Source organism: Mangifera indica, chromosome 11, assembly GCF_011075055.1.
Source record: "Mangifera indica cultivar Alphonso chromosome 11, CATAS_Mindica_2.1, whole genome shotgun sequence".
In the NCBI taxonomy this organism is placed as follows: domain Eukaryota; kingdom Viridiplantae; phylum Streptophyta; class Magnoliopsida; order Sapindales; family Anacardiaceae; genus Mangifera; species Mangifera indica.
The window spans coordinates 3,849,439-3,903,698 of record NC_058147.1 but is presented as its reverse complement, the minus strand read 5'-3'; the positions used below and the strand labels follow the sequence as shown (position 1 = coordinate 3,903,698).

Below are 54,260 nucleotides of genomic sequence, written 5' to 3'. Positions count from 1 at the left end.
GGTGATGCTGTGGGCGTGGGTTAGCTGATGTACCAGCCAATGGCAATGGCCCCAGGTTCCATGAAACCACGTGGTTGACTAAACTTGAACACTATTGCACAGATGGGTATTTACTGCAGACAAGAATAAAGTGTGGCGGATAGCCCCCTCAAGGATCACAATCTAGGTGGGGCAGATGATATCAAGATCCCAGTAGAATGTTGGCTTAGACCTTGCTTCTCATCTGCCCAGTAAGGCTAACAACCAGAATGGGTGTGAAGTACGGAGATTAGATCAGAGTTTTTGAGCTTGCAAAATGGCCTGCAAATGATATTACCTCCTCCATGGTTTATTGGGTTAATTTCCACTAATTTGTTAAGCAAACTTCATTAGTTATAAGTTTAAAATGATGATAGAAATATAAACAAAAAGAAGAGAATAAGTGTGTGGTAGCCTTGGCAGGAAAAGTGGTCCTTATTTTGAAGAGTTTTATCCTCCTTTCATCATCAGAAAATGCTATATTTGATTTAAGTACATGTAACACCTCTTAAAGCCTGCCACTTTCCAACACAGATGGCTTATTTGTTTAACTTGGCCATTGTTATACAAACATTCCCCTGTCGGCAAGATAAATTTCTTGAGAAACATCTCGTTTGGTAAACCTATTTTAGAGTAATATTTTATTTTTATTTTAAAATTATTTAATTATATGATGATACATTATATATGTATTTAAATCGTATATTAAAAATGTGACAATTAAGAAAAACTATTTTCTCTGTAATTAGGATAGTTATGTTACTATAAATATTTACTTTTAATTCAATTAAAATATATATAAATAGATAAAACCATATTTAAATCAGAAATTTTCTCATATTTTTATTTGAATATAACTTATATATAGTCTTATATATACATATAAAGGATCATTAAAAGAGAGATGAGATAGACTATCAGAAAGAATTTTATAAAACTCATGAAAACAGTTACAAAAAATACGTCAACTCTCTTTCATATATGTTTTTTTTGGGATATATTTTGTAAGCATCCCAAATATCTACACTATGAGTGTAGATTTTTTATGTGTTCGACACAACTATATTAAAAATCTTGTATCTTATTTATTTAATCTTTTATACTTTTTTAATATCTTTTTATAATAAATATCACGATCTTATTAGATACACATTATTATTATCATTGCCTAACCAGGGTAAAACTCAAAATTTTGTATTTCAATTAATAACAAAAAATTTCATCAAGACCATGAACCTTTGCTTCAACCAATTAAATTGAGTTATATTGGATTATATTATATCACTTCAATTGTATATTAAAAAACTATAAATACAAACCCTAGTCACATTATATCTTGGTTAAAGCAAATTCTACATTCTCTCTCAACTTTTATCAAATAATTCTCTTTATTTACCATAGAGGAAGATTATTGTTTAATATTGTAAGAAATGTGTAAAACTATAATTATGAATTAACCAATTTATTGGAGTTATAAGTATAGAGATTGAAACTCGTATTATATAAAATCAATTGACTTATGTTAAAGTTTAATATCTCATACTTATATATAATTTATTTGCATTATATTGATTAAATGTGAGATTTTAGGATGTATTGTCACTTGTATCTGAGAACACTTTAAGCTTTTACGTTTGCTATTTAGCTCATACTCTAATATCATATTGAAATATATATTAAATTTATAAGTGTAAAAATTGAAATTCGTATTACACAAAACTAATTGGTTTGTGTCAAAATCTAATCTTCCATATTATACATTACAAAAATAACACTTTCACCCTTATATAATAACATAGTTCAACCATCCCCACCTTACGAAAAAATGCAAAAAAATTGAGGACATAATTTTTTTTTTTAACAAGGATAATTTTACTTAATTCATGTCATCTTTTCAAAATTAAATTAATCAAACTAAATAAATAAAATCATTAATATCATAAAAAGGGTTACAAAAAAATTTAAATTTATACTCTCATACTTGACATCTAACTCTTTTGCCACTCTATAATATAATTGACCGTACGAAAGCATATCCTTATTCACCCACACTTTAAAAAAGAGATGAAGATAAAAAGGTGTAGGGAACAAATATACACATCTATATAATGCGCTGAGACGCGGCCTGCCGTAGCATGAAATCAGCCTAATCAAAATCGTGTGGCCATCTTTAGCCCTTATTCCAAATTCGATATGTTTATTTTTCCAATGAAAACAAAAGAGAATTACCCCATAGCGAAATGGCTGTCAATTCATCACAAAAGTAGGACGAAATATTTTCAGCTTTCTTGACTCGCTATTGTGCACTCAGGATTCAGGCACTTGTTAGCTCCAACTAAAAATCGTCGGTGAAAGCAGCTAATTAAAGATGGCCATATCAGAGTTGGACAATTCCTATCTGCCAAATCAACGCCAAGTGCTTTATTACGAGAGAAGTGGGCATCTTTCTTTGATTTGCACTCCATTTTGCACTACTTTCTCTTGTATTTTAAGAGATTCCCTTGTATGATTCATGGGCTCAACTAAGCCATTGGGCTTACTTTAAAAGTGCCATTTAACACTTGCCCAATTTGAGGGTCCATAGTGTTTGGTATAATGCAAGAGGAATAGATTCTATGAGCCCAAAACACTTATTCTCACATAAGGTTTAACGTATTTACAAACTCTCACCCGTAAGATTTTAAAAACCTAAAAATCTACTATTTTATTAAAATTTTCTATTAAGATTAAAGATAAAATTGTTATTTAACCAAAAAATTTAAAATTTATCTCTTTTTTCTTTTTAATTTAAAAAACTAACAATTTCTCTTACCCAAAATTTGAAATATTGTAATTTTCTTTTTAGGGTTTGATTTTTTCTAATCACATTTTCTGGCAACCAATCGGTTTCTACCATCAACCAACTTTCTATGCGTCTCCCTTCCTAATGGTTTTTCGCATGAAAACCACTTAAAATTCAGTCAAAATGCTCAGATAATATCTTACAAATTTATGTGTTGTCTAATCGTCTGTGCATTGATACACGATTAGACGGCACACAAACTTGTTAAGTAGCTTTGAATTATACTTTTTTATGGAAGAGATTTGTATACAAGAATGTATGGTTTTTACAATCACATTATAATTCATAATTTATAGTGAAAAAAAAAACACTTCAATAATCTGTTAAAGTAATTTTGATGTTTCTAAGAATATGAGAATTGTTATGCAGCAAAACAGTTTAAAATCAATGCATAAATAAGAATGAATCTGAAAATATATAGTGGAAGTCACTATTCTAATCGTATATGTGGTGATTCTTACTAGTTTGGTAGATTATCTTCTGTAAAAACTTTAATTGATTCACATCCTTTCTTCTTCTTCTTTAGAATTTAGTTTTCCCAAAAGAAACAGAGGGGACGAGAAAAAACTTTATGCAGAGTAATTTTCGTTTCTAAACTGACTCCTTTTTATCATTCTGGCAAGTTTAGGTGGAGGCTTACAAGAGAGAACTACTTGTTTTAGCAAGGCCACTCCCAGAGAGACAATAATTTTAAAATTTTTCAATCAAATAATAATCGATGTTTATATATGTATTTATATTCATTATTTATACATAAAATTATATTTTTAGGTAGACCAAGCATACCCTTAATTTAAAAAAAAAGAAATTCATAGCCCAGTTGATTAAAAAAAAAAAGGACAAGTTTTAGCGGTGCAGATGTAATGTATTGAGAGAAGAAATGATAAATAGGAAAGAATGTTCCTTTTCTTTGTGTAAATAGCTACCGTGTAGTTCTTTGTCCTGGTTTCAAGAAAAAGTTGCCACTGAGTAAAGCTGTTGAGACTTCTATTTCAGGTGGTGATGGTGTGCTATTGTTCTTCCCTATGGCATTACTTCACTTTTACTCAGCCTTATGCCTCACTATCGTTCATTTTGTTCTTCATTTGAAGCTTCTCTTTCTACATTTGCCCTTTTGGAGCTGGAGATTGCATCTTAAGCCTCACACTAAGTAAGCCTTTTGAACCCATTTCTTCTTTCTGTTGTATGTTTCTTTTTTGTTTTATGTAGTTTTAGTTTTTGGTTGTTTTAGGACTGCCATTGTCAATAGCTTTGCAGCATGCCAATCCTTATTAGTGTCCAAGGAGGACAAAAAAAGTTATGATTTTTGTACAATTTCTCTAAAATTTTCCTTTTAATCTTTAACTTTATGCTAGTACTTAAAATTATACATTAATCTTTGCCAGTGAAAAACGTGGAGCTCATATAAAAGTTTGTTCATGAAGGTCTCAAAAAGTGGAGTTCATATATAATATAAAAGTTCGTGTATGCTTTACAAACTGAATCATTTCTATTTTTTTTTAGCTGGTATTATTTCTATGTAATGCTTTTAGAGAATTAGTATTTTTGTTCATTGATCAGTGCTCATAATGAAAATTTATTTTATTTTATGGCACATTTTTGTTGAGATTATTTTCTTAACGAAAAATTTGGGTTTTGAGTATGCTTCTGTTACATATGGCTATTGCTCATAATCTAAAAATATCTAGTAAGACATATTCTGTGAGGGGGAAAACTGAGGTCCTGAATCCCAATTCTTGCTGCTTCTACCTTTTCTTTGCACCCATTTTATTCTTTTTAACAATTGATCCAAAAACTTTCTTCAAAAACTTTCCAAAGGAATGAAACTACATACAACTAATCAACAATAAATGAACATACAACCAGTCTATGACAAAACTTAATGTTAGAACATCAAACTTGTACTGGCCTTCTAATTTGTTGGTTATCTCACAAGTTTATTGCACTAAAGATTCTCTTAACATTAACTTTAAAGCTCTGGCATTCTGAATACTATGCTTACAACAAATGAAAAATGAAATTCTTATATCGCATTTTTAAATTCGATCTCAACTTCTGTTTATGGTACGCTCTATACATCTTCACTTTCCTTTCTATTTTTTCACCCTCTTAACTAGGATTTGAAAGTTTTTAAAAAAATTTTCACCAATTGATTAGCAAACAATAGAGGAGTTGCGGAGGCTCCCCTCAGGAAAAAATCTGGGCCACCACTATGTATATGTACACACACATTTATACTTTGTAAACGATACAAGTTGGTTATAATTACTGTTTGTGAACATAATTTACATGCATATGTAAAATTAATTATGTGTTCTAAAACTCGTGCAGTAGAATATAAAAAAGCAATAAATGTAAATGAGACGAATCATTCTTTATATTACTCAACTATAACCATAGAATACATCTAGTTATAGTTTATATGTTGTTAGTTGGTATTGTTTTGATATGTGTTATTTTTAACACGTAGAGAGTTGACGGTGCTTAGATGTGTGATATGTTTATGTATGTTAGTAATTAATCTCGTCATGATGTGGGTTAGGGGTTGCGTATCACAGGTCAATATTATCGTCATATGAGTTAAATGTCATAGTAGGGTATGACAAGTCGAATGTATAAGTTTCCTTTTGTAAGTTTGAGAGGGAACAAACCCCTCGACCTAGGGGCACCTTGCCTATGGAAACGGGAGACAATCATGTGAGAGGTTAGTGATTGAGAGGGAATTAAAGTCCCTACTGATTCTACTGAGGTAATGATATCAAACATTTGGATCAATGTTTGGACATCATTAGTAAGGCTACCAATGGTGTCATTTAGTTGTGTCATCATCTCAGGTTTCATATACTATCTTCCAACTAGGAGACAAATTGGTTTCCAACTATGGGATCGTGTGCTCTTAGAGGTGTGTGATTATGGTTGGGGTTGGCTTCGGTAGTCTAACTATTAACTATTATTGATGTTATTTTTTTTTTGTGTGGCATCAAAAAAAACATTTAGTTGCAAAATTTATGAAAAAATGATTGTATTTTAGTTGAAAAATTAAAGAGTTTTTCAATCTCTTCTTTCTAGTTCTAAAATATTGATGTAGAAAATTATATCAACGAGAAGTGCACTAAATAATGATGAAAGTTGGTGTAAGAGACTATGAATAATAAGTTGTTTTTAATGTGATTCACCTTACTACTCAAAAGCCTACGTCAATGGTTATGTCATTTAAGTAAATTTTGGTAAAGTTACAGTATAAATGTAAAAAATGTTATCCTTAAGCCTTTATACAATCTTAAAAATTTAGGATAAAAGACTTGGGTTACATGCGTAGTTGAATACAAAAATAGTTATACAATAAATCTTGATAATTTTCCTAAGTGTAGAATGATCAAGTGCTCTCAAAATGATAGAAAAATAATTGTATTCCAATTATAATTGATAATATCATGGAAAGTGATCTCATAATAATGGGAAACAACAATTGTATCTTAAGAAGATTGTAACTACGGTAGAGACTGAGAAGTCTTATTGTTCACGCTATTTTTGAATATAAATGCTTTTACACATGCCTTGAGTCAACTCGCATATAAGCAATACATCCGATTGTTGAGCACAACTTCTCACCATTTGATGGCTAGTTACCCCTTAGGTACCATTGTGTCAAATCTATAAATTTGACCAAAAAGGAATTTCGACTGGACAACATGCTTCATAATTCGACCCGTCATTTTAAGCAGAAAAAACTAAGATGCTCAGCCAATTTGGTCTCGGTTGCTTTATTAGCCATACTAGGTCCCAGTAGAACCTAGGACTGATGTTAGTATTCCCAGTTATAATCTAATCGTATACATGGCAATAAGGAGAGCGTAAGGTCAACAGAGTACAACTATTAAATGACAATAATCAGCAAATGAATAAATAAAGCAAGTATAGAAAACGCTAAATTTATAAACAAAAATATCTTACTAGTAGTTATGCTAAAACAAAATGGGTATTGCCTGATTTGTATAAAAATTGTAAGTATTATATAGAAGCCTCATGTATATACTAGGTCATCCATGGCTGCAGAGGATGAAAAGCAAGAACCTTGAACTGTGGCCATCCAAGGGAAAGTAGATAGATCACATCAAGAGGTCCTGATGTTGAGAACATAGAGTGATGAAGATTAGATGAAAGTTTATTCAAATATGTGTAGTCATTATATAATAAAAAGTAGTTGCTAGTGATGATATTCTCTGCATATATGAATATGAGTTAGTGCCCCTAGTGGGTATAAACATAAAGCCGCTTTGTGATAATATGTGCACACCCTTTTCTATCTCTCTCTCTCTCTCTACTACTGCAGGAACCTGCCTTTTCATTATGGAGGTCATATTACTGCTGCACCAAATGATCTTCCCAATCATCCCATTTATAAACTTCTCCTCTTCCTCACTGCCTTGGTTGCAATTGCAACAACTACCTTAACTACCTCTGTTTCTCTGGAAATGGCTCTCTACTCTATTTTTTTCCTTTTTGTTTTACTTGCCCTGTTGCCTCTTCCTTTACAGGCCATCACTGGTAACCAGTCTCAGTTCTTCGCTCTCATGAAGACCTCTCTATCAGGAGATGCATTATCTGGATGGGATATTGATGGAGGAAAACATTACTGCAGTTTCTCAGGAATTAGCTGCAACAAACAAGGTTATGTGGACAAGATTGATATCTCCGGTTGGTCACTTTCTGGTCAGTTTCCATCCGGTGTATGCTCTTACTTGCCACAGTTACGTATTCTTCGTCTCGACTACAACCATCTCTATGGAAACTTCTTTGACAGCTTAGTCAATTGCTCTTTCCTGGAGGAGCTCAAAATGAAATATGTGTACCTCAAAGGAACACTTCCTGATTTCTCACTGATGAAATCTCTCCGGATACTAGACCTTTCATATAATTTCTTCACAGGCAACTTCCCCATTTCATTGACTAATCTTTCCAATATTGAGGGGTTTAACTTTAATGAAAATCCTGGATTCAATTCATGGCAACTTCCGGAGAATATTTCTCTGTTGACAAAGCTCAGAGTCATGAACTTGGGGACATGCGTCTTGCATGGTCGAATCCCACCGTCAATAGGGAACATGACTTCTCTTACTGATCTTGAATTAACTGGGAATTTTCTCACGGGTCAAATTCCTCCAGAGATTGGATTGCTGAAGAACTTGCATCAGCTTGAGTTATATTACAATCAGCACCTTTCCGGCGCTATACCTGAGGAACTGGGAAACCTGACAGAGCTCACAGATTTGGACATGTCTGTCAATCAATTGACAGGTAAAATTCCAGAATCTATTTGTAGGCTGCCCAAGCTGCGAGTCTTGCAGCTTTACAACAATACCCTCATTGGAGAAATCCCAACTGCAATTGGAAATTCAACGACCTTAACTATGTTATCACTTTACGAAAATTTTCTGACTGGAGAAGTTCCTCAGAATCTGGGGCAATTTTCAAGCATGATAGTTCTTGACTTGTCAGAGAACCGACTATCAGGTCCACTTCCAACTAAGGTCTGCAATGGTGGTAAACTGAAATACTTTCTAGTCCTTTCAAACATGTTTTCTGGAGAGTTGCCTGCTAGTTTAGAAAAGTGTTCGTCTCTTTTAAGATTTCGAGTCAGTAATAATCGTCTGGAGGGCTCAATACCTCAAGGTATTTTTCGTCTTCCTCATGCTTCAATCATTGACTTGGGTTACAATGGTTTCAGAGGTCCAATTGCAAAGACAATTGGAAATGCTAGAAACTTGTCCGAATTGTTTATGCCAAACAACAAGATTTCAGGTGCCTTGCCTCCTGAAATTTCTGAAGCTATCAATTTGGTGAAAATTGATCTCAGTAATAATTTACTTTCTGGTCCAATACCTTCAGAAATCGGAAACTTAAGGAAGCTAAATTCACTGATTTTGCAAAGCAACAAGCTGAATTCTTCCATTCCCAATTCACTTTCTTCTCTAAAATCTCTCAATCTCCTTGATCTTTCCAACAACCTCCTCACTGGGAATATCCCAGAGAGTCTCAGCAAATTGTTTCCAAACTCTATCAACTTTTCAAACAATCAGCTTTCTGGTCCAATTCCTCTTTCTTTAATAAAAGGGGGTTTGGTAGAAAGCTTCTCAGGCAACCCAGGCCTCTGTGTTTCAGTCAATGTTAAATCATCTGATCAAGATTTTCCTTTATGTTCCAAAACTTACAATCGAAGAAGGTTAAATTCCGTGTGGGCAATAATAATTTCAGCTGTTATTTTTTTCATTGGACTGATCCTGTTTGTGAAACGCCGACTCAGTAAACAAAGAGCTCTGATGGAGCATGATGAGTCTTTATCTTCATCGTTCTTTTCATACGATGTAAAGAGTTTCCATCAAATTAGTTTCGATCAACGTGAGATCTTTGAAGCCATGATCGAAAAGAACAAAGTGGGACAAGGAGGATCTGGGATAGTGTATAAAATTGAATTGAAGAGTGGGGAGACGGTTGCAGTGAAAAAATTATGGAGCCAAAGAACAAAAGATTCTGCTTCAGAAGATCAGTTACTTTTTGACAAAGGTTTGAAAACTGAGGTGGAGACTCTTGGAACTATCAGGCACAAAAACATAGTAAAGTTATACTGCTACTTCTCAAGTTTGGACTGGAACTTGTTGGTTTATGAGTACATGCCCAATGGAAACCTTTGGGATGTTCTCCACAAAGGATGGATTCAACTGGATTGGCCAACTCGCCATAAAATTGCATTTGGTGTTGCTCAGGGTTTGGCTTATCTTCACCATGGTTTATTGTCACCGATTATTCACAGAGACATCAAGTCAACCAACATCTTACTGGATGTCAATTATCAGCCTAAAGTGGCAGACTTTGGGATAGCCAAAGTTCTACAAGCTAGAGGAGGCAAAGATTCCACCACCACAGTCATTGCAGGGACCTACGGTTACTTGGCACCTGGTAGATTTCTCATCCAACTCTAATCATCATTAAATTACTGAATTATTGCACGCATTTTATTATTGGTTTCAATGGTGCTTGCAACAGAATACGCATATTGCTCAAAAGCAACGACCAAGTGCGATGTGTACAGTTTCGGAGTGGTGTTGATGGAGCTAATAACAGGAAGGAAACCAGTAGAGGCAGAGTTTGGAGAGAATAAAAATATCATTTACTGGGTTTCAACAAATGTTGACTGCATGAAAAGTGTAATGGAGGTATTAGACAAGCGATTATCGGTGTCATTCAGGAACGAAATGATTCAGGTTCTGAAGATCGCCATTCTCTGTACAAACAACTCACCTGCAGCTCGCCCAACAATGAATGAGGTTGTTCAGTTGCTGGCTGAGGCTGACCCTTGTAAATTCGACACTAGCAAGTTTTCAGATAAGACCAAAGACTTGTTCAATGTCACTAAAATAAAGAACCCATCAGAATTTTAATAAAAGGAGTATGATTGGGTTTTAGGTGAAGTAGTATAGAAGAACAGCACAGTCTATAGAAGTGTCGAGAGACTTTGTCATAAAGAGCAACTTTGGTTCTCTATTTTTATCTTTTTTAGTAGATTACTAATTAAAATTAGATTGTAGATTCTATCACAAACTCCTTTTTCTTTCTTTTTTGTTTTGTTTTATTTTCCTTGTAAGCATTTGAGAAATGTATATCACCTTATCTGCTTTATGGCAACGCATTTCATCTATATTGGTTAGACACCCACAAGTGAAGTCATTTTAAGCTTTTAAGAGCTTTTCTTTTTTCCCTCTTTTCTTTTGCTCTTTATTTCAAGATCAGATTAATCCTCAGAAAAGAGACTCCTAAAGAAAAAGGCACATATCCTGATGAAAGGAGGAGGTGTATGACTTGCAAGAGGCTTTTTTTTTTTTTTCATTCAAGTGGGTTTCTGATTCTGATTTTCATAATTAAACCGTGATTCCTAATTTCATATTGACAAGGCCCACTTCACCCAAACTATCCACTTGAAAAATATATAATGGCCTAATTGATTGATGAGCATCTTCGTCTCTACATATTAGTTAAGGGACAGGGGAAAGCAGAAGCTTTTTTCTTTTCTCCCTGTTTCTTTTTTCTTATATGAGAGTTTGATTGATCTGTGGAATGAAAATCATCAAGCTAGAGGTAGTCCAAGCTTGTTTTACCGTTGATAGTGAGCAATGAACCTTTACTTAAAAGTCGGAGTTGTCTTCTAGAGAGTATTATGAGTGAAGCACAGGATTCTTCCATAAAATCTCCTAGTACTACTGTAAACAGCATCGATATCAAATAGTGACATTCCAAACATTGTACAAAAGCATTTCTTCGAAAAAAATAGGAACATTTGCACTTGTTGGCATCTGTGTATGCATAATAGCACTCTCTGATTGGTTTGCGGGGTCCCCATTACCATGGAAGAACAAGATTCATGAAGAAATATATGATTTCTTTTGGCCTGGTGGAGAGCCCATAAACAAAAGTAAGAAGGAAGTTCCTTTCCAGGACAGATTTATCCTCCTGTACACAAGAAATTCATCACCATCAACAACACCAAGTACTAACTAAAGTAAAGGTCAGTACAGTGTTGATTTTTTTTTCAAAGAATGTTGGCCCTTTATGGGTAACATTGACACAACACAGAAGCTTCTAACCATGACTTTCACTGACTTACAGAGAATTTGCTATAACTGTTATCAAGACTTGAATCTGTTCACAGCTATGGATTGCCAATTGGAGGATCATTGTAATGAAATTTGAATAATAGGATAAACTCCGCAAATGGCAAACAAAGAAATTCAAGATAATGATTATAATAATTATGGATTAGAACAATAAATACAATCAAAATAACACCGTGAATGTCTTTTTTTTACATTTGCACCACGTTGCGAAATCCTGCCCCTTTAAGACTGCTATGCTACTTGAGAGTGATATGTTGGTGGTGAAAATTGAACGAGACCTGCAAACTTTTTGATTTTTCCAAAACTCAAAAACAAAACTATAATAAAATGTGTTTATCTTAACTGTAGACCTGACTATTAGATTTAATTTTGTTTGAGAACTTTGGGATTAAACGACAAGTGCCCTTTGAATGGTTTTTTTTCTTTTAAATCATTGATGCGCAATTAGTCTATGTTTGACTAAGGAGACACCACTTCTCCAAAAGGAAATACAAAGTTAAGATGAAGAATAGGCATGCACAGGTGAAATAGATACATTGAAATTTGTTGAGATATGATCTTATGCAATATATGGAATTTAGTAAAATTGAAGATGTAACTGTGTAGGAAACTATAAAGAGATTGATATTTTGAATATGGTTTGATTTATTAATCAAAAATCTATATTCATAATTATGTTATTGATGTCTCTAGAAAGAATACTAACAAAATATTAGCGGTTATTATATTAGAATCGTTGATGTCTACTAAAGAATTTCTTTTGAAATTTATATAATATTTTATTTATAAGACGAGGTGGATACTTTCATATGTTATACCTCAAAGTTAATGTTGTGAGGCTTGAGTTGTGATTTGCACATTGTCGATCAATATCATGATACGAGTTTTACTCTATGTATCACATATTGACACCATTGTGATGTTATACTACAGAAACTTAATGTCTTTATGATATGAGTCATTTGCTTGAAGTAAATTGACCTTTACACATTAAAATTTAGCTACACCCCGTAAATTGATGCTATTGTATTATGAGTTTTCTACTTAAGGTGAGTTAAACTTTTTACCTTGAGAGTTGTTTGCATGTTGAGATTTGACGTCTTTACAATGTGAGTTAGTTTTTGCTCCTAGAAAGTTGTCACACATGGTAAGTGTCCATACCTTGAGGGGGAGTAGTAGGTCTATGGTGTGATAAGATTTTGGGTCCTATGCTTTAAAGCAACTTGTTGTTGTCTTTGGTGGGAGAGCCCATGAAGGAAAGCAATAGGTTCATAGCGTGATGCACATTGGAGAGGACAACAATAGGTTCATAGTGTGATGCACATTGGAGAGGACAACAATAGGTTCATAGTGTGATGCATATTGGAGAGGATTATGGGTCCTCCACTCTAAAGCACCATGTTGTTATCCTTGTTGGCAAAGATTAAAGATGGTTATGTGAGAGGTTCATGACCTTGTGACTACCAATAGTTGAAAGGGGATTGAAGTTTTTGATCTCATTATCAGGGTAACATTATCAAATAGTTGGATTAACCTATTTATGGTGTTGGTCAAATCATGAATCGTGTTCTTTGGTTGCACTTTTGTATCAGGTGCTAGTAGTTATACTTAAAGCTATGGAGAGAAATTGTTCTTCAAAAGTAGGTTTGTGCTGTTCTTAAGGGAAAAAGTTCGTATTGATTTTGGTGATTTAACTTTTTAGAGTCATCTTTGATGTTCTTACATGAAAAATCCTAAGAATGATGATCTAACCGATATTAACAAAAATATATATATATAACTTTCTTCAATTTAATATTTTTTCCACAAGAGATCACTGAAAATTTTATTGGAGCCGATGAAATGCTAAATTATGTTTCAGGGTTAAGTAGAGCTTAATCGAGTCTTACCTCTAATGTCCATTTTTTTATATGAAAATTTATAGCAATGAAAAGTATGCAAGATTAGAGACATGACCTTAAGTGAAATACAAAATTTAGCAAGATTAAAAATGTAATTCAATAAGAAGTTGTACAAACAAAAATATATTTAACATGGTTTGATCCATTGCTTCAAAACCTACTACTAGGATTATATTATTTATTTTTTTTAAAAGAATTATAATAAAATATTCATAAAAACAGTTTATGTTCCAAAAAGGATCCCTTTTATCTCTATTTAATCATTTTATTTATAAATCAAAAGATAAAGTTTCATTTTTTATCGATTACATTTTATATTTAAATTTAAATTTAATTCTTATTATGTTTTATAGGAAAATTACATAATTTTGATTCTATAAGAAGTTATTACTTTTAGCATCGAGATTAAAAAGGAATATATTTCACTAGACCTCTCTCTACGGGCAAAATGTTTCTACCCGTATGCTAAGTTAATTCACATGTAAAATACGTGTATGGTCAATGTCTATGTAATACATCCTTGTAGATTAGCTCGTTGTCTTTTTCTAAATGGAGGAGTTTGGCGGACGGCATTTCTCAAAGGAAATATGCTAGCATATAAAATTAGAAGTCCAGGAAATTGAACATGAAATTTGGTAGCAACAGCATAATCAATTGGAAGAAAAGAGGTGTCCAAATAAGTGAGGTTTTAAGGCACAACAAGAGGGCGGCTAGTTTGTTACTCTACTCATCTACCCATTTCTTGGAGATTTCATTCTCTTCTTATTGCTTCTGTCAATAATTGAAGGCCAAATAACTATTTTCCACTCAAAGTTTGGTGTATATCCCACTTTTCATCTGTTAATTATTGAAAATTTAAATATCTATTTATTTAAAAAATTTTACTATTACTATTAGAGATAGAATTATTATTTAATAAAGATATTTAAAAAATTAAAAATTTATCACATTTACACCTCCAAGTTTAAAAACTAACATACCCCATTTAAAGTTTAAAAAACTTAGATTTTTATTCTAAAGTTTTTCTAGTATATTGTTTATGGTTAGAGACAATGACAATGACAACATTCTCCTTTTCTTCTAAATTTTCTCTCAGTCTTGCTCTATTTTTAATCCTCAACGATATAAGAAATCGATCGACAAAGATGACATCTCGTTATCCTCTCTCAGACGATGATGACTCATCATCTTTATTTGACATTTTTATCTCTAATAAAGACGGATCATGTTTTCATATAAAGACGAATAATTTATCTTCATCAACCAATTTTTTTGGTTAATGATTGCAAAAAATAAAACGTGACTGAATAAGAAGTTAAATTTGTATTAAACCTCGGATGGGACGGAGTCATTTGGCCATAATTTAAACATAATTTTTTATTTTTTAAATAATATTAAATATTAATTTTTACCCCTTCCATCTGACTCAATAACAAAGGTGACAAGCATATGACGTCACATTGAACTTTAAAAATCACAGCACAGTTGTGACTCGTCAAGTGCCTGCCTGCCCGCCTGTTACTGTAGCATTAGCATCTCTTATTTATTCTTAACAATATATATATATATATATATATATATATATATATATATGTGTGTGTGTGTGTGTGTGTGTGTGTATATTAATTATTGGGAGACAGTAGAGCACAACAGTGTGAGTAAAAGGGTTACATAAGAGAGAGACGAAACGGTGAGTTTTACCAGAAAGAAAGGAGAAAAGCTGAAAATGGCTTTTCACCGGCCACCTCTAAACCAAATGCAACTGCCTATACCATAAATTGCTACCCTTGCTAAACCAGACTGCCTCTTGTTCCTTCCTTTGCCTACAACTTTTCTCTGAAAATGCAAATGGCTTTCCCTTTTATAGTTGGAGTTGAAGAGCACATGTCTTTATTCTTCTATGACCAAACTGCCCTTGGTCATCAAGGTGTAATCTCTGCCACTCTCTGCCTTTGTAAATCGGAGGCAATTTTGATGCATTCAAAGATGAGTCTTCAAAGAGAGATAACAACAATGTAGCTCTCCTTTTTCTCTCCCTCTGTGTAGAATCCTTTCTTGTGTGGATGAAGGCAGACAGGATGGAGCCAGGCAAAAATATATGTAAATATAGTTTCTTTGAAAAAAAAAACATTTTTTATTTTTAGTTTTTCTTTTTAATTTGAAGAGGATGAGGACCGAGGAGCATACTATTCGTCATCGCACATGGGTGGTGGTTATGGGACACCGAAATGCTGAGGAGACGGTTTGTGAAGCTTTTTTGATGATTACTTGATACGTATGTATGCGAAAGCGAACATGTTCCTTTACTTTTTTAATGTTTGATGCCCAATGCTTATACCTTATGGTGATAGTGATGATGTATGTTTCTCCATTTTTCGATTACTTCTATATATCAGCATATTTATCGCTTCGGGTTTTTTTTTTTAACTATGTATTTATGCTTGAGCTGCCAGTTGAAAAAATGGAGAATATTATTGGTATTCCCATTTATTGATGTCCTTAGCTTTGAAAATTTGTAACACCTCACAACAGAACTGTTCCATTTTGATCATAACATCTTTAAATTTTCGTTTTCATTTCTATTTTTTGTTTGTTGCAGCATTTGACTTGCTTCCATTGATTTTCGTTCGTCAACTAGAATGACAAATGAATGATTATTGCCGTTGTGATTTTCTTCTGGTTTCGTAAAAGTAGAAAAATTGATCATTTAATTCCAGATGTTTCTAAGGAATGGAGTTGGGAGTTTTACTCTTGTTTGATTAGTCTTGTCTTATGTTTGCTATCCATCTGGTTTAATATTGGCGTTCCTGCTGATTTATACTGTAATGATTAAAGGAGAAGTTTTTAACATGGTTTGAGGTGTTGATTCAAATGAGACGAGTTTTGTCGATGTATCACGGAGATGCAAATCTCAAGCGCTGGGCTATCATTCCTTGTGGCCTTCTGACTTTTGTTGTCATGGGCATATTCGTTGTAGCCATATTTCAATCTTCCTCAGGGTTTTGTAGGAGATAATGCTGGCAATTTGCTGAATATCTTTTTAATGTAGTATGTGCTTAAACAACAGTTGACCGTTCTGTTTATCCTTATGAAATTGGTTTGTTTAATTGCCGGGGCTGACCTCTTCTAGTTTCATTGGTATATTCCTTTATTAATGCTATATCCTGAACCATAAGCTATTAGAAATTCTTTCTAATCATGGCTTTGAAGGTGTCTAGAGTATTGGTTTGTGACTTTGGTAGGTCCGTAGAACTTTTTTATGTTCACAAGCAATATGTTGCATAACTTGTTATAATATTGGCTTTTGTTATATGTATGTCTTCACTTTGTACCCTTTCTGATCATGGCTTTGAAGTTGTCTGGAGTATTGGTTTCTACTGGTAACTAGTTGTGACTTTGACAGGTCCGTAGAACTGTTCTATGTTCACAAGCAAGAAATATTTTGTTCTGATTTTTGTGATATCTTTTATAATGTTGGCTTTTCTTGTGTATGTCTTGACTTTTTACCCATTCTCCTTTAGAAAAATTCAGTTTAGTGGATCAGGTTTTGTATAGATCCCTTTTCAATAAAACTATATATACACACTTTTGACCACATAAATAATATGTTATCATATAATCTGGTGAATCAATGATAAGGTAACAGTCAATCACATAAATAACATATCATATATGTATTCAAAAGTATGTACAGATAACATTGCTCTTATCTTTTTAAATCCAATTTCTCTCAAACTGAAGGATGAATTGTACATCTATTATTATGAGGGAAACTGTTTTAAACCTCAATGTTGTTAACTGCCTCTAGATCATACATTTTAATTTGGTTCAGACAGAAATGTTAAGCTGTTGGGATTTCAAGATTATGAATCATGTCATCTCACTTGCTCTGTTCTAATTGTACATGTTTGTTTGCCCTTTCATGAGACCTTTGCTTTGCTTAGCAAGTTTTTTATTTAAAAAAAAAAAAAAACTTATTTCAATTGTTACAATTTATAGCCAAAACTCGGTCATACAAGTGTAATAGTTGCTTAATGTCTGATATGTTTTCTTGTCATTTAGTAATTGCTGCAGATTGTACATTACGTGATTAGGGTTTCCTCTATTGCAATTTTATTTTACAGCCAAGGTTTTCTTGTTTAGTCCTTGCTACCATATGCCTATAGTATCCAAGCACACCTCATTATAAAAATTCCAAGGAGGGTATACTTTTGAGATCTCTTTTCTTGGTTCTTCTATTAAACATGAAAAATCTTTTTGCTTCTTTTTATTTTTTACATATGGTCTAAAGAGTGTGTCAACTTCAGATATTCCATGGCTGAGCCTTATTTCCAGCTGAGGCAATGAAACTAGCACTTGCTTATGGATTATAAAACCTGACTAAAATCTGGTACTTTGGGTTGATAGTGTCAACACTGTCATATGCTTGAATCACCCATGTTATTTTCAGACTTTTCTAATGTAGCTCCTGGTGTATATATAATCTTAATTGCATTTGTTGGAGTGTGTAATCTATTATTTCTCTGCCAAATGGGTTTGAAAGGCATACAATGTCTTGAACAGACAGAAGCAAGACTTCAAGATAATGGGACAGCTTGTGTTTGTGGTTTTATAGTGATGTAGTAATCTGCCTGCAACAAGTCTTAAGATGGTTGGGATATAATTAGCCATTGTATTATTCTTCCTTATTTCACAACTATGATGTGGTCTGGGCACTATAAGCATTTATTCGAACATCTGACTTGTTATTTCAGTATTACCATCAATCTGCAAGTGGTAGGTTGTATTTAAATCCAAATTTGTACCTAGACACACTATGCAATCTAACAATCTCTTTGATCTGAAGTAGTAGAGTCCTTCATCGATATGAGCTGCACTGATTTTGTTAAATGATCTACAATCACCTAAATCGCGATGAAACCATCATGAACTTTAAAAAGTCCAATGAAATCCATCAATATATCCTCCCCCCTTCACGTAAGGAGTACTAAGACATTTCATCTTTGTTGAAAGGTCACTAGTAATCTTGAAAAGGTAAATTATATTTTCCACTCAAGTTGTCCTCTCTTCAATGCTTAAATAACAAACTTTCCAACAAAATTATGAAATTTATCTATAAAAAATTAAAAATTATTTTAATTTACCAAAATTTTAAAAAATATAAAAATTAGTCTTTTTCCTTCTCCTTTTCACCATTTCTCTTCTTCTAGTGACACTCTTAATAAAATGAAAAGTTACATAAATCTTGGTGAAATGGTGAAAAAGAGATGGGAAAAGACCAACTTTTATTTACGAAATATAATCCTGTTATTACAGTACTTTTCATTCACAGAAATTTTTGACTTACAGTTCTTGGCCAGAGCTGGACTAGCTCCATCATCCTTTAATGCGGCCCAGTTTTTCTACAAGGCGATTCTCTATCTCCATTCTTTTCTTCACCATCATGGCGTACTTTGAAACAAGTTTCTGGTCTCCAGCAGCCACAGAAAGCTTGCAATTGAGAGATGTCTTCTCCAAATTGTCCTTGTACATGCTGGAGATTGGTACAAAACTTCCCTTTTTGCTGCACAGATAACCATGAGCAGCCCTCAATGCAGCTCCCAGGGAAGCTGAATCTGTCAAACAAGAACAAAGGTTGATACGTCATGGAAAGCAGAAAATTGTAAAAAACAAGTATACAACTGGTAAAATGAGCACGCAGAATAGGAAAGTTTCACAGGCAACCTTTGAGGGAAATGATATATTTTTTTACTGCAGGATCTTCATCTGCTATATTTTGAATTTAAAGAAAAGCATTTGTTTTGTCCAATTAAGGGCTATAAGTTCGGGTAAAAAATCTAGTTGTGTTTTCTGGGTTCAGTTTCAAACAAGATATTGATCATGACAAACAATGTAAGATGCAAGAACCACATACCAGTTCTCTGCACTGTATACACATCACAGCCAAATATTGATGCTATACAGTTCAGAATACTTTTATTTGCTGATCCTCCACCAGTAGCTATGATTCTTTTTGGAGGAGATGGCATCCCAAATCTCTCTGCATGAGCTCGCATTGAGAGAAATTGGCCCTCAATCAAAGCCCGGACCTGTACATGGATTTGTTTGATTTTCTGAGAAAAGACAGGTTGGAGAACCTAGCAGGTCCATGAAAACAGATTATTGAATACTACTAACCTCAGAAGGAGGCTCAAATTCCTCAACTTCAACCTCTTTCAAGCCATCCAGAGTTTCTCCAGTGAAATTTTCCAGAATGTAGCGATGGAAACCAACTTAATTTACTAATTAGAGTCAGTTTATTATTACTAGATGCATTTTTATATGATATCAATTAAAAAGTTACATAGACAAGGGAGCAAATGTAACTATTGATTATCAATCACAAACTACTTTTGCAATACAAAACAAGCCCCCAGAATAATCACTTGGGTCCAAATTTAATGTGCCAGGGAAAAACAGGCCCTACTTATTAATGTTCAATAACATTAAGAGAAAAAACAGGTATGAGACTAATTCCCTTAATTGGGGTTTTAGTATAGATTGATTCAAACCCATATGGTACAGCTTATGCCCTTGAGCCTATTGTGGACATCTGGTCCACTGCTGTAACTCTTTTTTCATCAATACATATAATTTGTTTTGTACAAAATAAATTCATGTCTTTTGTTGGATTTTAGTAGGAGAAAAGCCATAAATGACAAGCATTGCTGATGTATAAGTACATGTAATAAAGAAAAAAGAAAGACTTACCTGGTAGAGGAGGAAGAATTTCGTGCTCTGTGTAGTAGAAACCCATCTTGCCACCTATATGAGGAATGAGAGTGAGTTAACAAAGAACAGATGCAGCAACTATCAAGAAAGGTAAATGGAAGAATGCAATTACAAACCATTTAGAGGCAGTGTTTGATCCAGAAATTTATCAAAAACTTCCCAAGACTTCTCTGTGCAGCGGTTACGCACATCTTAAATTAAAGTTTGGATCAGACTGCGAACTTTTGTGTGGCTTTCATTAGAATGAATTTATAAAATAATAATAAGTTTTACCTTCACGAGTCAGAGAAGCATTTTTATAAACCAACATTACCATATAGCCTTTTGTGTCCACAGGATTAGGAAAAACATGACCCTCTAATCTAGGTTGGGGATCATCGGTGATCCCAAATACCTAAAAAACCAGGATCAGATTTGAAGTAGAATAAAGTGTTCAGAGTCAAAAAAACCAAAATAAAGCTAAACTGTATGAAGACACCACATTATATCTCATATAACAGATGTGAATTGATTGCTGATGGTCTACAAGAAAGAAAAATTTAATTTAAAGGCATTTGAAAGGCTGGATAAATTCTTACAGTGTCACTGGTGCCAAGACTAATAGCCAGATCTCCAGGAGTGCTTAGCGTCAAACCTGCAAGTTCAAGGAACTTCTTATTGACAAAAGATTAAGAGAAAAACATATCAACATGTGCTGAAGAGGAGGATTGGCAAGATAAAAGAAGAAATTAAACAATTTCAATTTAAAATTTTGTGTAATGTAGCTGCAATATAAGTCAAATGCTGGACAGGGTTAAAAATCTATTTTAGAAAAGAAATACAAAAGAAAAAGGCATGCAGGGCTGTAATCACATTGTAGCTATTGCTTCACATATGCCTGCCTTTTATATCTACCACAAGTAACATTGACCTAATCCAAACAGACACTGTTTAAAATAATACATGAAATGGGTTACCCATACGTCTTTGTCCTTTGTTTTCTACTGTCACTAAGGCAGAGTCTATAGCAGATGCTCTTTACCTCATTATACTGTCTTAAGATTTTAGATTTTTTTAGGCTATGTGAAATGGGCACGGATATTGATGTGCAGGTCCATATGTACAAGTGCCTGGTTTGTCTGTCTCTTGAATTTAATTATCTCGGAGAATCCTGTAGGCATAAGAAAACCTATAATATCTGTGTAGATAGAAGTGTGGTAAGATGAAGCAAAGGGTCTTCATATTTAGTTCCATCTCCCTCTTAATTTTTTTAAAAGACCAGTATTTGACTTATTTAGAGCCCTGTACCTTTTTCACCTATATACAAATACAAGGTAGATGATGACAAATGAAATATCTGAATAAGCTATAAATAAACATAGCATAAAGCCATGCTAGTGGTATAGAAACCAAAGATGTAATGTAACGGCAACAACAGAAAATGGAAATTGATGATGAACTGGGTAATTAAATGACATACATGATATTGAAAGGAAATAGCAGAACTTAAAGATAATGATAATCGTGAACCTGCTAAACTGTTAGGGTTGTCTCCTGACCACTGAACAACTAAACAATTCTCATTGAAATGATACCTGCAAGAAGTTAACATAGTTAGATCCATAAATTAAAGTACTTGAGCAGAAAGGAATCACAGGTATATGTGGATTAAATCAATTACTTTAAAACTGAAACTTTGTTGAAAGACTAGTATCATGGCACACAGTAATTTTTCTATTCTTAGTTAACCAAGTTTTCGGGCACAAAAATTATCCCTAGCCATATCACCCACAAATTTGCAAGGTGCAGAGATGCACAAATGGGCTTGCTCCTGCCATTTTAATAGCAAAGCATATCTTTAGTAAATGCCGTTATTTTGCACTTTTGTATCACAGTGGAGATTTTTAAGACAACTTTTATGATTAGGTGTTCATTGGGTTTATTTTTGGGCCTTAACATATTTCATGTTCACTTAAGTTGACAAGATTTTCAAACGCATCCATTTCCCTATTACAGTAATCTCTCATCCATGTACATTTTCTCAAGCCAATAAACAGAAAAGCAAGACGATGAGAAAAGCTTAGCCAGTGAGTGGGAACACAATGAAAATCTCAAAAAATTATAACAAGATGTTAGAACTATCTAACATTCTGCCACTAACCTTTCCACAAAGTAGGGAGCAATACGACCTGCAACAGCATGGGCTGGGGCTATCTTTCCAAGTTTTTTATCCAGATCTGGTGCTGTAGCCTGTAGACAATAAAACTCAACAAATTTGAGCTAAAATGAAGCAAGAAATCTATCAGAGAACGATGAAACATTATTTCATCATAAACACTACATTTGTCACATTTTTGGGGCAAAGAATTAGAACATGACAATAGTCACACTGTCACAGCAAACCTCTAAAGCTATTGTAGACCATTTTCTTTGCTTGATATCCATCAAGTTCATCCCAGCACCATCAGTTTCGTCAATACAAGCATAAGCCCCAATCAGGAGGGATGCCATAAAAGAGCTCACTAGGGAAATCCTCTCAGTATTCTCATAAACTTCCTTCTGCGTTTCAAATATCTTCTTAATCTGGGGTCCAGTGTATCTTTCATGAGCACGTGACCCTGTAAGTTTAGACAACTCCAATGCACCACCAACAGCCCTCTCTATCTCCCTACATTGAATGGTGGTGCTGCTATCCATCCATACAGGAGATTCATTAATTGAAAACGCACTGCCAAACTGATCAACCAATGGCTTCGTTGGATCCAGGGAGGATACAACTGCAGAACTACCGTTCTTCCAATAAACACTACCATGCTGCTGTCCACTACCAGAAACAGCAGCAATTTTTGAGAAATCTAATTTTGATTTTGAGAATTTTTGAAGAATGAGATCCAAAGCTTCCACCCACATCAAGGTGGGTGAAACAATCCTTCCATTAACTGAAGGATCTCTATAAACTCCACCTTTGGTCTTGTAGTGCGGCAAATCAGAGTCAAAATGAACTAGCTCTGAAGTAACAACGTTGAGACTGAAGTCCAACACAGTAGCCTTTAAGGACCTTTAAAATTAACAAACAGCTTAAATCAATCAGAATTCCATACAATACTGATTCTACACATAATTCTCAGGGGAAATTAACAATCAGAGAACCATCAAAAGACTGACAAACAACATGTTCAGTCAATAACAAGACGGACTACTTCACAAGTTTCATACTATTCAGATGACAAATAAAGAAACTTAAGAAAATTGAATAATCTAATTACAAGAAACACAACTGAGAAAGACTTACTGAGTAGAGCTGTCAAATCCAAGGAAAAAAGAATCATGTGGAAGAGAATAGTCCTCCATTGCTTAGGTTTTTCCCTGCTTGTATTGTAGTTTTTATAGTAAAATGAGAATAAAACGGGTCTTGATATTTGAATAAGGTCTCTGAAATTTCCTCCTTTCCTCGTATTTCATAAAATCAACAATTACCCTTTTATTTAGATTTCATAATTTGGCAAATGAGTCAGATCTACGATAAGATAAGGAAGAACAAACAATTTGGATAAATGTATCCGTAACGTTACAACGTCATCTCAACCAGAAAACGAAAACACCGATCCGAATCCTTGGTACAATCGAATCTTAATGCGTAAAAACAAATTTTCTCGCCTAAAAACATCTTTCAACCATTAAAAAAACTTTCTTTTTTAATTTTATTGTATAAAAAAATAGTTTTTTATCAAAATTAAACATTTTAAACATATAATTTAGAGCAATACTATGTGTACCCATTTTGGGTACACAAATGTATACACACTCATATGTGTCATTATATGATTGGTTATTGTTTTATTCTTAATTTAAAATCATCCAATCACATGATGATACATATAAATGTGTATATATTTGTGTACCCAAAGTAGGTACACATAATTTTATTGTATAATTTAATCCTTACTAAATTTAAAAATTTATAAATGAATGTTTAAATTTTTTTCAAATTTTCACATATTTCAAAATTATATGACCATAATAATTTTAATATAATATTTATATTCATAATTTGTCATATTCAATTCAATTTTTTGGGATGTAATTATCATTTTTGAAACTATTAGGGATAGATTAATATTTCAAAAATTTATAAAGTACCCTTAAAACTTTTTTCAAAATTTCAATAACCCTAAAATTTTTTTAAGAAAACTCTTAATATTTTAAAAAGCTATAATTTATAATTATACAACTCATTTTTTTAAGAATAGAGGAATAAAAGGTAAGAATTAAAAAAAAAAAGGAAAATAAAAGAAAATTTATTATATAATTTAAATAGTCAAAAGATTATTTGTAATGTTTGTTAATTTAAAGTTACTTGATAATTTTACAAAAATAAATAATAAAATAAAATGGTAATTTCACTTCTTTCTAATATTGTTTCATTAATAAAAAGCCTCATTTATATTTGATTTTCAATAAAATTATATTATTTATACTAAGAGTGAAAGTTTTCTTATGATTGTTGGTCTTAATTTTTTTCATTGTAATAATAATAATAGATATTTTCAATGAAATTATAAATAATAATAATAATAATATGACTTTTTATTGGATTGCATTAGCCCGTGTGGAGTCCAACACTCAGTTCGAGTGCCCAAATGAATTAAAACGAGAAGTGAGGTCAGAAAACTTGGAATAAAACTTTATTTCTATGCTCTAACCAGCTCATCTCATCCAAAATGGAATGCAGTGAAGAACCCAACATTGAAATTATTATTATAACAATTAATAACTCACAATGGCCACCTCTCCTACCACTTTGAATGGCCATGTTCCTAGGAAAATGGCCAAAACCATAAGTATGTGTAACTATAAATCTATGTCTATATAAACTAGATGGCTAATAAATATCCATTCAGCCTCCCTGCTGCCCCCAAAGTCTACTGTAAAAGCCCGCTATGCCGATATGTGCCGCACAGGATTGCTGAATAGACAATTAGCCTGAGACAATATGAATTCAATTCAAGCCTTCGAGGCCTGTGGTGTCACTAAAACACAGATTTCGCTAAATGAAGATACAAAATAGCAGATTAATACCGGCCTGTGTCTCCGCTCCTTGTATGTACCAATCCATCCTCACAGTAACTGTTAATTGGAGGTAAGTGATAGAAAACCGAACTGTGACCAAGTAACACAAACACATGTTTCACTGAAATATTTCCGGGAAGGACCACATTAAGAATTTTGCATAAATGTCAGACTCTAGAAACTCGATATGAGCAGTCCGTCCAATGATACTGTTAAAGTTTTTGCCATAGGCTGTGGTATCAAAGTTGACATTACAACGCATGAACACACGCTGCTCAGAGGAAGGGGCACGAATCTGGTCCAAGCAATTATTCAGCATCTCCAGAAATACTTTGCCCCTTTTTGAGTAGTCCCATGAAGCTGCCGGGCACAGTTCAATTCTGGCCGAATGATATGGAACATAACCATCCTGAGTGACACAAGATCATAATTAGAACAATAGGTAGTGGAACAACATGACATCAACAGATTAGAAAGGCCATCATATTTCTAAGCATCCCACAGATCAACCAATGTTGTGACGGAAATCATTCACAAACATTCTTCTTATTAGATGAGAAGCTGAGCAAATTGTTCAACAGTGCCAATCCTTGTGGATTATTAATTGTTTAACAAGAACCTAATCTTGTCATACACTAAGGAACAGCAGACAGCCAATTCTTATATTCCTGTTCCAGTAAATATAACCATGAAACAAACACAACTAAGACAACTGTTGCAGCAACCATGTTCAAGTAATTACAACTGTGTAGGCTATATTGTAACAGGAGGTGTACAGATACATTCCTAGTGTTGATACAAATTAACCTGGGAATAGCCAACATGTAGGACTTCTAGTCTATCAATGCCACACCCCACGTTTGGGTACTATGATTGTGTTTGGAGATAAGGTTTTTGGGGACACATATCCCAATTTTAGAGTGTAGGATTTAGCATATAATGGGTAGTTAGGGTTGAAAAAACAGGAAGAGAAGAAAATTTTATTTTTGGGTCGGTTTAGGACTAATTAGAGAGGTTCTTATGCCTTGATTGGCCAGAATTGAGAGGTCTCGACTCCTCGAATCATTAGTTTATCCTATTGTAATCCCTTTTATAAAAGGAAAAAAAAACCCATCTTCATTGTTTATCTGTTGTTTTTTATTGAAATTAGTTGGAATCCTATCAAATGGTATCAAAGAGGTGAGATCTAGAGTTTCTGATGCAATTCCGACACAATTCCGACAGAGGAGGTGATTGAAAATGGTGAGAAAGGTAAATCAACATCTAGATAATTGGCTGAAAGACAAAATGGCATGGGAGGAGGTCGTGGAAGGAAAATCGCCAAGGGAGAAGGTGAATCGTCACCAGAGAAAGCTTGTTAGAATATGGAAGGCCATGGGATGAGCATATTGGCACAAGATGGGCCAAATCAAAGGTGAAACAACACATCTAAGATTGGTGGAAGGTGAATTGGCAAAACGGAAGACCTATGGTTGCTAGAAAGGGTGGTGAGTGGTGAAGAGTTGTTGGAAAATGGCTAAGAAGTCAAAGAGTCACAGTGAAGGCTGTCAAGAAGATGAATAATCATTGAGAAAAGATGAGTCAGTGAGGTAACGTGATGGGGGAGCTGAATCAACACTGGGAACGTTCTTGGAACTTGGAAAGGCAGGAAAATGGTTGAAAAACAAGAAAGAAAAAAAGGAAGACACAGAGGAAGACCAAAGAACGAAAAAAAAAAAAAAAGGTGTTGGACAACTAGCGTAAGGGGGGAGAGAAAAAGAAAACAAAAAATAAAGATACTATATTCCCAAAAAAAGAGGAAAAAATAAAACAAATCCAAGAAAAAATAAAAAATACATAAAAAAAATTTTCAATTTTCCCACCTTGAGGACAAGATGATTGTCATAAGGATGGTTAATGTTAAGAACTAGGGTCTTGGAGACAGATTTAGTATATAAAAGGTAGTTACGGCTGCGAAAAAGGGAAAAGAAAGAATAATTAGTTTTAGGCAACTAGTTGTAGGCAGCCTTAAGACTGATTAGGGAGGATTTTGGCGCCTAAAATGGCCAAAATTGGGGAGCCACTAGGCCCCGAGTTGTTGATTTATCCTACTGTAATCCCTTTTTATCAATAAAATAGTTTTATTTATTTGTTGTGTTTGTTTACTCTTTTTGGGTATGTATCAGTCAAGTTCCTAACATATTGTTACCACACAAACACTAGAAAGAATAAGGTCAAAAGCATATAAAGTAAGTGTAATCACAATGAATCCCAAAAATAATTCATAGCAATTTTAAAGAGTAAACTTGTTCATATAAAGCAAATGGCAAGAATGCAACCATGGCAAATATTTGAAACCATCTGTAACAATTTTGATAAGTAAACAGCATGCAAACAAAGTTAATACCTGGGGTGAAGATAGCAGAATTATATGCCTGAAATTTTCCAATGTCTTCTGCTGAAAGAATGAAATTAACTATTTTAGACCCTGAGTAAAGAAATAAAAAACATACACTTCACCTGATCTTCTAATCTACATAGGTTTAAGTATCTTTATTTCACAATGCAGCCAAATATGTTCATCGTGCATATTTTCTGGTATCTGTCTGCCGTAGTTCCTCCAATCATGATAAGGTTAGTTTTTTAAATGACCCCTTTGGCAGTTATTCAACAATTTTTTACACCCAATTTGTCACATGTTCCCTTTTCCTTATGACAATTATGTGGTATCAATCAAAATCAAGACAAGATATCTCTCGACCATCTTATACTCCCTTTTTGCTGAACCTCCAATTAAGAATTTCACTCATTACATCACAATCCAAACTACTTCAAGGGAAATTTTTGGGTGCAAGATTTCAGATGGCAGGAAATCTCTGTTTATAGTTTAAAACCAATTTTTCAAGTCAATTTCTAGAAATTGCAGGATATTATTTCAAATGAGTTTGTCCATTCCATAATTGAGAGAACAAGGAAATAAGTTAGCGAGTTTTTGGTTGCTGATTGGGATATTTATTCAAAAGCATTCCTCATTGTAAGTGCACCTAACATTAATCATATTTATTTATTTTTTGTTTACAAAAAGGGGTCAAATCCACAATCACACTTGGGGTCAATAGTTGAATATGGTAATGAAGGTGGTTATTCCCTGCAATTTCCACAATAAATTACTCAATTAAATATGGTTTGATTTCTTCTCAAGAAAATGTGGGGGGAAAAAAGCCAGTACACCCTTCTTATGCAAGCTCAAAGCATTTGAAGTACCTTAGAAAGTTTGTAGAAAAATGTTTTCTGCAAATCAGGATTATCTGTAAGAGTGAGCTGATGAATGCACTGTGTATTCTTAAACTTCTTCAAAAGCCACAGCCCCGAGTTGAATAAGGAGTTCGAACTGTAAAGATACCCCAAATGTGGACCAGATAAAGAAACGTATGTATACAGGTGCCTTAGGTAGGGTTCCATAATCCCCTCTGCAGAAATTAAAGTACATATCTGGCACCAAATTAAAAACTCAGAAGAAGAAAGATAAAAAGCATATAAAGCTATAACCGTTTACCTGCTAATGCTGTTCTAAGAATGATATTTCCAATTGAATGCCCAACAAAGCTGAGCTTGATATCTCTTAGGGCAGCAGATCTAGACAGTTTATCCATTTTTTTTTTAAGAAAAGCAATCACTTCTTGAGCCAGTCTTTGTCCCATCTCCCTTATATCTCCAGATGTTCTTTCTTGATTCACCTCTGACATAAGAAATTCTATCTTTGGATCTATCAAAAGCCATTGATTCCGAATAAGCCGCAAATCAAGATGATGTCCCTATTATGTTCAAAACTGATGTGCAATGTTAATCAATTGATACATGCTTCAAGCTATATGTTGTATATCTGATTGAAGGTGGTTAATACTATCAAGCACAAATAAATCCTGAGGATTCTTCAATTATGTAAGAACATAAATAGAAGACCAGCATCTCCAATGTATGCATCAACAAAATGGTATTCTAGGTACAGATCCTTGAGCAATGACCAGTGCATATTTTGGCTGCTTCAAGTGCGACTTCTGATTCATTTTTTTTATCTCCTTTCTCTTTCAATATAGCCTTTAATTTTTGCTATTAAACAAGTGGATACTTTTTATAACAGTCACGAGATTCAAAATTATGGCGACAGTTATAAAGAATAGAGGTTAAAAACAAAAGAAACAAAGCAATGGAGAAAACAAATTTAAGAAGAAGCTACGTGAGAGTAAGGGCTTGCCTGAAACCCATGCACGAAGACAACAACCTTCAAGTCACGACTTTGTTGTGGTGGGCTAGCACCAGGTAGCTGTTTTCCAGATATGGAGCTAGGGCCATGCCCACCTATTAGGTCCACATTTTTTAAGTATGAATTTTCGCTAAAAGTATTCATGATATGCTCCACAATTACTATAGGAATATGTGAAGGATCTCGAAATATATGCATATCTTGAATGAACCGGTTGTTGATCTGCATGGAAATCAAACTCTCCTGTAAATCCAAATACATGCAAACTAATAGACACAAAGCACCACCTGCAAGAGCAGTTACAGACCTTCATTTGTGCTATACTTCGACGGTGAAGTTCTGCATGCATTGCTGCAAGCTGGGCAGGCTGGGTAGAACAAAAGAAAAATACAGATTAAGCCATGGATACTTTGATGCGTGTCACTAACAAGCCAAGACACATTGGCAATGAGAAATGAAGAGTATCAGAATTTACATCATTCAACTTCAACAAACTTGAAACTCTTTCATGCACACCATTGTGGGGGGGCTCCTCAAGCCCACTATTTAGATAATGATAAGGCATCTCAAGCTTAGAGTACAACATCCATATAGACCATTCAGCTCTCCGATCCTTGGCCCATGCATTGCGTAAATATGTCAGTATCTTTCTACTGTTAGCCCTGTAATGAAGTATAATATCAGCAAATATACAAGCTCAAAATAATCTAGCAACTACATCAAATGTCCTGACTCATCTTTTATTAACTCATAATTAGTGAAGGATAGGAAGATCAATCACATTAGCTTTGAAGGGGGTCAAAGAAGGTTTAAAATTTGAATAGAACTTAGCATCTTCATCAAGAGATAAAATCTCCTTAACTGACATGTCTAATGCACCTTTATTAGAAGGACAAAATTTTTCCTATCTATAAAAATCCACTTCAGCAGTTATAAATATATAGACCACCTCAATCAGCAATAGTGTATTGCTGTCAGAGTATCCTCAAGGATGTAATTGCTGCACAAACCATACAAACATAGAATCAGACACACTGAGGAACCATTGCAACATGAGTGATTTTAACAAATATATCAGGAAAGACAAGGTGTTTCAGCATTAATTTGGGTGTCCCAGTGGTGAGATGTGTTCCAGTGTGTTTGCTATATTAACAAAATTCAACCAAGGGAATGAAGTTTTATGTCAGAGAGTCTTCATTCCCAGCTGCAAAAGGCTGTTAGATGCATATCAACTTAATCAATTTGGAAATCTCTTCTCCTTTTAGCTAATATGATCACAGAGAAAAATATTAATTGTGGTTAGATGTAACATCTGCAGTAAGGATCAACTACTTTTTTTTCCCTGAATGTTGTTCAGTTAATATAAATAAAATATAACACAACTATATAACTGTTGCCTATAAAATCTAGCTTGATTAAAAGAAGTAACCTACATTTTCACTATTTTGAAAAATTAAACTTTGAAAGTACTCTTAGCATTTCAAAAGATTACTTGTGCCTCTTGAATCATAGTGCTATAAAAACTCTAGTAACATATGTTATCATCTGCTGACAACTCTAATTGAACATATATACAATCCATTAACATGTGATTCATGAAGCATGCATCAGCAAGTTATACAACTATTGGAAACTAATAAGTCACATCAGAAGGGTATTTAGTTAATTATAACGATCAAACATCAATAGGCAACTATTATCATCAATAAACAAGTTGATTGATTAGAAGAATATAGAACCCTAGGATACTGTACAGAAATTGGGATCACAGATGTCTGAATATGATCATAAGATAGTGCAGAATAAAGGCAAACCTGTGAAAGTTCAGAAACATATTCCACAAAAAGAACACTTTATTGCCCAAAAAATCAAAAATTTTCATTAGGTTTTCCTCTGATAAGCTGCAGAGCAATAGATCCCTTCGAAAATCCAGAGAACCCTCTGCATTCTGTTCAAGAATTACAGTAATGTTAATGAAAAAAATCAACCAGAAATTATAGAATTTCAAAAATAGAATCAAGATATAATGCACGAGTTGAGCAATGACCTCGAAACAATTTTGTGGCTTGCCTTGTTCCAAAACTTCACCACTGGTAGTACCCAGGTTCACTTGCAAGATAGGATGAGACAACTTTATAGCATCCATTCCAGATATAAACTCAGACATATCTATAGCTTGATTAATTGCTACACTAAGTTTTTGTAGATCTTCAAGTAATGTATTGTGGGAATCTAATAGTGCTTTAACAAGCAAAACAGGTTTTGTATCTGCAGAAGCCACTTGACCCAAAGCCTAGTCAAGCCCAAAAGCAAGCAATCAATAAATGAGATGATCATTTGCCAAGAAACTTGTAGAAACATAGCTAAAAGCTACAAGCATCACAATACATGTGAATCACTGAGTTCAAATTTAAGAATTTAGCAGCAAATAGAGAATCAGAACTTTGAAAATATTCAAAAATTCATATTTGTCAATAGAAGATAGTGTTTGAAACAGATCAATAGCAAGAGTTCCATACAAAATTTTGATTACTGATTGAACTCTGCAAAAAAAAATTATAACAAGTGATAAAACAAAAACTACACTGCTGCCTTGAATAGAAGCTGCACCACAGTCGATTTTTTCTTTCTCGAAAAAGCATGAATACCAGTAAACATAGAGTAGAAACAACAGCCTGGGCTAACTGCAATTATATATGCACATAACCCAGGAGACCCAAGAGACCATGCATAAACTGGCTTCTACATAAAGATAAATACAACAGTATAGTGTCATCAAGAAACAAATGTACAGAAAGCCTGATAAGAGTGAATGACATAACCCACATGTAGCTGTTTAATGGGAGCAAGAGAAGACAAAATTAACTCAACAAAAATTCAATTGAGAAAAACAAAACATACTTGATCAGATGCATTAATGATCCCACCAGCAACATCTTCAGCCTTGCAAGTATCACTGAGATAATTTCGTTGACCAATATGGCAAAAGAATTAGTTGGTGAACAAGCTATAAATAAATTTATTGAAAAGGGAAAGAGATTAAAACTTTTTTTTGGGGGGGTGGTGGGTGGGGCGGGGTTGTGGTAGAAGTGCCACAAGAAGGAGACACAGAGGGTGAAATCATGACAAGGAACTAGATTCTGTAACAAACCTGGATACATTCAATGCAGGGGTATGAGAACCAGCTTTACCAGCTTTCTGTAGACTCAAATGAATGCTCACATCAACAAGCACTGCATGAAATGCATCAAAGTGGACAGGGCAATATGAGTGCAATCCCATAAGAGCCTTAGGAGGTATCCGAAATTCATGGATTGCAGCAGAACATGCATCCAGAGAAGCCTGCAAATCACACCTGCACATAGCATTACACTCACTGTTTGCTATATAATTTCAATTATAAAACATCAAATATCAAAGGGTGTGAAAGAACACTAGCCCCAACTAAATGGGAAAATCAACAACATAAAGATTATGTCAACTCACCCAATTTCCAAGATTGAAGCATACATTAGCTCAAACTTCAAAATAACAGCCGATGCACATGGATCCTATCAACAAAATGTCATATCAATACCAACATATGACATCAATACAATGCTTTCCTCCCCCACTTCTAGAAGAAATAAAAAAATTTTCATATCTCAAAAGAGAAGAGCAAGAGGGAGATTTACCTCATGTTTACTCGGAGATAGAATGAATGAAATCAGGATGGAAAGAAGAATATCCTGCCTTGCATATTTAATCTGGAAAGGTTGTGTTGAAAAACTGTTGTCTCTATCATTGATCCTCCATACTCCATATATCTCATCACAACCTAGATTAGGAGCTGCAGCTCATTAAATGTCACCACTTTAAGATTTTAGCTCTTAATTGAACTTAAAAACTATCAAGCGCCGGAGGCACAATGAAAGATCAAAAACTCAATCATTTGTTCAATGACTAAATAGCATAGAGAAGTTGAGCATCTGTGATTCCCACTTTATTAATTTTCTTTTCTGGTGCTCTTCACAACATCTTATGTGTAATAGCAACATGCCCTGTTTTGGCATTGTACAAGTAAATTCATTTTGTCCCCCAATGGTAACTTCCCACCTAGGTAAGAATCATCAAATTTTAGAGCTAAAAAAAATACTAAGTATCAGCTTGCAAGAACAACAAGAATCCATGAGAAACATTCCAACTTCACATAAAAAACAAGCTTATGTTTGAGTCTATTGTAGGAACTGTGATAATTCCAAATACAAGCCTAGGTGACTCATAATACTGTGATTGTAATCTTAGATACACCAAAAATAAAATATCATGATTTCCACTATTATTAAATACCCTATTATAAAAGAAGATTGAGGTACAATAAAAATTTATGTCATGTAAGATACACTTTGACGTTATGTAATATTGAGAATCTTAACTTAAAAAGACTAAAAATAAAATGTCAGATTTTACTTCCTACATTAAAACTATTATATAAGTAAGTAGAGGTGAGTAAAATAAAGGTCAGATTTACCTTCATATTGTACAACTCTTGCCGGTGTGCCCAAAGAAGAATTGTCATCATTCTCCCATTTCATGCTAATCTTTATTTGATACCATCTAATTAAATCACAATGATAAATTGCAGCTTTGTTAAACAGAAGATAAAAACAATCACAATTATACAGAACAAATTGTAACTTGCATACCCTTGCTGGAACAGGTCAAGGTTGTGAAACCTATGAACATAAATGGCAACCTCTTGAACGGTTTTAAACATGTCCTCAGGCTCAATCTTCATGGAAGCCAGCTTCTTAAGCAACAACTTCTTTTGAACCCTAATATTCTAAAACCTCCAAAACTTGCATCCTCCTTTTCAATCTAATAAAACGAATATTAGCCCCCTTGTATGAACTCCACAAATCCTTTATAGAACACTCTAAAACTGGATTCTCAATCATATAAGTCATATCGAGCTACAGAAAAAGTTATCCCCCATACTCATCACCTTTAGGACCACACCCCATAAGAATTCTCACTATCAATTAGTGTTGGTGTAAATGTGCAAATCTTGAGATAATAAATTAACCTCAGCTGCAGATAAGAAAATATGATATCAGTGATCAGTTCCACGCAACATTAACTTTGAATATATTTTGAAGAAACCTAACAACTTTATATAGCTGCAACCTATCAATAAAAACAAGTATAAAATCAACCCCAACTTTAATATAATCATACTAACTTATTCAGACGACAGTCAACATTAAAATAAAAATTAAGTAACAAATAAAAAAATCACATAAATTATGAAAAACAGTGGAGCTACGTTTTACTCCCTGAAATCAAAAGAATCACAAAACGTGCAATTAAGAGCATGAAAATCAGATAGAAACATAAGTATAATTACATAGGAAATTGGTTCAAAAAAAAAAATCAATAATAGGGATCATTTAATGCTATTAATAGAGAATCTAAAAGGTAAAGGACAAACCGCGTTTCAGATTTGCAAATTTGAAACAGAAACAGTGTTAGGGTTACTTTTGTTGCAATGAATAATGCTGTCGTGATTCACGCGACTTTGATGTCAAAATTGAACGCAGCCATCAATTTCACGGTGACGTCAATATTTTTTTGTTTACGTTGAAGTTGACTTGTGGATAACGATGTTTTGTGCCGAAGGCATTGCAGCGGCCTCACTCCCCCGCCCGTTCAGTCCCATCGAAAGAAGGTTCCTGGGCTTAGGCCCAATATTTAGTCTCTTAAATGTAGGCTTCCCTAGAGAATCTTGATGCTTATTTATAATGAGTTTCATGGGCCAAATGTTTTTGTTCTTCACTCTTTAAAAATGTCTGGTTATTTTATTTATTTATTTATTTTTGGCTGAATTATGCAGCAATATCAGAAGGCCAAAAGCCTTATTCCATTCCTATGTTTCACCGTCATCAAAATCTCGTTCGTTAAGTTTAAAAAATTTAAATATTAATTATTAAAATTAATAAAATTTATTAATATTAAAGATATAATTATTATTTAATTAATAATATTAAAAAGTAAAACTTAACCTTATTTTTTCACTTTAATTTTTAAAATCGATAATTTTTTTTTAGTTTAATTTTAAAATTTTATTTTTTTCCCCATTAGGGTTTAATTTCTATCCTCCCTTCTCTGACAATCTTTCTATAGCTAACAACCTATCTTCTTTCTCTACCATGCTCCCTCGCGCCTCCCAACCAAAAACAAATCAAAGATGGTGATAAAAAATGAATCATCAAACCAAAGCATGGGTTGTGCGCTTCATTGACCCATGCTTCAATTCATCTTTGATCACCATCGCTTCTCTTCGTTCAAAACATTTGATGAATGGATGAAGCATATGACCTATGCTTGATTTGATAATTTGTTTTCAGCCGAGAGTTGGGAGGAAATGCCAACAGAGAAAGAAGATGGACTGTTAGCCAAAGAAAGGGGGGAAAGAAATGAAACCTTAGAGGGGAAAAATATAAGTTTTTAAAACAAAAATATAAAAATTATCAGTTTTTAAAACTAAGTTAAAAAAATGAGATAAAATTTTATTTTTTAATATTACTGGTTAAATGATGATTATATTTTGAAAACTAATAAATTTTGTTAACTTTAACAGTTGACAAGTGGGTATATAAATTTTTAAAATTTAACGTATAAAAATTTGATAATCCACTAAACCACGATGGAAAAAAGTCTTTTGGCCATATAAGAAATACGTGTTCACATGTTGCAACATTACTAATTACAGTGATCAAGAAGAATAGGTATCTCTAAAGCTTAGCTTAAGAGGAAATTGGGCCTAAATATGGTGTGTTTGGGCGGCCGCACATTAGAGGAGATAAGTTTATTAAACTCTTAAATGATAGTGGCTTTAGCCGGAAAATACGGTACATTTATTGTCCTATTGTTTACTCACTTTTGTCATTCCGAAGCTTGAATACGTAACTCCAGCCATTCTGAAGAGTCAGAGACCAGAGACTGTCATTTTCCACCAGTCTGCATTATGCAGAATAACGGATGAGTTTGGTAAACTTCACCACCATCCCAATTGCAGAAAAAGATGCTGGTTTAAGCTCTCATTGACTACTTGATGGAGTGGAGACATTTCTTACTTTAGTTATTTCTTATCATCTTCCTCGTAATTAAGTTTGTCATAATAAAGATTCAACAATTACTTCTACAAACTAAATTATGAGTCCAGGCATATACACCGGTCCCGTTCCAATCTACGTCTTTCACTCTTTTTATTGATAAATTTCTCAATCTACGCTCCATTTTATTTACTTCTGTAAAACCCTTTATCAAGAATCTGTCAATTTTTCCATATAACCATAATAAGTAATGCATTTACTAACACGTAAATTTTAAGATGCTCTTTTGCTCGACTGGAATAATTGAAAGGAGGAAAGAATTTAGCTCACACGGGTAATATTCTCAGTCTGAAATTCATATTTCAGGATTTTAACATTAATCAATAATCATACAAAGAGGGGAAGCAAATAGAATCACGGATGCTTAATTTGAAGAATTTGAATTACTCAAAGGAAAGAACTTGCCTGTAAAACTTCTGCAGGTTGATCTTACCAGATTGATAAAAAAGAAAAAATCAAATTAACTTCTCTCTTCAGCGCACCAGAAGAAAAAGAAAAGTTTAATCTCTCACTTTGAATTGAAGTCATGCCAGCATCATTCACTTACATCACAACCTCATGAAATGTTGAAATTTCGTGCTGTTTCAGAAGTCTGAAGGGAAAATGTAACCGACTTTTATCCAAAATTATGACGAAGACTAAGAAAGTCGGCAGTCAAACGTTAGATTTCACTTTCTCTCCCCAATGAACAGATGGCTACTGTAGAAGCTAAATCAATGGATGGATGAAAGAAAGACAGACAGATTGTGTGGGGACCAAAGTGAGATTAGAAAGAAGACTAAACAAACTCACCATTGAAGGTGCTGCTGACCACTGTTTCTATATAATCATGTCCAATCAAAGCCCGAGTTCTTAGCAATGGCCAGAGGTTCTATTTTTAATTATTATATGTACTTGGGAAACAGCTCCTGACTGCCATACGACACCGTCTTTAACTTTGTTAGTTGTTGCTACTCATTTACCAGGACCATAAATCGGGACCCTTTGCCTTCTTCAATATATAGCCGGACTTACTTTCATTTCATTGTCCACTTCCTACTTCGTAAACAGTTTCAGTTCAAACAACTCAAAGACAGATGGCTAGAGATATGCAAAAGAACACTGTATTTATCGAACAACAAGACCCTGAAGCATATCATCAGAACTTTGTTGAAGATGATGGCCGAGAAAAAAGAACTGGTATTACTGCTTAAACGTGCCCATATATGTTCATTTTTTTTTTTTCGCTTGATTTATACTATTTATATTCTTATGTTTTGAACCTTGAAGGGACATGGATAACTGCTAGTGCCCATATTATAACGGCCGTGATTGGTTCTGGGGTTCTGTCATTGGCATGGGCCATAGCTCAGCTTGGTTGGGTGGCTGGACCAGCCGTTCTCTTAGCCTTCTCATTCATCACATATTTCACGTCCACTTTGCTCGCCGATTGCTACAGGTCTCCGGACCCTGTTACCGGAAAAAGAAACTACACCTACATGGATGTTGTGAGAGCCAATTTAGGTCCGTTGCTTCGTCTTCCTTAAACTTCCCAACTTCTCTGCTTAACTAACCAGCTATTTAATTAATCAAGACTTCTCTTCTAGGAGGTGGGAAAGTTCGGCTGTGTGGGTTGGCTCAGTATGGAAATATCATTGGAGTTACTGTTGGTTATACCATCACTGCGTCTATCAGTATGGTGTAAGTAGTCAACAAGACTGAGTGAAACTTTCTTCAAGTTTCGAGGAGGCATTGAATGACACATAGTAAATTGTTCAAGTTAATTAATTAAGAAATTGTTTTTTTCGTTATCAGAGCTATCAAAAGGTCAAATTGTTTCCATAAAAATGGGCATCATCATGCGAAGTGCTCTACATCGAACAATACCTCCATGATTACCTTCGCCTGCATTCAGATTGTTCTTTCCCAAATACCGAATTTCCACAAGCTGTCATGGCTCTCAATTATCGCCGCCGTTATGTCGTTCGCTTATTCCACCATAGGTCTTGGCCTTTCCATAGCCAAAGCTGCAGGTAAAAATAAGGAAATTTGAATTGTTTTAATTTAATTAACTCTAACAAGAGGATCCATGCATATATATATATATATATATATATATATATATATATATATATATGAATGTGAAGGTGGTTCGCGAGGAAGAACAACTCTTACGGGAACCACAATTGGGGTAGACGTGACGGCAGCAGAGAAGGTTTGGAGAACATTCCAGGCAATTGGAGATATTGCCTTTGCTTATGCCTACTCTACAGTGCTCGTTGAAATTCAGGCAAGCTCCTAATTTATGTCAAATCATTTCAACATTTACATTTGTTTACATGAACATGTGCAAATCTGATGTCTGTCAGGTTCCACCAAACATCATGTAGGGCAAATCTTGATTGAAGATTATAAAAGTTTAATAAAACACAGAGAGCCAGAGGTGATGCTTGATAACGTGAATCCTGCTTTGTCGGAATGTCTAAAGCTTAGTAACGTATAAATAGAAATACATTAAAATATTGAAAAGCGTTATAGGAGAGATTATGATCAATGTAGAAAATAAGCGTCTGTCTGTCTTTTGGTGGCGGGCCAAACTATATGGCCCCTGATGTGTGTTGTGTGTAAATGAAACCTCATGAAAAGCGGTAAAGAACTTTAGATAAGGTTGACCTTGAAGGATACGCGGAGTTTTCAGAAAGAGGCAATGGTGCCATAAGGTTTACCATAAAGTACTGTGGTGATGGCTGGGATAATTATAACCCACAAAGATTCCTGTGGTCCACCGTCAATAGATTTTGGTCCGGTCCAGTCCAGTGATTCTGGTGGCCTTCTCAGAAAGAAGGCCAAACGACTATTTCCCACCCAAGGTATGCTGTAATGACGAGTTTCCACCCTTTAACTATGGAAACACCAAACACCCACCCATGGCCGGTTAGATTTAACCAAATCCTAACGGTGGTAAATTTAATTGCATTTCCCCCCCTAAAAGTTTAAAAACTAACATTTTTTCCCTAAGCTAAGTTTGAAAAATTGCATTTCCCCCCCCTAGGGTTTATTTCCAAACCCTTCCAATTTCCAAACCCTTTTCCGTCGCTTTCTCCGGCGCCATCACCGGCCGTCTTCCCCTCCCGACGGTTTCTCTTCCACCGACGGCGCCTCTCAACTCGACCTCAACGTATCCGACGCAGAGATAAGCCGTCTGGGAAGAGAAATCGTCTTCCCAGACGACGAAGACGAGATCGATCGATCTCGTCTTCCTCGTCTGGGAAGACGATTGTCTTCCCAGATGAAGACGACTCGTCTTCCCAGAGGACGACGAGTCGTCTCGTCGTCTCGTCTTCGTCTGGGAAGACGTCGTCTTCCCCGACGAAGTTCTTCGTCTTCCACAGCTTCTCCGACTCCGATTGGAAGTCCAAATGGGAGGAAAGAGTTCTCTGGAAGGTGAGGATGCTTCGGGAGGGAGAGACCGTCGGCAGTGGAGCCGGAGACCGTCGGCAATGCTTCGGGAGGGTGAAACTGCGATTTTTGAAAACTTAGGCTGGGGGGGGGAATTTTAGTTTTTAAAGTTTAGGGGGGCAAAATATATTCTATTTTAGTTTATTTTTAATATTCTAGAGAAAATGACAATTTTACCCTTGTCACCGTTAGGGTTTGGTTAAATCTAACCGGCCATGGGTGGGTGTTTGGTGTTTCCATAGTTAAAGGGTGAAAACTCGTCATTACAGCATACCTTGGGTGGGAAATAGTCGTTTGGCCCAGAAAGAATTGTAAACCCATGCTCTTATGTGAGTACCTGTTATCATACAACTGTTACTCGAGGACTCTTTTGTCCCATCTGACGGTGGTTGTAGATTAGATTGAATCGGACCAGACCAATATTGGCATAACCCACCTAACTCATATGTTGGGTTATGTCAAAACATATCACTTACGGGTTTTTATGTTAGATCAAGGTTTAAGACACAATCAATGTTTTCGAATTGTGTCGTATGAATTTTTAACAAATCGGTCTATGGATTTTATGTGGATTGATTTAAAAAATATTTTTTTCATTTTTTAATTATAATAATTAATTTTTATTATTATTTTAGTTCGTTGTAGTAATGAGTTTAATCAGATAGGCCAAAGGAGTATCTAAAAAAAATTAATTAAAAATTAAAAAAATAGTTCCACAGTACTTGGCCGCCCCAGAGACTATATCTCAGGGCCCAGAGCACAATTTGGGGTTTCTATATTAGACCTAAGTGGGTCGGACCAAAAATATTGTGCTTGTGGAAAGCACGAGGGCTGACCTGACCCAGTTGTCATCTCTAGAGCCATGTCTGGAAGACTTTATCTCACTTCGTTGAAGACAAACTGAATGGACTTCTCCCTTTGCAAGTATATATATTTTTTAAACATTTTCAAAGTACTGATAAAGGTATGAATAACTGGACCTTTATTTTTTGGCCTCAATATAATGGGATCGTTAAAACCCATATGGCTTGCAGGACACGTTGAAGTCCACTCCACCAGAGAACAAATCCATGAAAAGGGCGAGTGCCGTCGCCGTCTCAACGACGACCCTGTTCTATGTACTGTGTGGTTGCATTGGTTATTTAGCATTTGGAAATATCGCACCTGGGAATTTCCTCACTGATTTTGGATTCTACGAGCCTTTTTGGTTGATTGATATAGCGAATGTGTGCATAGCTGTGCATCTAATTGGCGGTTACCAGGTAAATTCCTGAAAACCTTCAGTGTATATAATTTGTGGCTCTAACACGATCTTCATCACCGCAGGTCTTCTGCCAACCCCTATTTGGCTTTGTAGAGAAATGGAGCTGCAAACGCTACCCAGAAAGCAAGTTCATAAACACTGAGCATGGTGTTAACATTCCATTTTTGGGGGTATATTATGTGAACATGTTCAGGTTGGTGTGGAGGACAGTATACGTTATTGTGACAGCGATAATAGCCATGATATTCCCATTCTTCAATGACTTCGTCGGCCTTATTGGAGCGGCTTCATTTTGGCCATTGACGGTTTATTTCCCCATAGAGATGTACATTGCCAGGTCCAAAATGCAGAAATTTTCCTGCGCTTGGGCATGGCTGAAAATACTAAATTGGGCTTGCTTGATTGTATCACTTGTTGCCCTTGCTGGATCCGTTCAAGGCCTCATCCAGAGCCTCAAGACATACAAGCCCTTCCAAGCTCAGCAATAGTCTTTCAAGTAACCTTCCTAGGAGCCATATGTAATAGTTTAAAATAAAGAACAATTTCGTGGGTTTGTAACCGATTTTCTTAAACTACCAAAGTAGAACGTTGTCAGTGGCAGCTCCATAACAAATGGACAAATGCCTTTTTGACGTATCATCAACTTCCTAATGAAGTTCAGTAGTTGAAAATTACATTAAATCAACTATCCCAAAGTTTGCCACATGAATCCTAGAGGTAACTACGAACACAATATCTAGGATACATTTCTTTGTACAATCCCTAAGCATAAGTATGCGGCCAAAGGATGCATTTACAGAGCACATTTAAATTAATTCAATTCATGTAAACATTTGTGACAACCAATATTTTATGAGAGAAACAACTTTTATCAATAAACCTTTATCGATAAAGCGGATCTCACCTAAGTGCACAAATGTTACAAGACAGCATGAGTTATAATATTTCCCTTGATGTTAATTAGAAGTTCAACCACTAAAATGTTTATGTTAGTGGGAAAGATTTTTTCTTTTCAAAATGTCTTCGACTTGAGATATAATTTCATCAAAATATTCATGTGACATGGAAGAGGAATGCTTTCTATGATGCAACAATTTAATAAAGCGAAAATCTGTCCCTATCCACGTAAGTAAATGTACTCATACTCAGAAGACTGTAGCCACAAATTTCTGCCGATCTCCGTTCTTCATGATCTTCATTTGAGGGCTTAAATTTTAGCAACAGGTACTGAGCACCACTAAAATTAAATCCATCAAGATATTATATGATAATAAAAAATACACAATAACATATATGAAATGTACAGAAAATTATTAACTGTATAAAATATCTTCAAGCATGATGGTTGAATAACAGAATAGTACCTTATAGCTCAAGTAGATTCTGTCTCACTCATTACAAATGCCTGAATAAGACTCTGTGCGGCATGAGTTTGTTCAGGTGTCCCAGATATAATGATCACAGTTTCAGTTGCTCCAGGCTTGGGCTCAGTAATAGTGATTTTCGCATCAGAGATCTAAAACAGCACTAATCGAGGGTAAGTATTGTCTTACAATGCAATGACCTCAATTAAAATTGTGGATGGAAACCGCTCAGAATATTAATAGAAACTAAGGGAATAAGTTTAAAAGCGTAGGAACAAAAAATTTTATCAGGGTGAAGAGGCATACTCTATACCAAAAAACCAAACTTTGTTGATAGCTTCCAAGAACTCCCCAAGGATGCAAAAATAATGCCGCTAAAGATCTCTACTGACTAGTTGAGGATAGGCCTTTTGACCAGGGTTTTGCTCTATCATATTTTCTTTTTCTTTTTTTCATGTTATTTATTTTTTTTGTTTAATTATTTACTTGACCAAAAAAAAGATAAGAAGACTGAGTTTTCCCTGAAAATTTATGCAGATGGCAAGGAACATACCTGACGAATTTGTTTCAAACATGCACCATCTTCTCCTTCAATTATAGGAACAAGAGAACGAGGGACAACAACTTCAACAGTAGTGTTTGTTATAATAGCAGGTTGGCTTCCTCTACAAGTACAAAAATGAAGAATAATGATAAAATTTCATGGTCACGTCACCTAAATATATGATAGAATCAGATACAAAAGCTTAAACGAAAATACCCTCCAAAACCCAAAATCCTTCTGTGAGGAGGTCCAGCAAAATCTGGCAAACCGATTGAGCCACCACCTTCAATAAATCCCTGCAAACAAGCACATGAAACACCCCAGTAACTTCATAGCTTCAGTTAAAGGCTGCATATTTACTTCTCTAGTATCTACACTATGCTTATGAAACCTTACTTACTTCTATGTCAAAGATTAATGCACCTCAAAGTTTAAGCAAAAACTAAAACAAGAAGTACCATAATAGTTCAGTACCTGAGCACCCCATGGTTTCCTTTCAGGTATATGAGGGGCCAAGCCTGGTCTACGAGCTTCATGCATAAAAAGAGAACGATCATCATGGGGATGAAAACCAGCATGTCGAGGTGGGCCGCCAACATCAAACTTGGGAAATGATGGGCCTAAATTAGAATACATTCCTGGAGGTGAGTGTTCCCTCCTTCCTACATATGAAGGAAATGGAGGTACATGATCCAGAAAGGTAGGATTTAGAGGATGGTTCATTGAAGGAAATGCATCACGGAAAAAATGATTACGCAATCTAGTTGTTATCTGCAAAAGAGCCTCTTGAACTGCTTCAAATTCTCCATTAATCTATCAGCACAGAGTCCACCATAAAACAGAGTAAGCACATTAAAAATCTAGAAAAGTCAGACTATTAATATAGTAAGCTACTCCTTTAAAGTAAAAATATCATGTAAACTGACATGTCCACAATCAGTAAGAAGGTAACATCTACATATATATTTCAAGAAAATGATACTCCCTATACATAAAGAAGGGAAAATTTTCAATCTCGACCATATCAAAGAGAAAACACACCTGAACAACTTCTTCACTTTCAGAAGCACACTTAGGAATCTGATCCTTCCCTAATATGCGAATATAAGCCCCAGTTAACTTTCTCATCTCTGATATGATAGCACCACCTTTACCAAGAAGACAGCCAATTTGATTAGAGGATACAAGAAGCCTTGCCATAACCTGCTCCCTGCTATCAGGAATTGCCCTAATTATCCTGGTCTGCACACGAAGAACTGCATCTTGTGGAGGTGAAATCCTATCATCTGGGTGCTGCAATTATTTATCAATTCTCAGAGTGGTCGAAAATTGACCTAATGCAAAAACATTAATGACAGCACAAAGAGTCAAAACATACAGCTGGACCAGCTACAACAATGATGCGGTCATCTGTATTAGAAACAGCTTCCAGAACTTTAATCTCACATCCAGTCTCTTGCTGAAGAGACTTTATTATTGATCCTCCCTTTCCAATGACACCTCCTACTCTCTCATCATGGCATAAAATGCGGAATGTTAGAAGTTCCTGCAAAGGCTTCAGTCGGCTAGGCATGCTGCTCTCATGAAATTTAGGAATCAACGGGGTATTAGATGAATGAACGTCAGTACCATCCCGTCGCCCAAGAGCATGAGTTGCTCCTTGAGAACCGAAAGAATGGTTAGGGGGATGTGATTGCCCAGTCAGATTGGCAGGGAAAGAATCATGATCCCGAGGTGGATTCTTTAAAAGTTGTTGAGAAACAGACTGAAGAGCTTTCCTAACAGCATCAATCTCTCCTGAGACCTAAAACATAAGAACAAAATTGTCAAATGTACATTTATTAATGATATGAACTTAATAGTTCTACAAGAAAGATTCATGACTATAAATACAGTAGCAAACTAGTCACATGAACAATATGATTATTCAAGAACTAGGAACTGAAGTAACGATAAGACAAGGGGCTAAAAATCAGAACACTGTGGTTAAACATGCTTTGAAAATTAAGCCAAGCATTAGTTCAATCAAATAATGATGATGCAGCACACACAGTATTATGAGTCACCTGAACTACTTCATCAGAAGCTGATGCACAAGTAGGAAGCTTGTCTCTTGGAAGAACCCGAATCTGTGCCCCACTGTCAGCAGACATTAGTTTGATTACACTGCCTCCTTTCCCCAAAAGGCAGCCAACTTGATTAGAAAGCACAAGTAATCTCAAAATGAATATTGAAGAATTTTTATTTTCCTCATCACCTCCATCTGTCTCAGGTTCTGCTGCAATTTTTTCAAAAACAAGTAACAAAGCCTTCTGCAAATCTGAAGTTTGGCTTTCAGACTTAGAATCAGCCAAAGGAACTGATTCCTTGTCTGCATCATTTTCACTATCTTTCAGGTTAGTGTCTTCCTTTTCTGTTGCATTGGTCTCCTCAACACCACCCTCCTTGCTGTGCTCAGTACTGGCTTCTGACTCTTTATAAGAGCCAGCAATGACAACCACTCTCTCGTCACAACCAGGAACAATCTCCTCAACTCTGATCATTACACCAGCTTCCTGACTAATTTGTGATATCGTTTCACCATCTTTTCCAATAATGCCATCAATTTTTGAAACTGGACAGAGAACGCGGATTGTAGCATCACTATCGGAGGATTTCGAAGACTGATCCTGCGAATAATTGCCAGCCAATTTTTGCCATTTCCCTTTCCCATTTGACTCTGTATGGCTGCGATCAGATGATCGTTTAGCAGGAGTTAAAGGAACAGACATGTTTACAAACTTATGCAGCCTTCTTTCACTCTAATATGCACAATCCTGGAAAACAGGAAACGAAAAAAGAAATTCAATATAGAAATAGGTCATTAGTAATAATCTAAAGTAGTAGAAAATTTGAATGGTCATAATCTACAAGAAAACCAGAAGTAAATCAACCATTTCATCAAATAAACAATGTTATTTTTTTTCTCTCAATAAGCTTATTAGTTTTTCTCACATACACCATTTTGATATCATAACATGATCTTCTCTCTTCTCTACCATCTTTAAAGTAACCTAACGTCATCGCAGAATAAACATAATTGCAACCGCTTTATAAGTGTTAAGTATAAGAAAAGAATTAAAATATCAAATCACATGAAATGAACTTCACTTCAGAGGAAAAAAAAAAATCCCCATCAAAACAAGAATGATCAACAACTTCCCAATGGAACACTAGAGTTCAACATTTCAAGTCAAAAATAAAGCATATATTCAGTAGGAAAATTTAATCGTTTTCTATGAGTGCATTGTAATTTTAATTTTCACTGTTAGAGAATCACATCAGAAAAAGATAAAGAAAAATAAAATAAAAGCAAAAAATCATCGTTCATTTAAAAAGAAAGAACACCATAACTTGACTTCAGGCCAGCCGCTAGTACATATAATCAAAATCGACAAAATAAAAAAGAATAGTCAGACATTTAAGAAGTAGGTAATATGACATTTCAATGGAACGAAATATGAAGTTGAATAAGACTGAGAATATGCATAGAAAGATACTCACAGACTATTAAAAAATATCAAAGAAGCAAGTCAATCCGATTCCTCGTACTTTTCAGTGGAATTTCTGGTGGTCTTCTGTGATTATCAGCTAAAAATATCGAGATGGTTTCGTGCGAAATGAGGAAGAAATAGGCCTCCACCCAAATATGTATTAATTTAAACTAGGTTTTTATAGACCGGTTCGGTTGGCCTAGAACCGGGTTCCGTTTTGTTCATCGGTTTTAGTAAAGGTACAATACGATAATTTATTTCAAATGTTTGAAAATTCTTTTTATTGTTATTATTTGAAGTTGCAAGGATTCAATTAGAGATGTTTATTCGGCCTGCAAGATTTTAGTTTGCTCCTCCGTAAACGGAGATGGATTTCCAATAAAAAAGAGAACAAAAAAAATTGATTAAAATTTTTTAAGTAAAAGATATAATAAAAATTAGGATAAATACATCTTATTTCTTTTTTAATAAAATCTTTTAACCTTCATATATTATATATTTTTTTAATTTTTATATTATTTTTTAGTAAGAACGAGAAGGAAAAAGTGCAAGAAATTTTCTTTAAGAAAATGGGAAAAGAGAGAGAAATTTTTCTATGAAAAAGGATAAAAAAATTTCACCATCCTCACATCAAGAACATGGCAAGAAAAAGAAAAGTTTCCCATATAGAGATAGGAATAGGATTAAGTTATTCAACCGATACCTAACCGGTTGCAATCTTTATTCAAAATTAATGTCCCAAGTCATCCTCCACACATTTGGAAAAACTTTCATAGACAAAATTCAGTTCCAAAGTCGTATCCTGTATTTATAATTGATACCTAAGTCTAAGGTGGCCATAACTTGTCTTCCAAGCAACGTGGAATTTGGGATTTTAGGTCTGCGGGAGGGCCGTTAAAACGTGGAGGACACAAAAATTAACCAATATGAATTGAGTTTGAAGGAGAATCTCAATAAACCAAGGTCAGCTTGTTACAACAAATCAAAGAATCAATTTAAAATCTAATAATATCAACCGAAGAATCAAATTAAGCTGTTGGTGTCAACTGAACCCGATGCCTTTCTTATGACTCTTTATTCTCCAATACAAAAATAAAATAATAATTGCGGAGAAGAAAGCTCAAGAGAATAAGGTTCCAAACATGTATTCAAATTCAACTTTTTTTTTTATTTTGTCGATTTCTTTGGGCCGAAGAAATACAAAGCAGACCCTCCAATTTATGACTAAGCTAAGTTCCGATACACGCAAGAACTTCGTTGACTTAATAATAAAATCTTCTTCATGCAACACCGAATTACCAAAAAAGCCCTTCATCACATCCAATGATGGTCTTATCTTTATCGACCAGAAGGGTCATTCTAGTAATCGCATGTTTTTTCCCCAAAATGAGTATAAATGAATTGACACAGGGCTCTGTTTCTTCGGTTCTGCCAGTTCTTGTCAATTGCGCAATCCTCGGGGAGCCATCGTCATTCAAGTGTAGAAAAGCCATGGCTGTTCCAACTAAGAACTTGGTGGAATCCACCGTTGTTAGGGTTCCAACGCCAAAGCCCTCACTGTCACCATCACAGTCAGAGTCGTCGTCATCATCTTCACCATCCTACCCCGCAACAAAATGCTCCGTCCGGACTCCGGATCTGTGTTCTGCGCATTTTATGGCTCAAAACGATAACAAATTTTGGCGCAGCGCTACGCCACGTCGGCTTATGAATTATCAAAATGGCTCGTGGATTGATTTCTCAAACGAAGTGATTGATTCTGTCAAGTACAGTTTCGTAGAGCGCAAGCCAATGGTTATTGTTACAATTGAAGGGTCAAAGTACGTGTTTGATTTTCTGAGAATGGTACAGATTGATTTTGAGACCGGGAAACAATGCTCGATTGCGTGGATCGATGTGAACGGTAAATGTTTTTTCCCAACATTTTTTCTCGGGGAAGAAGATGAAGATTGTGTTGAGAAATCAGAAAGTAATACAACTAAAGTCGAGATCGAGATCAATATTAAGGATGGTATGGACAAGAGACCGCGAGAGATGGTTGATGAAGACAACGAAGTCTCAGAAGACGGGTTAAAACGGCAGCGTTTAAACACACAGGGGGCAGATTGTTCTGGATGGCTAAATACAAGATTGGTGAAAGAAACAGACAAAGCGTATACACTCGTAAGAAACTATTTTCTCGCCGGAATGAAAAAATTCGATGCCGCCGTGGCTGTCACTTCCATTCGCCAGTGCACACGTGTAGGTCATATGGAGAGAGCGCGTTTGCAGGTGTTTCAAAAGCAGATTGAGATGACAAAAGCAGCTCGTGGCGCGTCGAATACAGTGTATGCGTGGCACGGCACGTCATCAAGAGGCGTCGAGAGCATTCTAGCCCATGGTTTCGGTGTGCCAAGCCAGATTTCGACTTATGGGATCGGCGTTTATCTGTCACCCGTCGGATTGCCCGGTCTGAGGTATTCTATATTTTATAGTCTCTTATTTGCTTATTGCTATTAGTTTTTAGTGTTCAGTGTTTAATGTTGAAATTTGTTTATGTTAGTGCCCGGTTAGCTGAGGCGGACCAGAATGGTGAGAAGCACTTGATACTATGTCGTGTTATATTGGGAAATGTGGAGAAAGTTGAGGCGGGGGCTCAACAGTGTTATCCATCTAGCTTAGTTTTCGATACTGGTTCTGATGATCCGAGGAATCCAAAGTGGTATGTAGTGTGGCCAAGTAACATGAACAGACATGTTATTCCCGAGTGTGTTGTGAGCTATAGGTCGACTGATCACTTGCAAGGTAATTTCAAATTCTGTTTTATATGACTTCATCTGTCATTTGGTGTTTTTTTTTTTTTGGGAATAAAATGAAGCTGTTTTTTTTTTTTTAATATTAGACCAATTTAAAGGACCTAATCGTACAAAGTATCCCTTGGAGAAGTTGTTCTCAAAGATGAAGAGTTCACTTTCTCCCTCCAAACTGCAGGAAGTGATGAATTTGTACCATACTTTCAGGGTAAGTGATCGAGTGGCATGCTCTGTTTGACTCTTTGAGGAACATTTTTACTGTTTCTATTAATTTTCTTGTAAGGTTTAGAATTGCATAAGAGAATTTGACATTGAGAAGTTTCCTTTGTTGTCTTTGTGCCGGAGTACAGGCAGGGAAGCTGGCAAAAGATAGCTTCTTTAAACAGTTCCGATCAATTGCTGGGGATCAGATACTGCTATCTGCAATTCAAGAGATCCATGCCTCAGACTGAGTTTTCTCAGCATATTCTTTCATTTGGAACTTGGAAGCATTTGGTTTTGAAGTTTTAGTCACAGTCTATTCATTGATACATTCACATGTATTGGTAGTTACAACTAGGAATAGAAAGATTTAAAAAAAAAGGTTGGATATTGAAGAAATATACATTCACATGTATTGGTAATTACAACTAGGAATAGAAAGATTTAAGAAAAAAGGTTGGATATTGAACAAATAGAAACTATCTTGTAGTTTTTTTCTTACCCCACCATATATGGAAAAGCTATGCATACTTTTTTATTGGGAAACTTCCATTCTTTTATGTTAATTGAAGTTACATCTTTTGTATATTCTTATGTTGTAATAGACATGGTATATTGATTAATGTTAGTTGACTCGTCAACATCAACTTTTTTGATCGATTGTATACTGTGAAATATAAATATTTGATGACATCCAACAGCTTTGGTGATGCCTAGCTCAATTGTGCTTTGAATGTATTTTTGGCTGTTTTCTTTTGATAGTATCATATGCAGAGGTGCAGTCAAGAAGTTTAGTTAGCGGGGCAAATTAAAATTCTAAGCTTAAATTTTTTATAGCATGGTCTAATATCACTTTTCGCTTCTACATTTTTTTATTTGTTTCTCTTTAGTGGGGTCACATGACTTACATCTGATTTTTCATTTAATAATTTTTAGTATTATAAATTATCTAGTGTGGTCACAAATATATATTTAATGGATGCAATTGTATGTTAAAATAAAAAATTAATAGAAAAAAATAAAAACTTAATAGAAAATTTAGATATTTTCAATTTTCAATTGGGTCAATTGACCCCATTGGTTACACTACTGCTGCAGCCCTGATTATATGAATTTTGCTTGGTTAGAAGTTGTGTTGTTGTGACATAGAAACAAGTGGACAGGATTGATATATCAACTTAGTGATTTGTTGCTTGTTAATCATATTTTAAGTGGTCTTTTGGGCATTGCATTTCCTTTTTAAGAACGGGGATTGAAAAGTTTCATTTCACATAATGGAAGATCGAAATATTTTTAGTTGAGAAGCACTAACACGGTTGATGCCTTTTATTATGGTTCATTATTTATTTCCAAAGTTGACAACTGGCTGAAGATACTCACAAAGTTGGATATTACTAGTTTGGGATATGTAGCCTTGGATGTGTGTGCAGCTATATGATACTGGTTTCCCACATTCTTACTCCACGGAACTTCTTAGTGTTTTTCATTTGGATTTGGATGACTGTTAGTTAAATGTTTGTTTGATACTATTGGTTCAGTGATTATAGAGCGCCAGCCAATTGCAGGTCAGTAATAATATAATGTTGATACACTCTGCTAAATAATGCTTCTTTTGCTAAAGCACGGCGATGATAAGTGCCTTTTTTTAAGTTTGCTTATTGGTGTAGCATTGAAGTTGTTGAGAATTGACTTAGATATTGTATGTCATATAATATAATGTAATGGATCTGCTAATCTACTGAATACTGATTGATTCTATTTGTGTCAACAGTGTCTGCTTTATTGTTTATATCATTTTTTCATTTCTTGCTCTTGGTTTTTTAGGCCAACAGTTCTTGATTTGGACTAGTATTACTGTCCTAGGAATTTACTACTACTACAGCTTTGAGATGATCATATCTACTAATTTTTGTGGTGAAATTACTTTTCTATTTCGACATTATCCCCCCTGCCTGATGATTCAAATACAGAGACTTATTTAATTATTCCTCAGTTAAAGTACTAAAACTTGCCTATCTTGTATATTCTTCATGTCATCACAGGAGAGAGTTGTGGAGAGAACTGGGAAAGGATGAGATGAATAGGTGCATTTTCGGACTGTACATTAGGCCAGAGGAACAACAAGACAAAAAGAAATTCTCTCTCTTTGGACTAGAGAAGGAAGGAACCTGTGTAGGAATCAACACACTGTCTCATCATCAGTTATCTAATGGACGTTTTTAAATTGTATTTCTTTTTAAAAAAATACCCTTTTTTACCTATGGTGGAAGAGGAAATTAAACAGATAGTTGATGGTGACTCCACAGTGGGAAGAGATGCCTTCTCTCTTGCTTGGTATAGGGCTTTCCAGCGTGCTAGGTTGGGTGCCTGGGTTATCTCTCCCTTGCCTGAACTGTTGTGTATTATTCCACAGTAACATTACCTTGAGGGGGCATTTGGTTTGGATAATATTTGATTATTAAAATAGAAAGATTACCTTGAAGATAGATTACTTATAAGATTACTGGGTATAAATGATTACTATGTTTGATAAAATTTGATAGGTATAAATAATTATTGTGTTTGGTTAAAGGTAATAAAAGATTACTAGTAAATTATTTTATTTAAATGTCCTTGAATATAATTATTTTTAAATATTTTTTATATTATTTGTCATATTAATTAAAAATAAATTTATTTTTATCTCAAAAAATTAATAAATAATAATTTTTCTATAATAAACTCAAGATTTTTCAGTAATCTTTAAATACCTAAGGTGAAGGTGGTAATCAGATTACCACCTATATTACCTGTCACGTTAGCATTGGTAATAGAAGATTACTGTAATCTTTTATTATTGACAAACCAAACAAGGGAATAAAAGATAGATTACCAAGGTAATAATAAATTCCCTCAACCAATCGCACCCTGAACCTTTCTCCTGGTTATGCCACTGCCACTTAAGGTAGCTTTCACTTCACTGTCCACCAGCATTATGGGCATGCACAGAGTAACGTTTGTCAACTTGATTTTCAAAGATATACATCTTTGTTTAGCTTATAATATGACTTTTGAATTAGGGAAAACTTGTCTCGATTTATGTTTCATATGTTCTGTGAATTCTTTTACAACTTTGAAATTAATTAAAGAATCTAAAACTTTGGGAATGATGTAAGATTGAGCCAAGATGATGTTGCTGCAGGTCACTGAAGCATTCACTCCTATCATATGCACGTGCACGACCAAAAAAGAAAAGTGATGAAGAGACCTTTTTTGTCCTGAATATTGGTAAAAACAAAAAATGGTGCTCTCATACCGATTATGATTTCAAATGCCGACTTGCAGCCAGCATCTGAACTCATAAGTGCATGCACCCTGTGGTAGGATTTCGTTTTTACCTGATAACTGTATCCCTTGATAACTAATGATCAAGTCTTATTGCTGATTAAACACACATTTTGCCTCCATTGAGCTTTTCTGAATCTGTATTCAGTTTGCTGCTTGATATTTTACCACTGCGATTGATTTTTGTTGTAAATTTCCAGGATAGGATAGGTCTATGAATCTTATTTAAAAAGTTTGAGAAATGAGTTCTCTTTCTATACATCTTATACTAGTTTGGCATTGCTTATCGTAATGTTGATTTGCAAGTATGGGTTCTATATTGTGTTTCAGTATCAGGCAGTGTTGCAACTCTCAAACCCACACACATTGAATATTAGAATCGCTTCAAACATCAATACACAAGTTGAATAAGGTAAGATATTAGTTGCTGAAATTTCTATTTCATTCAATAAAATTATCTTACCTTAGTTGACTTGTGTGTTATTAGTTGCAACAATTCTAGTATTCAATTTGTGTGTTTGAGAGTTGCAACATTCGGTACCCAATTGTTGCTACTTACCATAGAAGACAATCAGCAGCCTAAGAGGTGTTGGAGGCAATACTAAATTTCTGTGGCAAGTGTTGTTAGGTAATGCTTCTTAGGTTGAAGCAAGGTCTGGGTAAGTGTGAGACTTTCACTGACATAATTATGGTGCATCAATATAATTTATTCCTGGCTAGTAATTTCCTTATGCTATTTGGTGCATCAATATGATGTGTTCAAAGCTACTAATATGCTGAAAATTTTTTGCATCATATTGTATTTTTTACTTGCTTACCTTGATCTGTTATGACAACTGTTTTCCATTTGTACCGTTACCAGGTCCAATTAGTGTTTGTTGATTCTACTGATTGAGTGTACTAATAATCACACCTAAAATTATGATTCTAATGGGATATCTTTCTTCCCCGACACTTTCCTAATGGCAGAAACATTGTGGGATTGTCAAGATCAAGCCAGTCAGCTTTTCCTTTATCAGATCTATTTGTTCTTGTTTGTTTACTGCATATGATGCACAAACTATGTAAGTCAATCTGGAATTGAGAGGTTGCTAATTCCTTTCATTCTTTAGGCTACTTTGCAGTTTCAAGAATATGAATCTGAAACTTGTTG

General features: G+C 34.7%; 6 protein-coding genes across 16 annotated transcripts; 3 read left to right on the top strand and 3 right to left on the bottom strand.

The window, feature by feature from the left end:
* The first annotated feature begins 6,907 nt into the window (after positions 1-6,907).
* Positions 6,908-10,556, top strand: LOC123229066 (receptor protein-tyrosine kinase CEPR1-like). The gene is made up of 2 exons (XM_044654638.1): positions 6,908-9,817; positions 9,905-10,556. Exons 1-2 carry the CDS (start codon positions 7,336-7,338, stop codon positions 10,297-10,299), a joined length of 2,877 nt encoding a protein of 958 aa, XP_044510573.1. The 5' UTR covers positions 6,908-7,335; the 3' UTR covers positions 10,300-10,556.
* A 7,988-nt stretch (positions 10,557-18,544) lies between these two features.
* Positions 18,545-23,824, bottom strand: LOC123229324 (xylulose kinase 2-like). The gene is made up of 11 exons (XM_044655073.1): positions 23,473-23,824; positions 22,584-23,238; positions 22,342-22,430; positions 21,711-21,775; positions 20,780-20,835; positions 20,475-20,595; positions 20,318-20,392; positions 20,181-20,234; positions 19,608-19,702; positions 19,345-19,519; positions 18,545-19,045 (listed from the first exon to the last, which is right to left on the bottom strand). The coding sequence occupies exons 1-11, from the start codon at positions 23,529-23,531 to the stop codon at positions 18,807-18,809; spliced, it is 1,683 nt and encodes a 560-aa protein (XP_044511008.1). The 5' UTR covers positions 23,532-23,824; the 3' UTR covers positions 18,545-18,806.
* A 1,088-nt stretch (positions 23,825-24,912) lies between these two features.
* Positions 24,913-35,159, bottom strand: LOC123229322 (protein FAM135B-like). Of its 9 annotated transcripts, XR_006504852.1 has the most exons (17): positions 34,964-35,141; positions 34,179-34,563; positions 34,004-34,089; positions 33,168-33,322; positions 32,980-33,044; positions 32,645-32,848; positions 32,395-32,449; positions 31,541-31,786; positions 31,308-31,441; positions 29,969-30,155; positions 29,801-29,860; positions 29,485-29,715; positions 28,786-29,044; positions 28,494-28,699; positions 27,637-27,687; positions 25,260-25,659; positions 24,913-25,163 (listed from the first exon to the last, which is right to left on the bottom strand). XR_006504852.1 is itself a non-coding variant. In XM_044655068.1 (16 exons), exons 2-16 carry the CDS (start codon positions 34,268-34,270, stop codon positions 25,369-25,371), a joined length of 2,319 nt encoding a protein of 772 aa, XP_044511003.1. In that variant the 5' UTR covers positions 34,271-34,563; positions 34,964-35,148; the 3' UTR covers positions 24,913-25,368. The 9 variants fall into 9 exon arrangements, 5 of the variants coding, with proteins under 5 accessions (XP_044511003.1, XP_044511002.1, XP_044511004.1 ...); XM_044655068.1 differs by having other exon boundaries at positions 24,913-25,659; positions 27,637-27,684; positions 34,964-35,148; XM_044655067.1 differs by having other exon boundaries at positions 24,913-25,659.
* A 2,207-nt stretch (positions 35,160-37,366) lies between these two features.
* On the top strand, positions 37,367-42,030 carry LOC123229321 (amino acid permease 6-like). The gene is made up of 7 exons (XM_044655066.1): positions 37,367-37,826; positions 37,917-38,150; positions 38,234-38,327; positions 38,442-38,659; positions 38,774-38,916; positions 41,120-41,347; positions 41,412-42,030. Exons 1-7 carry the CDS (start codon positions 37,724-37,726, stop codon positions 41,835-41,837), a joined length of 1,446 nt encoding a protein of 481 aa, XP_044511001.1. The 5' UTR covers positions 37,367-37,723; the 3' UTR covers positions 41,838-42,030.
* Positions 42,031-42,338: 308 nt separating this feature from the next.
* On the bottom strand, positions 42,339-46,957 carry LOC123229320 (RNA-binding KH domain-containing protein RCF3-like). 3 transcript variants are annotated; one of them, XM_044655065.1, is made up of 10 exons: positions 46,801-46,957; positions 45,324-46,073; positions 44,636-45,061; positions 44,299-44,550; positions 44,013-44,070; positions 43,732-43,919; positions 43,474-43,553; positions 43,267-43,378; positions 42,714-42,865; positions 42,339-42,586 (listed from the first exon to the last, which is right to left on the bottom strand). In XM_044655065.1, the coding sequence occupies exons 2-9, from the start codon at positions 46,026-46,028 to the stop codon at positions 42,722-42,724; spliced, it is 1,965 nt and encodes a 654-aa protein (XP_044511000.1). In that variant the 5' UTR covers positions 46,029-46,073; positions 46,801-46,957; the 3' UTR covers positions 42,339-42,586; positions 42,714-42,721. The 3 variants fall into 3 exon arrangements, with proteins under 3 accessions (XP_044511000.1, XP_044510998.1, XP_044510999.1); XM_044655063.1 differs by having other exon boundaries at positions 43,732-44,070; XM_044655064.1 differs by having other exon boundaries at positions 42,339-42,576; positions 43,732-44,070.
* A 1,204-nt stretch (positions 46,958-48,161) lies between these two features.
* Positions 48,162-50,443, top strand: LOC123229565 (probable inactive poly [ADP-ribose] polymerase SRO3). Its single transcript, XM_044655474.1, has 4 exons — positions 48,162-49,246; positions 49,333-49,574; positions 49,672-49,790; positions 49,933-50,443. Exons 1-4 carry the CDS (start codon positions 48,177-48,179, stop codon positions 50,032-50,034), a joined length of 1,533 nt encoding a protein of 510 aa, XP_044511409.1. The 5' UTR covers positions 48,162-48,176; the 3' UTR covers positions 50,035-50,443.
* The last annotated feature ends 3,817 nt before the right edge of the window (positions 50,444-54,260 follow it).

Bases quoted from the DNA above. Each gene is read 5' to 3' on its own strand.
- LOC123229066 (XM_044654638.1), top strand. From the start codon at position 7,336: ATGGCTCTCTACTCTATTTTTTTCCTTTTTGTTTTACTTGCCCTGTTG. The intron at 9,818-9,904 runs GTAGATTTCTCA...TGCTTGCAACAG, and splicing joins CTACGGTTACTTGGCACCTG to AATACGCATATTGCTCAAAA.
- LOC123229324 (XM_044655073.1), bottom strand. From the start codon at position 23,531: ATGGAGGACTATTCTCTTCCACATGATTCTTTTTTCCTTGGATTTGAC. The intron at 20,836-21,710 runs GTTCACGATTAT...TTGAACTTGCAG, and splicing joins CAACCCTAACAGTTTAGCAG to GTTTGACGCTAAGCACTCCT. The intron at 19,520-19,607 runs GTTAGTAGTATT...ATCCATGTACAG, and splicing joins AATTTGAGCCTCCTTCTGAG to GTCCGGGCTTTGATTGAGGG.
- LOC123229322 (XM_044655067.1), bottom strand. From the start codon at position 34,270: ATGAAGATTGAGCCTGAGGACATGTTTAAAACCGTTCAAGAGGTTGCC. The intron at 27,688-28,493 runs GTACTTCAAATG...TCATTCTTTCAG, and splicing joins TTTTCTACAAACTTTCTAAG to CAGAAGACATTGGAAAATTT. The intron at 25,660-27,636 runs GTATTAACTTTG...TGTGTCACTCAG, and splicing joins TTCTGCTATCTTCACCCCAG to GATGGTTATGTTCCATATCA.
- LOC123229321 (XM_044655066.1), top strand. From the start codon at position 37,724: ATGGCTAGAGATATGCAAAAGAACACTGTATTTATCGAACAACAAGAC. The intron at 38,660-38,773 runs GTAAAAATAAGG...ATGAATGTGAAG, and splicing joins TTCCATAGCCAAAGCTGCAG to GTGGTTCGCGAGGAAGAACA. The intron at 41,348-41,411 runs GTAAATTCCTGA...TCATCACCGCAG, and splicing joins ATCTAATTGGCGGTTACCAG to GTCTTCTGCCAACCCCTATT.
- LOC123229320 (XM_044655063.1), bottom strand. From the start codon at position 46,028: ATGTCTGTTCCTTTAACTCCTGCTAAACGATCATCTGATCGCAGCCAT. The intron at 44,551-44,635 runs GTATGTTTTGAC...AAATAATTGCAG, and splicing joins TTGTTGTAGCTGGTCCAGCT to CACCCAGATGATAGGATTTC. The intron at 42,866-43,266 runs GTATGTTCCTTG...GTGCTGTTTTAG, and splicing joins GTTTGAAACAAATTCGTCAG to ATCTCTGATGCGAAAATCAC.
- LOC123229565 (XM_044655474.1), top strand. From the start codon at position 48,177: ATGAGTATAAATGAATTGACACAGGGCTCTGTTTCTTCGGTTCTGCCA. The intron at 49,247-49,332 runs GTATTCTATATT...TGTTTATGTTAG, and splicing joins GTCGGATTGCCCGGTCTGAG to TGCCCGGTTAGCTGAGGCGG. The intron at 49,791-49,932 runs GTAAGTGATCGA...GCCGGAGTACAG, and splicing joins ATTTGTACCATACTTTCAGG to GCAGGGAAGCTGGCAAAAGA.